This window comes from Brassica napus, chromosome C9 (assembly GCF_020379485.1).
Source record: "Brassica napus cultivar Da-Ae chromosome C9, Da-Ae, whole genome shotgun sequence".
NCBI classification, from domain to species: Eukaryota; Viridiplantae; Streptophyta; class Magnoliopsida; order Brassicales; family Brassicaceae; genus Brassica; species Brassica napus.
In genome coordinates this window covers 10,351,925-10,412,872 of record NC_063452.1, presented here as the reverse complement: position 1 = coordinate 10,412,872, position 60,948 = coordinate 10,351,925, and the positions used below count along the sequence as shown (strand labels likewise).

Sequence of the window (60,948 nt, the reverse complement as noted above, 5' to 3'; positions counted from 1 at the left end):
AAAACCGATTTAAACTTTTAGGGTTTCAGTTTGAGTGATTTAGATTCGAATCTAAACAATCTTATCAATAGCTATAGGTGATCAAACAATCAAAGTTTAAATCAAACAATTTAAAACCGATTTTCCAAAATTAGGGTTTTTAGGAGATTTCGAAAAACTTTGATCTTTGATCAAGGGGATTTGATTTGAGATTCAAAATCATTAAGACTTTGATTTTAATTGATCAATGGATCAATCTCAAATTATGGTTTAGGGGATCGGACTTATTCGAGCTCCGATTTACTCTTTAGAGTTTGATCTATTTTCCCTATGGCTTTCATCTTTAGAGTTCTGATTTTAGGGTTTCAATCTTTACAAAACAACCATGTTCAATTCATGTTCTCAGAATTAGGATTACCTTTATTTTGCAGATTGTAGAAACCAGACTGATATATGGTGTTTTATACATCTTGTATATATGCTTTTAAATTGGTTTTCAAGTCTTTATCGAGTCTTTCTAGTCCTTTTGGAGTCATTACAGGTCTGGAGTTGCATTGGATGGGAGATGGACCAGCTGGAACAAAAGAGGCATAAAACAATGCAATTTGGTGGTTTTCACGCAGAACAGTCAGATAGCGGAGCAATCCGAGTGACTGTTCCGAGTGAGTGTTCCAGCAGCAAAGATTTTTAAGGAAACTACAATCATTACGGGATTTGCCCTAATTATCCATATTTTCTCTCCCAGCCGCCTGTGGCTTTGATATTTCATATTTCTGTTTCTCTTTATCATTCTACGCTATTCTAGACAGAAGAAAACCATTGGAGACTTTTGTGCTTTTGGATTGTAAAGGGAGAAGGCTCCATCTCTCTCACCATAGAGAAGATTATCCTGAACCCTCTTTCTATCTGTTTTATTATGCAGTTTCATTCAGGATATATGTCTTTGATTGCTTGCATCATGATTGAGTAGTGATCTAGCTCGCCTAGGGTTTTTAGGGTGTTGAAATATGAGCTAAACATAGATAAGCTATTCTTGATTATTCTTCATCCATACTATTCTTAAGGCTTCCATTAATCTGATCACTTGATGTTAGATCCTAAGTTTATCGCCTAGCTAACCGCTTAGGAGATAGCTTGACATGTATTGAATGAGCTTAGTATCCCTAATCAGCGAAAGTAGATATTAGGGTAGTAAGTGAACTGATCGGACCTGATCTCTAAGGCTTGCAGTCGTTTCTCATCTCAACGATAGTTAGATTATGGGATCGACCAGCAAAGAGATCACCACCACGACAGTGGGGTGTTCCAGCTGAGTGATCCGAGTTCTAGAAAGCACTGCATCACGCTTGAATAATTGTTTGGCTCTCGCTCAACACCCAATGAAATACCCTAGGCTAGCTTCTTGTTAAATTGAATCAAACTCTAGTTTACTTGTTTTCCGCGTCACCAATTGAATTGAAAACCATTTTCTTCTTAGCTTGTCATTGAAATTTATAAGAGTAAAGTGTAGACTGGTCCTCTGGATTGAATCTAAAGTACTATAATCACAACTGTTAACTTGGCAGTAGCAAAGATTCATATTTAGTGTATCAAGTTTTGGCGCCGTTGCGACGGGGACCAGATTTTTTTTTACCTCTACTTTTCAGTTTCATTTTAAGTCTAAGATATCTAACTCGCCTATGTTTCTTTGTCACAGCTAATGATCCAGGTGCATGACCAGTAGACATACTCGGAGCAACGCACAAGGACCATTGCATCAGCTCACCAACGAAGAACTAGCGAGATTAGAACGTCAGAACCGTCAACAACCAAGGCAAACTGACACCACTATGGGTGATCACGCCAATAAGGATGATCTCGCTGCGGCTATGGCACTCATGCAGCAGCAGATGCAACAAATGCAGCAGACCATCCAAGCTCAGCAGGATGCTGCTGAACAGGCTGCTCTCGCGCAGCAAGAACAACAGGCGCAGACTGTTCCAATCGGGCAGAGAAACCTTCCGCGTAACATCCCTACTACGCGCTCTGCCATTGTTCCTCCACTCTGCACCAGGCAGGACTTCGAGATCAAGCCTGCTTTGATTGGTCTAGTACAGAGGAAGGTGTTCTCTGGTCTCTCTACAGAAATTCCAATGGAGCATATTGAGAGCTTCGAAAAAGTCTGTAGTTTCACTCGCGTGAATGGTGTTCCACCATACTACATCACGTGCATGTTATTCCCATTCTCTCTTGATGGAAAATCTGCACGGTGGTTGAACTCTCTCCCTACCGGCTCTCTCACTTCATGGGAATAGGTCCGATCAGCGTTCCTCAGCCATTTCTACTCTAAGGCGAGAACAACTGCATTGAGGAACAAGATCACCTCCTTCAGACAGCTCACTGATGAGCCTTTCTACGACACATGGGAGCGCTTCAATGACTATCGCATAGAATGTCCTCACCATGGATTTGATGATGATTACCTCCTGGACATTTTCTATGATGGAGTGGACTGGAAATACCAAGGTGCTCTGAACTCTGCGAGCAATGGAGACTTCATGACTCAAACCACTGATGGAGCGTTTAAGCTGATTGAGAACATGGCTGCTAGCTCAGCTAATAAGAAAGAGGAGAGTGATTGCTCCATGAAAGGGAACAGTTCTGACACCCAGAAAATAGATGAGCTGACTGCCAAGGTTGATCAGCTACTGAAAAACAACCAATGGCACGTCTTCAGCATGGAGCAAGCTACGGCCGGACATATTCAGAACCAGAACAAGCGACAACCGCAGAGCAATCAGCAAGCTGTTCCAGCTAACGAGAACAGTCAACCAGATGAGCTGCAAAGTCTGGGTATGATGATGCAACAGCTGTTGCAGGGTCAGCAGGTTCAGGCCAAGGTGTTGAATCAGGTAACCACAAAAATTGACACCAGGATGGGCAACATGTTCACTGAGCTGAATAACAGGTATGACAATCTTGCGATCCATATGAGAAAGATCGATGTTCAGCTTGCTCAAACAGCTGAGAGTGTCAAGAGGCAACAAGAGACGCTCCCTGGAAGAACTGATAAAAATCCAAGGACTGAGCACTGTAATGCAGTAGAGCAGCCGTTTGCTGAGACTATTCTAGTCGCAGAAGAGAACACAGAGCAGTCTGCTAGCTCTGAAGTGATTGCTCCTAGCGAACCTGCTGAAACTCCACCAGTCCGAGTCTATGTTCCTAAGGTTCCCCATCCAATTCCACCTAGACATCTGATGGATCCCATTGGTGAAGAGCAGCTGATAGGTTTTAACAAGATGGTGAGAAGGCTTCCTAAAGAACTTGCATTCGAAGATGCTCTGCAGATTCGTCCATTGCTCCAGTTCTTTAAAAACTGTAGAGAGACTCAAGAAGAGATCAAGGTCCTCTATACCAAAGCACTGTCTACGCCAGCACTGAAGGTATTGCCTAAGGTTGATGATCCTGGAAAGTTTGTTTTCCCATGTTCCATCGCAGGAACAACCTTCAAGAACGCTCTTTGTGACTCTGGTTCTTGTGTGAATCTCATCTCAAAGGCTATTGTAGACGATTTGGGTATTGCTGATGTTGAGCGTTCTCAGCTGACCCTGACCTTTGCAAACTCTTCCAGAGCAGTCCCATATGGAACCATCCGCAGCCTTCATGTTCAAGTAGGGGAATGTATTATTCCTGCTGAGTTTCAAGTTGTTGAGATGAACAAGGATCATGAGATGCCTTTGATATTTGGAAGGACATTCATGGCTACTGTTGGAGCAACCATCGATATGCCTAACAAGAGAGTCTGCTTCTCCAACATCAACAAGAAAATTTCTACAAAGCTGTACCCACCAGATCTTCCTCATCACACGCCTCTTGCATCTCAGTGTTTGATGTAGAAAAGCTGAAGGTTGTTCCAGAGAAGGAGCATGGTGATAAGGGTGAGAGCAGACTGTTCTTTGATGAAGATCCTAGCACTGATCCTACTAAATTCAGAGGGAATTCAAGGGTGAAACAGAAAGTCCAGAAGAAAAGGGTCAAGGGAGATCCTACAATGACTTTGATACCTCTCAAGTGTGATGGGAACTCCATTGAGTATGAGGTAAAGTGCAAGGGTACCTCTAAACCTTTCTCTAAAGTCAGAGCTATTCTCACACATGAGCTGAAGGAGAAAGGAAAAGCAGCTGTGAAAGGGTTGCTGAGCATTCTGAAGTTGAACATGTCTGATTGTGGAGCTTGTTTTGGAACAAGTCCTCATGATCAACCCGACTGATCCATGTCACCAAGTCAAGCTAGTGACTTAAACCAAGCGCTTGGTGGGAGGTAACCCACTGGTAAGTGTAAATATAACTTGCTTTTGTTTTTGGTTGCTTATTTTCGTTTTAGTTTATTGAGTTTCAGGTCAAAAAGCATAAAAATTCGAGATACTTCAAAAATTCTGGGTTGCAGAAACGGAACAACCTACCCCCTGAAAAGAGCGGTTCTTCCAGGCGACCATCTGACGACAGAACAACCAGAATTTTCATGGAGCGCCTGCTCCACTCAGGTAAGTATCTCGACCCAAAAAAAAAAAATGTTTATTCTTGTTTTCACCTTTTCTCTGATTTATTTTCACACCAGGGACGTTGTGAAGTAAGTCTGGGGGAGGGTTTTCGTCGTTTACTAACTCGTTTCTTTCTTTTGTTTTTCTTTTGGGTCAATTTGAGTCAGTTTTTATTGAGTCTGTCAAAATTTGTGGGAATTAGAACCTTATTCCGTGTTGATCACTGACCACCTCGTGATTTAGTTATCTTATTCAGTGACCTTAGCAGTGGCGAAAGACACACATGTGGACCTGGAACACCCTGACATATCTCACTTGATTCTCCAGAAGTTCTCAGCCGATCAGGTTACACTGGGTAGACTTAACTCCACCTTACTTGAACCTTATCTTGACTGAAATTCTTCTTGTTATGGGCATTAGATCAGGGAAACGAGAACACACTCAGGACTTCTTATCCTTTTTATCCATCTTGCTGATCCTGAGTGGCTAGCTCATCTTTATCTAGTTTCCACCCTGCACCTTAGCCTTTATTCCACCTTCATGCATTTGTTTTTCAGTGTCATATGTGCAGATATGTGCAAAAAGGTCGGAGAGGAAAGGATCAACGCAGCCTCCTACTCGTTACTGCTGCAGAAATTATGTCCGAAAGGAGAACAAGTAGATTAAGGGAGCAACCGCTCTATAACCAATGAACTGTGCAAGAGCAGGGGTGGAGAACCAGAATGGTCGCGAAATCAGAACCACCAGTGGCACTCAGAACGATCATGTATTACCTCCTTCTTCGTCACATCACCATATCAACATTCAAAAAAAAAAAAAAAAAACGAGATTAATGTGATGGAGAAGGGGAAGAAAGAAAAGAAACATGGAGCCACTGGAAAGGTCGAGCAAGAAGTTGGTACCAAGTATTGAAGAGTGTGTAGAGGAAAGTGGAAAGCAGAACAATCAGTTGCCTGTTCCGTCATCAGAACAGTCGCACCAGATATAGCAAAAACGAGTAGAGGCTGTGGACATCAATGGATCTATCCTCTCTTGCCATTTTGTGTGATATCCTGCATCCTCTTCAATGAAATGGTAGCCCCTAAACACTCTTAACTCCACCATTAAATAGCCTGTTTCACACCTATACCGTCTACCCTGAATGATGCCTGTGATGAAAAGCTCACGCTACTCTTAAATGAATGTAGGGAGTTCTGTCTCGATAGTGTTGCTTTTTCAGGTTTGAGATGAAGAGTACGGAGCCGATTTTTGAACAGCAGTTAGTGGGGTTCCGGTAAGGGTGTGTTGTCCTAGTTTTACTGCTTGTATGGTTCAGAGATTCGTGGTTAAAGTATGGTTGCTGAGAATAGGAGAGTTCCCACACTTTCAAACCTTTCTCCCTGTTCTTGATACTTGACATTGTTTGAGGACAAACAAGGATCTAAGTCTGGGGGAATTGATATATGGTGTTTTATACATCTTGTATATATGCTTTTAAATTGGTTTTCAAGTCTTTATCGAGTCTTTCTAGTCCTTTTGGAGTCATTACAGGTCTGGAGTTGCATTGGATGGGAGATGGACCAGCTGGAACAAAAGAGGCAGAAAATAATGCAATTTGGTGGTTTTCACGCATAACAGTCAGATAGCGGAGCAACCCGAGTGACTGTTCCCAGTGAATGTTCCAGCAGCAGAGATTTTTAAGGAAACTACAATCATTACGGGATTTGCCCTAATTATCCTTATTTTCTCTCCCAGCCGCCTGTGGCTTTGATATATCATATTTTATGTTTCTCTTTATCATTCTACGCTATTCTAGACAGAAGAAAACCATTGGAGACTTTTGTGCTTTTGGATTGTAAAGGGAGAAGGCTCCATCTCTCTCACCATAGAGAAGATTATCATGAACCCTCTTTCTATCTGTTTTATTATGCAGTTTCATTCAGGATCTATGTCTTTGATTGCTTGCATCATGATTGAGTAGTGATCTAGCTCGCCTAGGGTTTTTAGGGTGTTGAAATATGAGCTAAACATAGATAAGCTATTCTTGATTATTCTTCATCCATACTATTCTTAAGGCTTCCATTAATCTGATCACTTGATGTTAGATCCTAAGTTTATCGCCTAGCTAACCGCTTAGGAGATAGCTTGACATGTATTGAATGAGCTTAGTATCCCTAATCAGCGAAAGTAGATATTAGGGTAATAAGTGAACTGATCGGACCTGATCTCTAAGGCTTGCAGTCGTTTCTCATCTCAACGACAGTTAGATGATGGGATCGACCAGCAAAGAGATCACCACCACGACAGTGGGGTGTTCCAGCTGAGTGATCCGAGTTCTAGAAAGCACTGCATCACGCTTGAATAATTGTTTGGCTCTCGCTCAACACCCAATGAAATACCCTAGGCTAGCTTCTTGTTAAATTGAATCAAACTCTAGTTTACTTGTTTTCCGCGTCACCAATTGAATTGAAAACCATTTTCTTCTTAGCTTGTCATTGAAATTTATAAGAGTAAAGTGTAGACTGGTCCTCTGGATTGAATCTAAAGTACTATAATCACAACTGTTAACTTGGCAGTAGCAAAGATTCATATTTAGTGTATCACATACCACCAAGATGAACCTCGAACGGACGCGAGCTGGCTGCTTCGGGATCGCGAGCTGAGAGGATGCGATCGGGTTAGGTTTGTTAGGTTGCGATCGCCTTGGTTGTCTCTCGCGAACGGGTTGAGGCTGATCGTCGGATCGAGCTGAGGTAGTGACGGGAACGCGAGACGGGATTGAGTTCAAGGGTTCGTCTGAGCTGAGATCGGGATGAAGCTGAGACGGTAATGCTTGCTGGAACGGAATCAAGAACGAATTAGGGTTCTTCGGGATTAGGGTTCCAAAAGATCAAGGCGGTGCCGTCTATTGTTTCTGTGAGTGTGTGCGCGTCGGAGATCGGATTGACGAACGGTTTTCGCTGATAGATTTGTCTTGTCCAGAGCTTCAATTTGATATGTGGCTCGTCGTCTGGTTCCTCGGGGTTTGAGAGATAGATTGATTTTAAGTTACGCCTGGATTAGGGTTTATGTGTGACGGATTTTAGGTTAGGTTTTGTCTCAGGGTTTTGGAGTCTATCGTGCTGATAATGTGTTGTGAATGAAGAGGGGAACTTGTGTTTATTATTAGGTCGACCAACTGGTCTTTATATACATATGGTAATGACGGTCTAAGTACTAGATCGACATGAGATCGTACTTATCCTTAACTAGATAATGACTAGCAATACGTAAGATAAACACCAACTATAATGTAGATAAACACAAGAGTAGATAGGCGCCAGTATGATCATGCGGATGAGCTTGGCCCGTCTTGCTACACGGGCTGATAAATGGGTCGATCACTAAATGGTTTATAACAATTATTACTTTCTTCTTATTTTTTTTAAACTATTTATTTGTTTTGTTCGTGGATCCTATCTTTTTTTTTGTAAGCTTAATATTGCTTAATGGTTGAGCATCATTTGTAAACTTTTGTATGAATTGTTATGTGCCAAATGATATCTTTATCAGAAGTTCTTATCTGTTTTGTATATATTTTATACATATAATAATAATTATTTTATACATATAATAAAAAAGGTATTGATAATCAAATTTATTTTAATTATGAAAACTTTCTAATAATTTTCATTATGCTACCTTATGATCTCAAAAGATTTAGATGTTGCGTACAGATAGGTGAATAATTTGCATTACTCGTTTGTCTCATTCATGTAATTAATCTATTTAAGACCATTTTCAATAGAATATTATTATTTTTATATATTTTTTTAAAAAATAAAGTTACTTTATTTTAGAAGAAAATATAGAGAAAAAAATAGTGTTCTACTAAAGATGCTCTGAGAAAAATAGCGCATCCAAAAGCCACCGAGGCCATTAATTTTGGGATTAGGAATTTCACAGGCCACATGAGTAGATAACTTTAGCAGTTGATTTTTGTTCTCCTTTTCTAAGAAAATTACTTTTCCTTCAATTAATTTCTTACTTCATCTATATTTGAATTTTCTTTTTCACTTTCAAAAATTGGACCAATCATCAACGAATGAAGTTTTATTTTCTGTTAAACATGAGAAAATAATTTTATTATTCTTCTCCTCCTCACATGATGAATCAATCACACAGATGACCAATCAAATGAGACCCTTATCTAGAGGATAAAACCCTCTTATTGTTTGTATATAATAATCATCAGGTGCTAGAAGGAACAACGAGATCGTCCACAGAAGAATAAGGATGAATAAAAGCACTGTTCATTTGCCAGACCTTGAAAGACGCTGTGACGGTCGCATCAATGGCATTATTGAACAAGAATAGCTTTGTAGCTCCATATATGGCTTTTGTTGGATATACTCTCGAGGTAATACATGTTCGTCCTCCTTGTCCAAATCCCTCTACTATCGAATGATCCACCTACACAGAATTTAAAATTAGTCACGTATAATAAGAAATATTTTTTCCAATGAAATTATTGTTAGAATGCTAATGAATTATTAATATGTGTAAATGTATAGGATATTACCAAGATTCTCATGGTCAGTTTCTCTCCTTTTAAGACCGGAACGAAGCTTCCGTATACAGGTTTCACAACATCATTCGCCATGGTCGACCTATTAATTAAAGAGAAAAAAACAAAAATAGCACTAAATCAAGTTTATGTTCCCAAACTAGCACTCAAGGTCAAAAGTCACAAAAATAGCATTTAATGTTTTATCAAAAATCACAAACTTAGAGTTTAGAGTTAAAGGGTAGGGTTTAGGATTTAGGGTTTAGGGTTTATGGTTTAGAGTTTAGGGTTTAGATTTTAGGGTTTAGGGTTTAGGGTTTAGAGTTTAGGGTTTAGGGTTTATGGTTTAGGGTTTAGGGTTTAGAGTTTAGGGTTTAAGGTTTAGAATTGAGAAATGAGGTTTTGGGGATAAAATTTCAAATTTTGAAAAATAAAAAAAATAAAATTTTCAAAGGATAAACTTAGAAAGGTGCTATTTTGGTCATTTTAGTTTTTGAGTGCTATTTTTGTGATATAAACTTAGAAATGTGCTATTTTGGAGATTTGCCCTTAATTAAAATATATCTTGATTAATATATGGTTAAAAGGAAATTTGTTGACTGGTTAATGAATTTGTCAAATGAGAATTACTTACTTTGAGGTGTCAGTACAGAAGAATGTCTTGAGTTTTGAATCTTTTCCCTTAGTCACATAAAAGTAGACCAGAGTTTGTTCCGACAAGCTTTGGTCAGCAAGAATCGAGAATCCGAAAGGTCCTAAAGCCCCACGTAAGGTGGCTCCACCGCTGGTTTCGCAGCTGAAATCATTGTCGTCCTCAACAGAGTCATCTCCAAAGATTACTTCGAGGTCGTCGTTCTTAAGCTTGAACTCAGCCTCTATGTCTATCTGATCCGCTGGGCCTACATCCACAGGAACCACAGTCCCTGGTCCAATCTTCTTGTGGAATTTCTTGCTTCTTAATCTCAGAGATTCGATTTCCTTAACTGGCCATTGAATTAAGTACTTCCTTGTCTTCGTGTCCAAAACCAAAGTTCTCGGGATCGCCTGATCATGAGTAAATCAAATTTAAAGCCTTACTTAGACCGCAAGTAACTAATATCTCAACCCTAACTTTCATACCACGTTAGCTTAGAAATCGTACCTGAACAGAAGACCAGCCCTTCTGTACATCCGCTGCTTCGCTGTCAGATTCACCGATCCAACCCCATAAGATTCTTCGTTCTTTATGTTGATCATAAAACGTCTTGGATGCATAAAATTTACCGTAATCGTATCTCAAACCGGTACTAATCCCGACATCAATTGAAGGATTATCCGGGACCCATGTTCCATTAGAATCATAGTACGTCCCAATGGCAAAATGGTCAATTCTTGTATCGTCCATGCTAGCTTTCACTATATGCCTAACATCCGGTCCATTAACTGAAGTGTCAAGACCGTGGTGCTTAGTCTTTGACACCGGATAAAAGTCAACGCACTCCCACATTCCAGTGTTTGGGACTTGGTGCAACAAGATATCGTGTTTCTCGTAGGTCTTGAAATCGACTGTGTCATAAACAAGGGATATTCCGGTTCTATTGATTTTGGAGCCGATAGTGATCCGCCATTTTCCGTCTGATGTCTTCCACGCAGTTGTTGGGTCACGGAAGTCCTTATCACCGATACCTGGAGGCGGTTCGAGAACCGGGTTGCCAGAGAACTTGGTCCATTTCAACAAAAGTGGATCATTGGGGTCCTCAGGATAGGCAAGGTTTTGAACCTAAAAACATAATAATAGCTAATATTATTATCGTTAATTGGTCCGATAAAATCTTATATGAAACGATTTATAAAGAATTAATTACGTTTTATATAAATCTGTCACCAGTATATCAAAAGATTTATTGATATCATATCAAAAGCATTATGAATCAAATACTTATTTAACAGAGAAATGGTTTTAAAAGTAATACTTGTACGAATTTGTCGGTGGATCCAGTGTAGAGCATGACAATAGAACCATCATCGAGGAAAGTAGCCGAACCGGTCCAAACACCGTTAGCGTCGTACCATTGGTCAGGAACCATTGCAAACGGGAGGTGAAGCCAATGGATAAGATCTTTAGACACTGTGACCCCAAACAATGTCACCCCACACGGCTGCATTTGGGTTGTATTGATAGAAGAAGTGATACCATCCCTTATAGAACAATGGACCTGGACAGTTGTTTTAACATTTCGTTTGTCAATTATGCAATCATCGTGGGTCAAAATTGATTAGTGTATGGGAAAACCAATAATAAACCACGTAATAAAACAAGATCTAAACCTTTCATTCATTAAGATCTATAAATCAACATTATATAATATCAATATATAAAATATATATATAGCGTCTCAACATTAGTAATATGTAAGAAAACTACTTTCAAATAATATAAGAACTATTTTTTTCCAAAATAACACATAAGGATAGAAATCATAAGATAATATTCATGAATTTGTATAAAGACAAATATATCTTTTTTTTTAACAAAGAAGGCAAATATATCTTTAGGGTTTAGAGTTTAGATTTAGTTTGATGATAAATAATTTTTTATTTTTTGATAAATACTAATGTTTCTTTTCCAAATATTTATTTTTATTAATTTTTAAAATTAATTTTTAAAATTAATTTTTTTGTTGTTTAATAGTTTTTATTTTGGGACAGGATTTTTTAAGACTATTAGTAAGATTTGTAAGTAAACCACGTTTTACTCAATAAATCACAAATGTAATGTACGACGCTGCAAATACAGTTGGGTCCATTCTCTCTCAGAAAAAAAATTGCAGTCGGGTTGGTAGAAATAGTTAAATCAGATTGACTCTCAAACCCACAAATGGTAAGTAATGATTTGTAAAATTTGCACATGACTCACGTGTAGGGGCTGGGTTGCGGGTCAAACCCGCCCCACTGACCCACTAACCCGTGGGTTACAAATTTTTTTTGTGTCAAAAAATCCGATCTGCACAACCCACAAACAAATAAATTTGTACCTGCACCCGACCCGCTTAATTTGCGGGTAACCCGCGGGACTCGCGGGTTATATTTTTCTTTTAAAAAATATTTATTTAATTTATTTTTTTTGTAAAATATAACATAAATAATATATTTATAATTAAAAATTTTAATATTTTAAAATATTTTGATTATTATTTTTTAAAATTCTCGTATTTTCTTTAAAAAAATATACATTTTTACAAAAAGATATATATATTTTAAAAAATAAAAATAAAAAACAAAAAAAATTGCGACTTGGCGGGTATCCGCGTTTCAAAATCCACCAACCCGCCCCGCATAAAATGCTCATAACCCGCCCCGAATCTATTTTTTCAAATTGTTCGACCCGCACCCGCCCCGCGGCGGGTTAAACGGACCGGACCCCGCGGATAAATACTCGTATTCCCAGGCCTACTTACGTGGTGTATACAAAACAAATAAAAACAAAGGGACATTATTGGCTTTCAAGAATTTCTTTCAGATTTTGTTTTTGTTATACCTTTTTGGGTGTCAATTAGTAATTGTCTCTCACAATATAAATATATATATATATATATATATATATGTAAATATATCTACGACCTTCAGACGGATCACCTTAATAAGTTATTCAAATTAATTTGAAAAATTATTATATTAATATTGTAAAACAATTTAATTTTCCTAAAATTTAGTATTTAAAATGTAATTGTACCATTCAAAGAAACATGTAATTTAAGAGTCTTTCGCCATTGTTTAACTATTCTTTTCTTCCTCTTTCAATTTTATTTATTTAGACTTCAAAATAAGTTTATTAAAAAAATTATTTTTTAGTGATACTTGTAATAATGATGCTATCAATTGTGCTCTCCAAACGACGTGCGTTGTTATCATATAATACCAATACTAGATTATAAATATTATATATAAAAATTATTTTATGTATTATATGTTGTTACATATTATGAAATAATAAATATATATTGAATAATTAAAAATCAGTAACTATTATATATATAATTAAATTGGTGCGAACGTATCAATCAATTTTATTAATCCAAACAATTTTTTTTTTAAAAAATTGATAGGATATGTAATTAAATTTAAATGATATTAACATACATAGTATATTTTTAATATTAATGTCTATTAAATGATGTTTTCTACTCATATGTTTTGATTATGTGTATCTTTAATAAAAAAAACTTTAAATTATTGATAACAAAATTTTCATTGTAGGATTAATAATTTTAGTAATTTATATTTAAAAAAAATTAATCAATGTTAGTTCAAAACTTTTATCAAAACAATTATTCAAAGTAAAATTTGAAATTAAAATATTTATTTATTCAATATGGTTTATAGTTTAATTTAGAATGATATATATACATATATATTTTAAATCTTAATGATTAATTAAATTATACTTTTATTTATATGATTTTGTAATCATTTGTATTTTGTCATAACAAAAATTTTAAACCATGGATCGTAAAATTTGAATGTGAGACTTTTAGCAGTTTTAGTAATTTATAGTCGTTTTTTTAAATTCAAAATATAACATATACAGAAAAATCTATATTTTTATAATATGGTTATTGTGATTTTTTTAAATTATTTTAATATTTTAAAATTAAACAAATTTGATAGAAGATACATTTTTTTATCAGATCTTTATTATTCAAAATAATTAATTGTCATATATACTTTAGCCACATTAGGTAATTCCGTAATCTTTATTTAAGGAAATAATAAATGATATTAATAATAAATTTATGGTTAGTTTAATAAAAAACTTATTATATAATTAGATGTACCAACATATTTCTCTAATAATTCTAAGAATCATCCTAGTGATGACACGTGTTTACAAAAAGAAGTTGTAATGTTTCACAAATAATATATAGGAGATTTTTTGGAGTTTAGATTTATCCATTTCTATAATTATGTTTTCCATTTTTATGTAAACGAAAACAAGGTCAAAGGAAAAAAGAATGTAAACTTCTTAAAACACATAAATAGAAGACTTCAATGTAGGATCTAGCGCTTACCATCAGGATCTGCAGACCGAGAAGCCAAAAATTTGCCATTCACATGAAAAAAAGAAACGCAAAACAATAAATTTAATAAGAAATGAAATTATAATCTTCTATTTAACTAAAATTAAAATGAAATTGTATGATTCCGGATCAAAAATTCTCGGAATTTGAAATTTGAAATTTCATAAATCTGTCTCTTAACTTGTGATCTAAACATATATATAGTTATGAGATTCAAAATCTATAGAAAAGATGATGAGGAATATGAACATTCTTTGATGTTGGTTGGGAAAAAGTGGACACACTTTTTAAACTATTTTAGATACACATAAAGAAGTTCATTTAAAAATCCATTTATTTTTATAATTAATAAAATAGTATTTTGTTTTGTTGATAAGTTAATACCGTTCATCCAATTCTTCTCAGGCTGAAAATGAAACGCCGTTCGTTGCCACGATAACATAGTATTGTTCCATGCAAACGCTTCTCCTTCCCGATCATCGGAAATTTTCCAAATATGGTCGTTGCTCTTTTCGGATACACCGGCCAAACGAGCACGTGACGCCGCCGTCTTTTCATCATTAGCACCTTTTGTACGGACAGGTCTGGTATGTGTGACGATGAGAGTAATGTATAAAGCGATCAACAGAAAACCTGAATAGACGACAAGATGAACTTTGGTGGGTTTTCCCCGGCGGGTCTCTGGGATTGAGTTTGAACTTGACTCGGATAATGGATCGTGTTGGGAAGTGACCGGCAAGAGAGACTCGGAGCTTGCCATTTCTGTTCTCTTTTTCTTTCTTTAGATTTGGTGATTGTAATAGAATATGGCAAGTCCTATTTATATCAGAAAATCAACCCACAAAAAAGGAAAAACAATCAGAAAAAAATATATAAAATATTGATTCAGGCAGGTAGACTAACAAGAGAGACAACTAGATTGAGTTGCAAATTAGAGCTATAAAATAGAGTTTAGAGTAAAAATGCTCCAATGGTACTCTATTTTTCACTTTATAATGGAGTGTGTAACACACAAAGAAGGCATGTGTGACGCATGTCTCGCATGGAAGCAGATCAGACATTCATTCCCGACAAAAGCCATAGTTCGAACATCAAAGTCATTGGGATTGTTGCTTGGATATTTGTGTAGACGAAACACACCACCAATGCCAGCAGATAACCGTGATGCATTATATTGGGTCAAAAGATTTCACACCAATAGAGAAGGAGAGTTTGTCTCAGATGAGCTCAATATATTTTGTGAAGAAAATTGGGTTGAAGCTATGGCAGCCGAGTTGAACTCTATCACAAGAAACAAGATATGGGAGCTTGTAGATAGATCGACTGGTTCTGAGAAGAAAGAAGAAGAAGATCGAGTTTGTGTGTTACACAAGACATTGTATGTGTTACATCAGACACCCAGAGCATGGAATGTGAAAGTTGATCAGGTTCTCAAGGAGATGCCTAAGAAGTTCGAGATGTCAGATCTAGGTAAGCTAGCGTATTACCTTGGCATAGAGGTGATTCAAGGAGCAGACGAAATCCCGTGTGACATAAAGATGGAAGCATGTAACACAACTTATATTCCAATGGAGGCGAATTTGAAGATCTCAAAACCTGAAGATGAACGAGAGATCGACGCTACTGAGTTTACAAGAAACGTTGGTTGTCTGCGTTACTTACTACACACACGACCAGATTTAGCGTATTGTGTTAGAGTCCTTAGTGGGTACATGCTGTGCTGCGTTGAAAGTATGACTTCGATACCTGAAAGAAACATCTAGTCTCGGTCTAACGTTTCGTCGTGTTACATCAAAGATACCAAGACTGATCGGCTACAGCGACAGTAGCTACAACACTGATCAAGATGATGGGTTTATGGCAAGGACTGAAGCTGCAAGACAAGCATTGTGGCTGAAAGAGTTACTAAGTGAGATCATCAGAGCTCCATGCGAGAAGGTCACCATTAGAATTGGTGAATGTGTTGAGAGGGAGTTGATAGAAGTTGAGCATGTACCTGGAACTGAGCAAAAGGTGGACATTCTAACCAATGTGTTGGGAAGAATCAAGTTTCGAGAAATGAGAGACTTCATTGGCATAGAAGATTTGAAGAAAAGAGATTTCAAGTTTAAGAGAGAGAATGTTGAGATAAGATTGAAATAACTTATTGTGCAAGTTACCTAATTCTATTGAGTTATAGAATAGGAAAATATCTATTTGTGATTCCTAATGAGTTTAAGAAAGTTTGAGTTATATATAAGGAAATGCAAAGTGTGTTTCATAACTTATGAGTTTTGAGCTTTAGTTTTGAGTGATTTTCTAAGGTATTGAGAGATTAAGAAGAGTTGAGTTCTTATTAATTGTGTGACGCAATTCCGTGTGTGTGTGACCTAGGGTTCATTGTGTGTGACCTAGGAATATACGTGTGTGACGTAGGTTTGAGACAATAAAAATAGGTTTACTCCAAATATATAGTAACTTATTTTTTTTTTGTTCATCACTCTATTTTCTACTCTAAAATAGAGTATCATTGGAGCAAACTCAATCTCTATTATAGAGTTACTCTATTTTAAAGTATAAAATAGAGTTCATCACTCTATTTTCTACTCTAAAATAGAGTATCATTGGAGCAAACTCAATCTCTATTATAGAGTTACTCTATTTTAAAGTATAAAATAGAGTAACCCATTGGAGATGATCTAAGTTTTGTATGTAGTAAATGCTGGTATTATACATATTGAATACATATTAAGAGTGATTGGTTATTTGGTTGTTGATGTGGGTGCAGTTCACATCACTATCTAAATCTACATTATGAATTATAATCAACTAGGATTTTGCCCGCACTTGCAGTTTAAATAATTTTTAATTTTTTTTGAAATAGATATAGTGTCAATTCAAAAATATAAAAAAATAATCTATTTTCATGTTTTTGAAATATTTAATAATTAATTAAATATTAAATTTTATATACGATAAAGTTTTCTTCATTTTAATAAAATATCTTTTATCACGTATAATAAACTAGAAAACATTCATATATACATAAAACTATATACATGGATTTATAGTTAGTTTTAAAATATTATGATGTAAAATATTTTTTGATAACATAATATATAATCTTTTTAAATAATGATGATTATCAAATTAATAAACCTCTTTTTTTTTATGAGTGATTATATATTAAAAAAATCTAATCTAATTATTTATTAAGAGTAACTAAAGACTTTAAACGCTCTAACTTTAAACGTGAGATAGAAAAAATTAATTCGTTAATAATAGTATAAATATTTTTGAATTCTCTGCCAAATATTTTCAGAAATTATTACAATAAGTGATTTTAATTGTCCTAAGAAATTTATCTTAAAAATAAATGATTCATTCTATCTTATCTGATATATATTAAATTAGAGTCGGTTTAATATTACTAAACCAAATATAATATAAGCATATATATAATATTTTAATATTACTAAAGTAAATATAATATGAATTTAACTACGATATTATCTTTAGAATTATTTTAATTATTCTCAAAATAATAATAAATTATCAGATAAATCAATAAAATTATTTTTTAATATTAATAATAGCATAAAATATGACTAAACTTAAAATTATGGAAAGCCAGACAAATCAGTAAATTCACTTCTCATATAATAGTATAGATAGATCACTAGAGCTTGATCTGAGCGGATTTTGGTTTTTATACCTGAAAATCAAATCCATCCATATCCGGAAAGACCTGACTCGAAACTCATACAAAATTTTATAATACCCGAATGAAGCATAATTTAAAATCCAAAAAAAATTGATACTTAAAAGAAACAATTAGTAGCCGAATATCCATGCTTAGCTGATTTTGTAAAAAAATAAACCAATTTTATTTTGTAAACGTTTTGAATTCTTGTCAAAAATGGAAAATTTCATTCAAAACTGTCGAATTACTATGGTTAACATGTAAAATAAATGTTGTAGAATTATTATGTAAAATATAATTAATAAAATAGTTAATAAGAGTGAAAAAAATAACGTAAAAGATGTAATAAAACAATTAAAAATAAGTAAGTTTTATTTTATATTTTGTAATAAATGTTATCAAATTATTTAGAAAAGACAATAAATAAAATGGTTACAATTAGTTAAAAATAAAGAATGAGAATGTATAAGAAACCATTTAAAAATAGACAAGTATTGTTTTATACTTTAATTTTAACATGCATGTTTTATTAAGAAAAATTGTTTACAACAATTAGTAAAGAAACGCGGGGACAAGTGCTTTATAGAGGTAAACTAGATGTTTGTCCGCGCAAAATCGCGGATTGGCTAGTTTTTATGCATATTGTAAAGTAAATTCAAGTACATTTTATTAGAAATCATCTATACTATTAAAACTGAAACTGCTACTACATTTAAAATCAATTTCAATTAATTAATTATAATAGTTGTTGTTTCTTTATGGTGAAAATAAAAACACAAACTGAAATATGTAGTATATATTATATAAAACAATTTTTAAACCCTACTTAATTTAGTTAATATAAAAATTTCGAGAGTTCAATTTTCAAGAAAACAAAATATCATAAAATTAATAATAGTTCTTAAAAAACAACATGTTAATATATGAATAGTACAATTACATCAAATTGTATCAAATTATAATTTTTAATATAATATTATGCTCAAATAAAAAAAATTATTATCAAACATCTATATTATAAAGTAATATATTTTACTCTATATGTAAATTACAAATCATAAAAAAAACATACATTAGATATTTTTATAAAACCAGTGGTTTATGAATTTACGTTGAATATAAGTTAAATCAACCACCCGCGCCCCTAGTCTCAATTATATTTACATACATAGTCAAGACTTAAGAGTTATATGTACTAAATCAATTATCGCCAAGCCTTATTTTTGGTACTATATTGACAAAAACAGTGTAACCAAAGCTTAAAATAATTGCTTTTAGTTATGAGAATATATGTCAGGAATTATATTAACATCTAAATATGAGAAACTATTTTTATGTTTTACATTTTAAATCAAAGATCTGCAACTGATCAATGCTACCTACAGGAACATCTATTTTCCAAGAACGAATACTTTGAAAATTTTACATATAAAAATACATTTTATCAATAAATTATATTGCATGATAGTATTTACTGTTCCTTAGTGTCAAAGGATGCATGAGAGTGATAATTTGTATTTTCATAAATCCATATAAGTAACTAAAATACCTCTATTAGTAATGATTGACTTTCATCATGTTCATCACAGAAATGACTTTTTTTTTGCTTTCTAACCACATAATAAACCAAAATTCTTGTTGAAGAAAAATTAAAAATTGAAAATTATCAAATTTAGCTGAAAGAAAAGTGTCAAAACTCACAGTCTTATTTCAAATCGATTTATGGGTCTGATGTTTTGAACGCAGTCACAACTTTTGTCCCTTAGTCTTCATCAGAATAATCCATTTGAAAAAAAAAACAGATTTGTAAATACTAAATAGTCAATCTTTTTTGTTTGTCAAAAAAGAGAATCTACCTCAAAAATCATTTATATATTATTACCTCATTCGCAGCACTTTGATTTAATCTTCGTTTTTGAAGAATTAAGCACTGCAACAGGAGGAAACTCAATTGACATCTTCAGTGTAACTCATGCAAAAAGAGAGTATCAAGTTGAGAAGAAGAGATAGTGAACTTGGATAAAGAATTGTTATAAATTTGAATCAATTTTTGACTACACTCAAAACCTAAAAATAATTGACTGACAACAAAGACGTAACTTTTTTTTGATCAACGAAGACGTAACTATATGTAAAAAAACAGAAAAGGGGGAAAAAATAAAAAATTAGTTGATTGAAATATATAGAAGGTGAACGGTTTAAAATCGTTGCATGATTTGGGAGTTACACAAATAACATGATTCACTTTGAACGTGGTAATAGTAGTTTGAGAAAATTTAGGATTAAGTTAGTTTAAGACAATTAATGATCGTACAAGAAATGTGTCTAACTGATCGATTTTTAGTTTAAGCCACATCTCATAATATGATTGGTCGCGTGACTTGTGATTTAGTATATAAGGGATACCCCCAACCAAGTTTTATGAGCTTTCCAAAAATAAGTTATAAAAAAAAAATAACATGCAGCGGTGGTTGGCCGTGGTGAATTAACCTTATAAGAAATTGGAAAACTTAACTCAACTTTGTTTTTCTTGGTATGAATTTAACATTGGTATGCATTTAATATTTTCACCCAAAAAAAAACTTTGTTTTTCTTTTATGTTAAAAGTCAGTGTGTTTTATTGAATCAATAGAGGTTTGAAAGAACTAAGTAAAAAAAGGTTAAAAACCAGTGAAATCGGTGAAATTTTTTTGGTTACCGTCGGTTTTGAAATCTAGAAAATCACAGGTCAAAACAAAGGAGATGACGATAAAATTACTAGGAAAATTACGTTTCTACGATAAAGTTTTCTTCATTTTAATAAAATATCTTTTATCACGTATAATAAACTAGAAAACATTCATATATACATAAAACTATATACATGGATTTATAGTTAGTTTTAAAATATTATGATGTAAAATATTTTTTGATAACATAATATATAATCTTTTTAAATAATGATGATTATCAAATTAATAAACCTCTTTTTTTTATGAGTGATTATATATTAAAAAAATCTAATCTAATTATTTATTAAGAGTAACTAAAGACTTTAAACGCTCTAACTTTAAACGTGAGATAAAAAAATTAATTCGTTAATAATAGTATAAATATTTTTGAATTCTCTGCCAAATATTTTCAGAAATTATTACAATAAGTGATTTTAATTTTCCTAAGAAATTTATCTTAAAAATAAATGATTCATTCTATCTTATCTGATATATATTAAATTAGAGTCGGTTTAATATTACTAAACCAAATATAATATAAGCATATATATAATATTTTAATATTACTAAAGTAAATATAATATGAATTTAACTACGATATTATCTTTAGAATTATTTTAATTATTCTCAAAATAATAATAAATTATCAGATAAATCAATAAAATTATTTTTTAATATTAATAATAGCATAAAATATGACTAAACTTAAAATTATGGAAAGCCAGACAAATCAGTAAATTCACTTCTCATATAATAGTATAGATAGATCACTAGAGCTTGATCTGAGCGGATTTTGGTTTTTATACCTGAAAATCAAATCCATCCATATCCGGAAAGACCTGACTCGAAACTCATACAAAATTTTATAATACCCGAATGAAGCATAATTTAAAATCCAAAAAAATTTGATACTTAAAAGAAACAATTAGTAGCCGAATATCCATGCTTAGCTGATTTTGTAAAAAAATAAACCAATTTTATTTTGTAAACGTTTTGAATTCTTGTCAAAAATGGAAAATTTCATTCAAAACTGTCGAATTACTATGGTTAACATGTAAAATAAATGTTGTAGAATTATTATGTAAAATATAATTAATAAAATAGTTAATAAGAGTGAAAAAAAATAACGTAAAAGATGTAATAAAACAATTAAAAATAAGTAAGTTTTATTTTATATTTTGTAATAAATGTTATCAAATTATTTAGAAAAGACAATAAATAAAATGGTTACAATTAGTTAAAAATAAAGAATGAGAATGTATAAGAAACCATTTAAAAATAGACAAGTATTGTTTTATACTTTAATTTTAACATGCATGTTTTATTAAGAAAAATTGTTTACAACAATTAGTAAAGAAACGCGGGGACAAGTGCTTTATAGAGGTAAACTAGATGTTTGTCCGCGCAAAATCGCGGATTGGCTAGTTTTTATGCATATTGTAAAGTAAATTCAAGTACATTTTATTAGAAATCATCTATACTATTAAAACTGAAACTGCTACTACATTTAAAATCAATTTCAATTAATTAATTATAATAGTTGTTGTTTCTTTATGGTGAAAATAAAAACACAAACTGAAATATGTAGTATATATTATATAAAACAATTTTTAAACCCTACTTAATTTAGTTAATATAAAAATTTCGAGAGTTCAATTTTCAAGAAAACAAAATATCATAAAATTAATAATAGTTCTTAAAAAACAACATGTTAATATATGAATAGTACAATTACATCAAATTGTATCAAATTATAATTTTTAATATAATATTATGCTCAAATAAAAAAATTATTATCAAACATCTATATTATAAAGTAATATATTTTACCCTATATGTAAATTACAAATCATAAAAAAAACATACATTAGATATTTTTATAAAACCAGTGGTTTATGAATTTACGTTGAATATAAGTTAAATCAACCACCCGCGCCCCTAGTCTCAATTATATTTACATACATAGTCAAGACTTAAGAGTTATATGTACTAAATCAATTATCGCCAAGCCTTATTTTTGGTACTATATTGACAAAAACAGTGTAACCAAAGCTTAAAATAATTGCTTTTAGTTATGAGAATATATGTCAGGAATTATATTAACATCTAAATATGAGAAACTATTTTTATGTTTTACATTTTAAATCAAAGATCTGCAACTGATCAATGCTACCTACAGGAACATCTATTTTCCAAGAACGAATACTTTGAAAATTTTACATATAAAAATACATTTTATCAATAAATTATATTGCATGATAGTATTTACTGTTCCTTAGTGTCAAAGGATGCATGAGAGTGATAATTTGTATTTTCATAAATCCATATAAGTAACTAAAATACCTCTATTAGTAATGATTGACTTTCATCATGTTCATCACAGAAATGACTTTTTTTTTGCTTTCTAACCACATAATAAACCAAAATTCTTGTTGAAGAAAAATTAAAAATTGAAAATTATCAAATTTAGCTGAAAGAAAAGTGTCAAAACTCACAGTCTTATTTCAAATCGATTTATGGGTCTGATGTTTTGAACGCAGTCACAACTTTTGTCCCTTAGTCTTCATCAGAATAATCCATTTGAAAAAAAAAAACAGATTTGTAAATACTAAATAGTCAATCTTTTTTGTTTGTCAAAAAAGAGAATCTACCTCAAAAATCATTTATATATTATTACCTCATTCGCAGCACTTTGATTTAATCTTCGTTTTTGAAGAATTAAGCACTGCAACAGGAGGAAACTCAATTGACATCTTCAGTGTAACTCATGCAAAAAGAGAGTATCAAGTTGAGAAGAAGAGATAGTGAACTTGGATAAAGAATTGTTATAAATTTGAATCAATTTTTGACTACACTCAAAACCTAAAAATAATTGACTGACAACAAAGACGTAACTTTTTTTTGATCAACGAAGACGTAACTATATGTAAAAAAACAGAAAAGGGGGAAAAAATAAAAAATTAGTTGATTGAAATATATAGAAGGTGAACGGTTTAAAATCGTTGCATGATTTGGGAGTTACACAAATAACATGATTCACTTTGAACGTGGTAATAGTAGTTTGAGAAAATTTAGGATTAAGTTAGTTTAAGACAATTAATGATCGTACAAGAAATGTGTCTAACTGATCGATTTTTAGTTTAAGCCACATCTCATAATATGATTGGTCGCGTGACTTGTGATTTAGTATATAAGGGATACCCCCAACCAAGTTTTATGAGCTTTCCAAAAATAAGTTATAAAAAAAAATAACATGCAGCGGTGGTTGGCCGTGGTGAATTAACCTTATAAGAAATTGGAAAACTTAACTCAACTTTGTTTTTCTTGGTATGAATTTAACATTGGTATGCATTTAATATTTTCACCCAAAAAAAAACTTTGTTTTTCTTTTATGTTAAAAGTCAGTGTGTTTTATTGAATCAATAGAGGTTTGAAAGAACTAAGTAAAAAAAGGTTAAAAACCAGTGAAATCGGTGAAATTTTTTTGGTTACCGTCGGTTTTGAAATCTAGAAAATCACAGGTCAAAACAAAGGAGATGACGATAAAATTACTAGGAAAATTACGTTTCTACGATAAAGTTTTCTTCATTTTAATAAAATATCTTTTATCACGTATAATAAACTAGAAAACATTCATATATACATAAAACTATATACATGGATTTATAGTTAGTTTTAAAATATTATGATGTAAAATATTTTTTGATAACATAATATATAATCTTTTTAAATAATGATGATTATCAAATTAATAAACCTCTTTTTTTTTATGAGTGATTATATATTAAAAAAATCTAATCTAATTATTTATTAAGAGTAACTAAAGACTTTAAACGCTCTAACTTTAAACGTGAGATAGAAAAAATTAATTCGTTAATAATAGTATAAATATTTTTGAATTCTCTGCCAAATATTTTCAGAAATTATTACAATAAGTGATTTTAATTTTCCTAAGAAATTTATCTTAAAAATAAATGATTCATTCTATCTTATCTGATATATATTAAATTAGAGTCGGTTTAATATTACTAAACCAAATATAATATAAGCATATATATAATATTTTAATATTACTAAAGTAAATATAATATGAATTTAACTACGATATTATCTTTAGAATTATTTTAATTATTCTCAAAATAATAATAAATTATCAGATAAATCAATAAAATTATTTTTTAATATTAATAATAGCATAAAATATGACTAAACTTAAAATTATGGAAAGCCAGACAAATCAGTAAATTCACTTCTCATATAATAGTATAGATAGATCACTAGAGCTTGATCTGAGCGGATTTTGGTTTTTATACCTGAAAATCAAATCCATCCATATCCGGAAAGACCTGACTCGAAACTCATACAAAATTTTATAATACCCGAATGAAGCATAATTTAAAATCCAAAAAATTTGATACTTAAAAGAAACAATTAGTAGCCGAATATCCATGCTTAGCTGATTTTGTAAAAAAATAAACCAATTTTATTTTGTAAACGTTTTGAATTCTTGTCAAAAATGGAAAATTTCATTCAAAACTGTCGAATTACTATGGTTAACATGTAAAATAAATGTTGTAGAATTATTATGTAAAATATAATTAATAAAATAGTTAATAAGAGTGAAAAAAAATAACGTAAAAGATGTAATAAAACAATTAAAAATAAGTAAGTTTTATTTTATATTTTGTAATAAATGTTATCAAATTATTTAGAAAAGACAATAAATAAAATGGTTACAATTAGTTAAAAATAAAGAATGAGAATGTATAAGAAACCATTTAAAAATAGACAAGTATTGTTTTATACTTTAATTTTAACATGCATGTTTTATTAAGAAAAATTGTTTACAACAATTAGTAAAGAAACGCGGGGACAAGTGCTTTATAGAGGTAAACTAGATGTTTGTCCGCGCAAAATCGCGGATTGGCTAGTTTTTATGCATATTGTAAAGTAAATTCAAGTACATTTTATTAGAAATCATCTATACTATTAAAACTGAAACTGCTACTACATTTAAAATCAATTTCAATTAATTAATTATAATAGTTGTTGTTTCTTTATGGTGAAAATAAAAACACAAACTGAAATATGTAGTATATATTATATAAAACAATTTTTAAACCCTACTTAATTTAGTTAATATAAAAATTTCGAGAGTTCAATTTTCAAGAAAACAAAATATCATAAAATTAATAATAGTTCTTAAAAAACAACATGTTAATATATGAATAGTACAATTACATCAAATTGTATCAAATTATAATTTTTAATATAATATTATGCTCAAATAAAAAAAATTATTATCAAACATCTATATTATAAAGTAATATATTTTACCCTATATGTAAATTACAAATCATAAAAAAACATACATTAGATATTTTTATAAAACCAGTGGTTTATGAATTTACGTTGAATATAAGTTAAATCAACCACCCGCGCCCCTAGTCTCAATTATATTTACATACATAGTCAAGACTTAAGAGTTATATGTACTAAATCAATTATCGCCAAGCCTTATTTTTGGTACTATATTGACAAAAACAGTGTAACCAAAGCTTAAAATAATTGCTTTTAGTTATGAGAATATATGTCAGGAATTATATTAACATCTAAATATGAGAAACTATTTTTATGTTTTACATTTTAAATCAAAGATCTGCAACTGATCAATGCTACCTACAGGAACATCTATTTTCCAAGAACGAATACTTTGAAAATTTTACATATAAAAATACATTTTATCAATAAATTAGATTGCATGATAGTATTTACTGTTCCTTAGTGTCAAAGGATGCATGAGAGTGATAATTTGTATTTTCATAAATCCATATAAGTAACTAAAATACCTCTATTAGTAATGATTGACTTTCATCATGTTCATCACAGAAATGACTTTTTTTTTGCTTTCTAACCACATAATAAACCAAAATTCTTGTTGAAGAAAAATTAAAAATTGAAAATTATCAAATTTAGCTGAAAGAAAAGTGTCAAAACTCACAGTCTTATTTCAAATCGATTTATGGGTCTGATGTTTTGAACGCAGTCACAACTTTTGTCCCTTAGTCTTCATCAGAATAATCCATTTGAAAAAAAAAACAGATTTGTAAATACTAAATAGTCAATCTTTTTTGTTTGTCAAAAAAGAGAATCTACCTCAAAAATCATTTATATATTATTACCTCATTCGCAGCACTTTGATTTAATCTTCGTTTTTGAAGAATTAAGCACTGCAACAGGAGGAAACTCAATTGACATCTTCAGTGTAACTCATGCAAAAAGAGAGTATCAAGTTGAGAAGAAGAGATAGTGAACTTGGATAAAGAATTGTTATAAATTTGAATCAATTTTTGACTACACTCAAAACCTAAAAATAATTGACTGACAACAAAGACGTAACTTTTTTTTGATCAACGAAGACGTAACTATATGTAAAAAAACAGAAAAGGGGGAAAAATAAAAAATTAGTTGATTGAAATATATAGAAGGTGAACGGTTTAAAATCGTTGCATGATTTGGGAGTTACACAAATAACATGATTCACTTTGAACGTGGTAATAGTAGTTTGAGAAAATTTAGGATTAAGTTAGTTTAAGACAATTAATGATCGTACAAGAAATGTGTCTAACTGATCGATTTTTAGTTTAAGCCACATCTCATAATATGATTGGTCGCGTGACTTGTGATTTAGTATATAAGGGATACCCCCAACCAAGTTTTATGAGCTTTCCAAAAATAAGTTATAAAAAAAAAATAACATGCAGCGGTGGTTGGCCGTGGTGAATTAACCTTATAAGAAATTGGAAAACTTAACTCAACTTTGTTTTTCTTGGTATGAATTTAACATTGGTATGCATTTAATATTTTCACCCAAAAAAAAACTTTGTTTTTCTTTTATGTTAAAAGTCAGTGTGTTTTATTGAATCAATAGAGGTTTGAAAGAACTAAGTAAAAAAAGGTTAAAAACCAGTGAAATCGGTGAAATTTTTTTGGTTACCGTCGGTTTTGAAATCTAGAAAATCACAGGTCAAAACAAAGGAGATGACGATAAAATTACTAGGAAAATTACGTTTCTACCTTCCTCAAAGAAATAAATATGAAACACACAAAATTAGGAGGTGTCGACGCATTGTAAGAGCATCCGCAACGGTGAGACTCATTGGAGTCCTTAACGACAAGGGCATTTCAGATTAATCCTGGATATTTTGGATTTAAAAAAAAAAAAAAGAAATGGCCATTCACGAACCGCCACGTAGTCGTGGGGACCCGAAAATAGTGCAAGGATTCACTAAGAAAGAATCCTTATTTATGAATTTTAAGGATTGAATCCTTATCTTTTGGTGGGACCCACTGATTATTTAATTATTTTTTTATTAAAGATTTCCACCTAAGGATTCCTATTGCGGATGCTCTAACACGTATACCAACTAAGGAAGCGAGATTATTTGGTACATCGGTGAAAATGTTGTATTTATCTATATATCCGTAAAAAAATAAAAACTACGCCCTAAATAATCATTAATTAATCTCCGACTAAAGCTTGACCCACACGTCTGTGCAGCTGTTAGTTTTTATAAATTTATAAATTATTTAATTATATTTTTAAATATATAAGTTATTTAAATATTTTTAGATTTCTAAAAATTTATGCAGATATGATTTAGAAGAATCCAATTCGAACCACGCCAAAAAATTATAATATCCGAACATAGTTTAATTTTAAAATTCAAAACCTGATACCCGTAAAAACTGATCTATATCTGAACATATACATGAATGCCATGTCTAACTGATTATGTAATCACATAAAAACAATTTTGTTAACTGGTTTGAATGATTTTCACTTATAGAGAATTTTTATTTAAATGACACATGAAATTATTATAGTCCATGTTTGAAATTGCGCTAGGCGCAACGCGTGCGGTTGGCTTGGACCTAGCGAGTTAATAGAAAAGCGGACGAAACTCAGAAAGTAATCGGAGATTAGTTTTTAGAGTTTTTTAAATAAATTATATATTATAATTGTGTAAATATATTATAGCCTATTTAAATTAGTTGGAATAGTTCTCATTTAAGCATTTACCAAAGAATTCACGTGGTTGACAAAAAAAAACTAAAGAAGTCACGTGTTTAAGACCACTGCATCCTTTTATATATGATTTATTTTATTTATTTATTGTTAATAGGGCAAAAGTGTAATTATCTTGTCATTTTCTTCACCTAATTTACAATCTCTGTAACTTTTATCCATGGCTATATTCGTTTTGCCTTGTTTCAACCGTTTGTAGATCATTTTCAATTAGATTTAACAAAAAGTTGATAAATCAAGCATCAGACATTCGATTTTAGGCAAAAATCAAGATAATTCGAATTTTTTTTAGCGTTGCCGATTTTTTACCCGAGTAGACCATAATTGCCACGGGTTCCGTCCGCCGAACGCAAATCCGGCGAGTAAACGGTCTCGGCGGCCGCGTTTTAGAACCTGGATTATAGTTAACACGTAAAATAAATGACATCTAATTATTATGTTTAATACAATTAATGAAATAGTTTGGAAGAGTAAAAATGAATGTAAAAGATGTAATAAAACATTTAAATGAAAATAATAAATGAACTCGTTAGAATTAGTTAAAAAGAATGAAAATTTGTAAAAATACACTTTGAAATAGATAAATATTATTTTGTATTTCAATTTTAATAGGAATATATTTCTTATTAACTCGTTAGATATGGACGGGTGCATGACTCACGCTTAACGTATTTTCGAACATAGGATAAAATTATCAGAAAACATAAAACAAAAATTAAAAATCATATTTTCGTAGTTTTCTAATGGTATATTTATAATTTAGGGTTTATCAGACTTTAAATAGCAATATCTTTTAAAGAGACATCATCAGAAGTCTATTATATCATCTATTTTTTAGATCTGAAATACTTGTACAATTAGAAAACTTGAAAATAGCTTTAGATATGAAAAATTCAAAATAAAATTTATAAGATAAATTAGTGGCAAAATAAATACATACAGATTGACTTTATAGCTTTATTTGAATATAAGTAGAAAAATACAAATTTAAAAATTATAAATCAGAATTTTATATTTTAGGTAGAAGAAGTGAAAAACATGTAAGAAAATACCTATAAAATAAGATAAAATTATGGAAAAATATAAGATAAAATTTTTAAAATCATATTTCAAGGCTTCAAAATCGGATACATACCAAAAACGCATAATCGGACAACGGAAGACTTAGTCAAGACAACTCATGTTTTCATAGAAACGTAATCTTTGTCAGTTGTTTTATTCTGTCTGGAATTCTAAATCACTTCAACCTTAAATAGTATAATAATTTTTTAATGTTAAAAAATGGCCACAAGAAAAAATTTCGCTTTCATAAATCTTATCACGTATCCAACAATTAATGGCCAAGTCGGTAGACAAATGATCTTGGATTTTTCTTTTAATTACTCATTCCGTTTCATATTAAGTGTCGTTTTATAAAAAAATTTCGGTACAAAATAAGTGTTGTTTTCGATTTTCAATGCAAAATTTATTAATTTTATTGGTTGAAATATAGTTAGGTGTACAGATAATAGTATTTTTTTATAGGAAATGTATAAAATTAATTGTTTTCTTAATCCGTGTGTCGAAACCTAAAAGGAAATTTATAATGTAATAGAGGGAGTATTAAATTAGTTTTGCCACGTGAAGAGTTCTTTAATCAACACAGAACTTTCTGGAATTACTCTATTCAACACCTAATCAAATTAAACTTTTATTTTAGTAATAGTCGTTCACCTAATAGTTTTCAAATGCGGGCGTTTTGACCAAAGCATCAGCCATCCCACAGCAAATTGTTTTTGTTATATGAGTTTCTGCAACCAAAGGCGAGCTTATTATCTCTGTTACATGTAATTTTGCTACAGCATGTCCATCAGTCAGTGCATACATATTCGTTGAAGGATTTTTTTGTAGATTAGTTTTTTATTGAATTAATATGGGGACAATCTCATCTAATAAAAAAGAAGACACGACAAGATCTATAAACGATTGGACATGGGGGAATTAGACCCACCCCCACCCCACATTTAAAAGACCCATTCGGTCTCTGACGGAAAAAGACATGCCCGGGATCCTTTTTTTTTTGTAAAGACATGCCCGGGATCTAAATATAAAAATCTATTAGAGTGGATCTCATGCTTGAGTAACTTTTTTCTTCCAATTATTTCATGTAAATTAAAATGTATATGTAAAACTACGTTTAAATTTTGATGTTTTATATAACATAACTTACTTTTTGTCTTGTTGTCTCAACCCTAAAATCAAAGGAATCTCTTTGGGCTGCAATAGCTCAGCTCAGCCAGCATGGTCTCGCTGTCCATAAGGGTGAAAACCTCTTCGCGGGTGCGCTGGAATATCTGAAATCCAATTCTTGCTTCAAACCACCCGAACAAGTAGTCTTTCGTAAGCTACCATTAGCAGATATTTTGCTGCCATGATATTCTGTCACCCATAGGATGGAGAGTATATCCTTCGATTCTTTAAAGGGTTTCATTGTCTGTAGTATCATCTTCGCAATACCTTAGCAATGAGAGAAGACGAGTGCTCTTCAAAAACCTCAACTCTTTGGATAGCAGAGTAAGATTAAAATCATGGAGATCCTGGAACCTCAAGCCTCACATTTTCTTAGGAATATACATTCTATCACACAGAATCCAATGATATCTCTGCTATTCTGTTTGGAGCCCCACCAAAAATTAGATAAAGCACTTCTTAATTTTTCAGTGATACCTAGAGGGAAACATATGTCTCTTTTCATCTTTGGAAAGAAGACAAGCGGACCACGTGGAAATTCAATGACTTTATCTATCGTGTAAAGGGAAAATTTTCTTTTAACTTAATTTGTTCCGAAAGTAAAAATACATTCACATTCCTTCTTCATTGGATATCCCAATTGAGTTATCTATTGCTCGTTGGGTTCAGTCATCAACTTTACGACCGAAAAAACAATGATTTCAAGGGATTTAAATTAGGCGGACAAGAGGCATATAGTACAGTAATTTTTAGTATTTATGATTTGCTTAGTATTTCCTGTTATCTGTTTTTTTATTTGTTTCGCTTAAGAAAAATACGAATATTCGATTTTTCAAAAAATTACAGATATTTGCTAATACTTACGAATATTTATATTTACGAATATCAACGTTCACTTTATTCAATACAAATAAATATTTTTTTAAAAATATATAAAAATTGGTTTTCAAAAAATATATTCTATTATATTCCATAATTTTTTTAAATTAATAATTTTTTTTATAAAACATAACATATAAGAAAATTGTAGTTTTTATAAAGATTTTATATTTCTTTCTTAATTTAATACTTTTATAAGTAATTTTATAAATGGAACTATTAAAATTATATGTTAAAATAATAATTATATAAAATTATACATTTACAATTCTCTATTTAATTATAGATATACTTCTATTTGTATACAACCGAGCGGAGTGGATATCCGTCCCTGAAATCTTTAGTATTTGTAATTTGGTTTGTTATTAACAGATATTGATTTTAATATTTGCTTTGCTCCGAAAACTTACGGATATTCAGGATTTTTGAGTCGAATTGAAATGAATAACAAATCAAATAAAATTTAACGGATAAAATGCCCAACCATAATATAAATGTTGTCCCGATGCAAGAGAAGAAGAATCTTAAGACGCCAGAAAATAAAATGTGAATCTAAATAGCAAATACCAATGACTTTCTTCATCGTTGTGCACATCAAAACTAAACACACCAACATCCTCAATATCACAAGCATGCATGAAATGAAAGTACATTTTTATATGTCCATTCAGTTGATCCTGCCGATCTTGAAAAAAAACACTAAGTGCTATAAACTAGATTAGATATTACATTTTTTAATTCGAGTTTAAAACGTCTTCCGACTAACGCAAAACGGTACCTAAATCGTCTGTCCTTTGTCTTAGTTAAAAAAACAAATAATTTGATCTTTGAATTCAAGACTTTAACCACACAAGGTGGTCTAGTGGTAGTCTGACTACGAAGAAACCTGGTTTCGAATCAACCCGACAATACTGTGGCAACACAGATATAAAATTGTGTGTTTATGTCTCAATTGAATACTAATAGTGAAAATTCATCCATTGACCGCACCATCCATTTGGAGATTAATCTGAGTTTCTCTATTGGTCTGGGATACTCCCAATTTTTTGTCCTTGTCTAAATATCCCCAAATTAAAAAAAAAAAAAAATTCAAAACTTTTGGTTGCAGTATCACTAAATATTCTTTAAAACAAAATAAATGTGAGGAAGGCTCGCACTAACTATATCATCAATTTTTTTAAAAATATTATTGTTATATTACCATTTTGTAAATATGATTGTCTGGTATTTATATTCTAAAATTCTATTTTTATGTGTTTAAAATATCATTTTAAATATAAATTTCTAATACTCATTTTTGAAATTTCATAAATAATTATATTTATAAAAATTATTAAATTGTATATAATTATACAAGCAAAAATCATCATAACTTGTTGCATGTTTGTAAGGTTTTATAAGAAAGCAATGAATATTAAAAAATTATAATCATTTAAAACCAAATAAAATGGACTATTTTATAAATCAATTTATAAGTGGCATTTTTGAAAAACTATCTTAATATATTGTTGGAAACAATATTTCCAACAATATTGTAACAGTAATACTTCTCAATATTTTTTTCATTTATTATTAAACTTATATATTTTATAAATTAAAATATTAATTTACTAGTTAGTGTATATAAATGATCCCATTTTCCAGCAAATATATTACTACTAGGGATCGTTACCCGCGCCTTGGCGCGGAGTTTTTGCATTTTAATCTATTTTTGTCTCTTGCTTACTAATCTATCATTCAGTTTTTCAATGCATTTTATCTTCATCATCTCCTCTTGTCTTGTTTACATTTGTTTTCACGTTATGTCGTTTGATTTGTCTTACTTTTCGCTTGTGTAATAACTTAACCCTGCTCATTATTCTTTCATTCTTTATTGATTGATATTTTTATCTCGCTTAACTCTGTGTTGCCACTAATTTGCTTGAATCATTTTTCATCATCTGCTTCGTATTCTTTTCATATTCATTAACTATTGTCTCCAATCTCTTTAAATCCTAAAAATCCTACATGTTCTTTTGTTTATTAAATCACATATTAAATATTGTTGAAGCTGTTTATTTATTCTAATAAATTCTTACGATTATAACTAAGATGATATGGATAAAAGACTGATTATAATTTAGTTGAAATTAAAGTCTAAAGTAGAAGTTAATAAACTTGCAATTCTTCTTTTTGTCATCCAAGATAGCTTTAGTCAAATAAATTATATTGATTTAGAAAACCCATAAACTATTTAAATCCAAACAACCAAAAAACAGGCGCATTTGTTATTGACGATGCGACGGGTTTCCTTTACTATAAACATAATTGCTTGTCACAACTGTTAATAAACTCAAATGTGTTTACAAAAGCTACCCATATAAGAGTTTCATACTCATTTCTCTTTCTCTAGTCATCTCCTATGTTATTAGCTATCATAATACAATCATCAAACAAAGGACATATCTCTTGGTTCCATATAGAATATGCAAAATGACTGTTTTCTGCAGACTCCATGATCACTGAGTATTATAAATATCAAACTCTGTCTATGGTCTATTTATATGTTGAGGAAATGCTTCGAAATGTAGCTTACAAATAATGATTTCCAGGTCAACACATTGCATGTTAACCTCCACAATCGGATCAGCGGATCTGCAGATACCGCTGCATGTCGAGTCAAACGCAGCTGCACATATGTTCCTAGCTTGTGCCTTTCATTCACAATCTTCAATTCTCCCAAGAACCAGAATCAATGTTAAATGAGGTAAAAGTTTTAGAGTCACAAAAGACTTTGTATAGCCAAGCCCAATAAACCAAGCACCCAACGTAACATCCTCACTTGCCTATTTGTGCAGAAAATGACTTGATCATTATATAGTAGCACCGAGAAGTTAGATGGAGAATGAGGTATGAATGCAAAGTAAACAAAACAGTTAAAATCTTACTGATTATGGGAAATATAAGAAATCAATTCTCTTGAAATGGCGTATAACTGTCCAATAGCGTGACAGAAGTACTTGTTCATGTTCTCACCAAACTTTCAATTCTAAATGTATATATAAATCTATTAGAGTTATTGCCAGCGCTCTGTTGCGATATTTGTTAGCTAAAATAATTCATCCAACATAATAGAAAAAAAAAACCAACGAAATTGTAAGGCTAACCATCAGCTGAGATGCTTTTGCTGTCCTGACACATTGCAAGTTTAGTGATTTCACTGTCAAAAGCAACAAACTAAGCAGTCATATACATCCGAGACATTTATTTACTAACGGTTCCTAGCACAGAAAAAGTATATTATTATGTTACAGATGATAAGTTTGATGCATAAATACTGTTTCGAATTTTTTTCAACTGAACATTTGTGCCTACTGAATTACCTTACAACACCCACTGCATTGTGATTTTGGCATGTTAAAGCTGAGAATCAACATTGGAGCTTGCGTTAACATTTGGAACATGAAATTTAGCATCATCAATTTCCAGTGTTAATTCCATTGACAATAGCTGTGCAAAAGAACTCTGCTAGTAAGGTAATCGTAATTAGTAATTCTTTACATCTTAGTGTCGTACAACTTCAAAATGATAGACACTTACAATCGACGGCTCTCAAAGATGGACCGCAAACTATCTAATGATATGCTTACCTCGTCATATAAGTAACCCATGTCACTTCCCTCCCACGGGTAACGTTGCTGGTGCAGATCAATTCCCTCCACCTCTTCCTCATCATTAGGATGCTCTGCAATATATCCTCTGTAAGGTTCAAATTTATGTCGCTAGAATTATCAGAGAAAGAAATATAAAGTACCCTCCAAATCTTCAGGAGCATCGACATTTTCTTTATTCAATGATTTTCATTCAACCTAACAACCATCAAAATAAAAAAGAATGTGAGGCACATAATCTTCAAAATCCAAGTTTAATGAATGGAAAAAAAAACTCAGGAAGACAGAAAATGTCAAACACTCACTGGCTTCTTCTTCTTTTACTTCTTGGCTCCCGTGAATGAACTGTCAAAGCCATCATTATTTGCAGGAAAAAAGATTAAACAAAGCAACTGATGAAAATAAACAAATATGTTTCACAGCACATAAACTCTTCTTGAACAATCAGGCAACAGATAGTATGTCTCCCGTGTGACTCAGCTGAGTCCTCGATGGCATCCTGAACGACAAATGTCTTCTTCTTCTTCTTGGTTAGATCAAAGGGTGCAAGCTAAGGATGACCAAAGAAATTAAAACCACACAATCATGATTTATCAGACAAAATAAAAGAACCGATGATGAATTTATTAAAGATGGGGAGATGTAGAGACTAAAGAAGAAAAACTGATTCATGAAACTCAAAGAGTCAATCTGTGTTTCTTAGATGAGTCATGAACCGATGATTAAAAATTGAAAGCCCTAAACTTCCATTGAAGAGAACGCTTACATACCAAAGAGGTTTATTGAGCTTTTTTTTAACGAATTCCATTTCAAAACGTGAGTTATAAAGTATTTATTAAATCATTAGATAAAATAAATAAGTGTGGGTCCCACAGAGAAAACCGAAGAAGCAAAGATTTCCGACATTCATAAATATATATTTGTTTCAGCCATCAATGTACAAAGAATCCTTTAACTCAGTGGTATAAATGTTGTTGTTTAGATTTCAATAACCCGGGATCGAGTCACAGACTTGACATTTTTTCATATTTTTTAAAAGTGGGATCCAAATATCGCTGACGTGTCGCATCAGGAGTGATGCAACCGCCCTATTATAATGTAGATTATAACTAATATTATTTGGACCCCTATTTTTTTGGTAAAATTTGGACCCCTATTTTTTTAACCGCTTCATGTGGAGTGGAGCAACACCGAACAGATCATCAGAACTCAGGAGTGGAGGTACACATCAAGACTAAGTCCATATATTCCGGAGCAACGTCAAAGGCTTTGGTTGCGAATACCGCTATCCACTCTCCATTAAAATCGACTATTTTTGTGAGATCATCATAAGAAATCAGAAGGTAGGCTAAGACTTAACAATAAGCATGAAACATAGACTTAATAATTAAGAACATAACAAAACGAAAAATATGTTTCAAGTAATTTCATTGGATGAAGAGTAATTTGTCTTAAAAAGGAATTGGCATTGAAGTTAACAAATTATTAAGGAAACTAACGACGGCAGGTATTCTTATTGAGTTATTCTTGGGTTATTTCGTAGTCTCTCTCTTTCTAAATAAGTTTCACTATGACATTTTGCATACAGATTAAGAAAGTTGTTGAAATATATGTAAGTTGTTATTGATTACACTTTTCTGACCAATAGTATTTGAGATAAATACAATTATTTATAAAATTAATGCAATTTGCAATTAATTTTCAGATGAAAGTAAGTATTATAATTTGTATTGGAATTGTAAAGTGACACTTTTTGTGTAACAAAAAAAATGGTAGAATGACACTTATTATGAAACAGATGGAGTATTACGTATCTTTAAAAAAAAAATATTGTCAAGTTATATTATATTTTAAAATAAAAAAGTAAAAAAAAAAAATAGTAGTAATTACAAAAAAAAAAGATTCTTTTAAATTTTTTTTCTTAATGTCGTCAGCAAAACACTAAACCCTAAATCATAATCCGTAAACCCTAAACCCTTGGATAAACCTTAAACCCTTGGGTAAAACCTAAATCTTTGGATAAACCCTAAACTCTAAATAAAAAAACTTAATGCTAAAACGCTCAAGGGTTTAGAGTTTAATGATTATGATTTAGGTTTAGTGTTTAATTTTTTTTATTTAGAGTTTATTATTTTTCCAAGAGTTTAGGTTTATCCAAGAGCTTAGAGTTTAAGATTTAGGGTTTAGTGTTTTGCTGAAGATGTTAAAAATATTTTTAATTTTTTTTGTAACTACTATTTTTTTATTCTTTTTTTTAAACATAATATAACTTGACAATATTTTATTTCCTTTTTAAAAAATATTAAATTTGAAATAACGAAATCTTATTGGTTGGTGAATGTAGAGGTTTGGCATGGAAGGTGGTGAACCCAAAAATATCTCATTCTTATTATGCTGCATCAAAGAAAATATACAAACCATATAACTCTAGAGTTTCAAACCAGAACCTTGCAATTTTTCTTGGATGATCATTTCTATCTTATTCTCCATTTCGGGCGTAAGATAATTCTTAGAGCCACCGACTTCCCCTTTACGGAAAAAAAAACTTGTGAACCATGTTGTTTATTTTCCCGGTTTTGTTAACCTCTAAACCACTCAGATTAGGAAGAGAGCAAAGGTCCAAGACCTCGTCCACAAATCCATTCTCTTCTTCTTGCCTAGTAAAAGGACAGCCCAAGAAATCCGCAAGTTTATTGATCTGATCACGAGGCTCCGTTTTCATTTCCCCATACCTCATGAAAAGGGCATGTCTGCGATCTTCCAAGCTTCTTCTCCAGTAGCCCAAGAGATGGTCCCAAAAAGGTCCATAAAATATAGCTCCATTGCAGAACCCTTCGAACATATATAGACACGAGAATGCTTCTGGTTGGTTCTATTTTATGAACGGCGCACGTGAAAAACCACCACGAGATCAACGTATCCTTCACGTTCCTACACACGTACACAATCTTGCAAGGAGAGGGATTGAGGTTTTCCTGCATCGCGTGCAGTGGCATGTGAGTGGAGAACAACCTCGGAGATACTGAGAACTTGGCTAGGTTAGGACTTGAGCTTTCGAGGAACACATCAACCTCCAAGAACGGTACAATGCCGTGAGGATTATCACACAGCAGTGGATGTTCATCGTGTGAAGAAGAAGAAGAAGAATGGTTCTGTGCTCTCTCAAGGAGGGTAACTGTGAGGGCCTTGAGCCAAGTAGTGCCTGATTTGGGGTAAGAAGTAAGGATAATATCCGTGTCGTGCGGTTTAAAACCTCTCTGGAAATTAAGAATGCCTTGGAGTGGGTTGTAATAATACCAACATCCCATATATACTCCGCCTGTATATGGGAAAGATAATGGTTTTGATGTGGTTAGAGATTTTTCTGGTTACACAATAACTAGAGGCCTCTAGGAAGGACAATAAAACCAACACAAAAGGTTCAAGATATGGGGTGGACAAGGGTTACTGAAAGAGATAAAAAAAGTCATCATGGTAGAGGGAACCAAAATCACTATTTAATATCTTTAATTATCTTGCTTTCTAAAATTCAAATGTGAATCTTTATCTAGGGTCTCTCTATACCTTTTGATTTGTGTCAAACTTTATCAAACTTATGAATGAAAACTCATACGCGTAGTTTCTTGCACTTTGATATGAAAGCTTTTTTCACAAAAAAAGCATCTTTGATATTTACAAATCTTCTGCCCTTTGAAATCTGTGTGTGAAGGAAGCGAAGAGATCAACTTCTTGGTTTCTTCACTTATCTTGCTGGTAATAAAAACGAAATCTAATTTAATTTTCTGGTAACAAAGACATATTTATTGAATGGTTAAGCAAACATGTTTAACAAATAGAATATCGATATCTTTTTAAAAAGTAAATATGGATGGATTACTTGGTGTATATTAGTCAAAATGACTCGAACAATTGATTACTTTTACGTGTCCACTACAGCTAATAAATACATTTTATATGATTTAATTATACTACAAGAAAACATATTTTTTACTAGAGTAGTATTCGTTGTAAATTCGTCGTAAACGGTGTGTTACGACGAATTAACGTCGAAAGACGATTCGTTGTTAAACGTCCGTCGTAACGGAGATTTCGTCGTAAACGACTCGTTACGTTTACGACGAAATATATTCCTCGTAAAGCGCAGGGAAATGATTTGTCGTAAACGACACGTAAGCTTTCGTCGTAAAGCCTACGTAATTAAAACGATGTAAAGCACACGTAAATACATTCGTTGTAAATCACTCGTAAACATTTCGATGTAAAACCCTCGTAAATGTTTTGATGTTAATCACTCGTAAACATTCGATGTTAACCCACTCCAAGGCGTTCTTAATTTCCATCGTTTCTTATTATATTATTATTAATTAGTATATAATAAATTTTAATTTATATTTAATATTCAGAATTTAAAATAATTTAAATTTTAAAACGAAATATGAAATTGGAAAACATATTTTAAAAAGTCATACAATAATATTTAAATTCATAATACAAACAGAAAAAATAAAAAAAACTACATATTCTCGAAGTAGTTGGTGGGGTTGCTCGGCTGTTGACGGGTTGGATCGGACTCTTGGGGATCTCGTGGTGGCATTCCAAGAGCGGCTCGTCTCTCACTCAACATTCTCTGCATAACCGGGTTTCCCACGGCCATCACGTCTAGCAAATCCTCAAGAGAGTCTAAACGAACCTGCTGGCTATCCATTCGAGCCTTCATCTGAGCAGTCTCTTCATCCCGTCTCGAAGTGTATGACGAAGTTGCCCTTGCAACTTCGTTAACAGAGCCTATACCGACTATCCGTCCCTTCTTTTTAGGAGCCACCTATAAAATCAAAACATATATTAATATAGTTAATTATGTTAAAATATTTAAAATAATGTAAACAAAAATTTTAAGTTGTACCTCTTCGAAGATTTTGTCGACCTCTTCGGTGGACAATGTGACTGGTAATCCATCGGGAGACTCCTGGGTTAGTTGCGTCTCCCGTTCTTCAATCCGACCAGCCACTGTTTGGAAGAGTTTCTCAGATGCAGGATCCACAAAAACTCCGTCGGATGTGGCGTGAGTCATCTTGAATAGGTCAGACAGAGAAGGTAAGACTCCCGTCTTCTCGAACTACAAAAAAAAAAAAAAATTAAATATTATAAATTATATTAATTGAATATTTTAAAATATATATTTAAAACAAAACTTACAGCTTCTAGACGGACTCCTGCATGAGGTTTTTGTCCGGTTCTGTGAAGCATGGGCAAATGACCATCTTTATCCTTCGTCCTTCGAGAAGCCGAGCACGAATTGGCCTTTTTGATCGAAGAGGGGTGCTCCCAATAGGCGATGAGGCCATCCCACACATCCGTCGTGAGCTCAGTGGGCTTTCCCTCATACCCGTAGATCTCCCACTTGTCCTTCCAATCAGAGACTGTGTTGCAGAGGCGTATCTTTGCCTTTGCAACGAATTCCGCCTTCACCCTCTCGGTGATTCCCAAAGACCAATGCCACTTTTGCTGAAACATAAAAATTTTAAAAAAATTACAATTAATAATAAATATTAAAAAAAAAAAAATATATATATATATATATATATATATATATATATATTTAAATAGTGAAAATTCAATTAAATTTAAAAATCTTACCGCAAAACATTTAAACCACGTGATCTTAACGTGATTTGGTGTCTTGCTCCAGTTCGGATATGCCCCGTCGTAGTAACCCTTAATCGTCGCCGAAACGCTCCGGCTAACACGGTTGTTAGCCCCAAACCTGAAAAAAAACAAATTAACCGTTAGAAAATAAAAATTAATTAAATTTTAATGTAATAAAAATTAATAACTTACCCATAAGTTCCTCGGGGTCTATCGGGGTCTAGAACATCCAAACCCTCCCGTCCAGGCTGGGCAAGCAAATCCTCCACCGTATATCTCGCGAAGGGAGCATATGAAGGCACACACAAATCCGGATTAACTGCACCTTCTGGAACAGGCTCAGGTGCAGCCGCTGGAGGAGGAGGTGGAGGCATCTGCGGTGGAAGAGGAGGACTCGAAAAAACTCTCTGAGAAGTTGAGAGTCTGGAACTGCATCGGAAGACGATGGACCGGAAGAAGATGTACCGGAACCATCGCCAAACAACTGGGCATAAGTAGGTGCTGCTGGTTTCCTTCTAGGAGCCATCTAAAAAAAATTTAAATAAATTTAATCAATTATGACGACATAATTAAAAAATTATTCCGTTACCTAACTAATCACCTAAACTATAGTATTCCGTCATCTAACTAATCACATAAACTAATTATCTAACTAATCATCTAAACTAATTACCTAACTAATTAATAACCTAAAGTAACTTAAAAAAAAAAGGAGGAAAGAGAATGTACCTTAGAGGGAGAGGAGAGGACTTTGGGAGGAATGAACGAGGCTGCCTCGTCTCGGCATCTCAATATATAGAAAATGATTCGTCGTAAACGCGACGTAATATTACGACGAAGTTACCAGGCCAGCGTTTTCATTTACGACGAAGTTACCAGGCCCGCGTTTTTCAATTTACGACGAAATTACGTCGAAACGTCGGTTTACGACGAATTTACCAGGCCCGCGTTTACGACGAAGTTACCAGGCCCGCGTTTTTCCATTTACGACGAAATTACGTGGAATCGATTTAACCATTTACGACGAAGTTACCATGCCCGTGTTATTTTTACAACGATTTTACAACGCTTAACCCTAAACACCGAGAATGAAATCCCTAAACCCCAAAGTCACATATCATCTAACATCATATATCTTCTCTACTACTTTGTGCTCTTTCTCCAACTTAAACTCTAAAATCCTAAAACTCCAAATAATTTTTTAAAAACTAAAGAAATACATATTATATAAAACAACATTTGTTACACATACATTAGGATGGTAAAAAAACAATATTTCTTTAAACATACGTTACAATAGAGAAATACAACATTTGTTACATATATTACATCACTCTAAATCGTTTTCGTTCTCATCAATATTACATCACTCTAAATCGTTTTCGTTCTCATCACTATCATTACAATCATCATCGTCGCTTCTCTCGAACTCGTCTTCACGTGCTTCATCTGTCGCATCTTCGGGAATATCTTCATATTGAAAGTTTTGCGGGTCGATCAAAAGGATTTCATCAGTTGGTTGTTCTGGTACCTCAACTTCATTGATAGCGTCTTCTTCTTGCAAGGGCGGTTCTTCTCCAGCGACAATGCGTCCACGAGGTGTAATTTTGATAGCAGCTAACCAGTTTATCCCGGAAGTTCGAAGCCGAGGATAAGGAAGGAAGCTAACTTGCTCGGCTTGTGAAGCTAAAATGAAAGGCTCAAATTTGTTGTATCTTCTCCCAAAATTGACATCCACAACACCAAATTTGTTATACCGAATCCCTCGGTTCACAACAGGATCGAACCATTCACATTTGAAGAGGACGCATTTTAGCTTCAATAACCCCGGAAATTCCACTTCAATAATCTCCTGCAAGATCCCGTAAAAGTCCGTTTCACCTTTCACACATATTCCGTAGTTACTCGTTGCCCGATGTCTCCCATACTCGTATGTGTGAAAGGTAAATCCTCGTGTGAAATACATAGGTGATGTGGTGACCTTTGCAACTGGACCTTGAACCAATTCGTGAAACCATACGGGATAATAAGGATCGTCATAATCAACCTGCACAAAGCAGTTATTCTTAATTAATATTGAAGTATCAAAACACTTACTTAATTAATCAATGTATGAGATATAATACGTACCTGTGATTTTAACCACTTGACAAAGTGCTTATCTTTACGTGTGTCCACATCAGTTGCAGATATTCCTGGTATTGCTTCTTCAACTTGAGATACAAACATGCTGCAAATTAAACAAATAATCAAGTCATACATAATTAACTTCAATTCATATAATTAACATTCACAAAAATATATACCTTTCAAAGTAACGGGTCACTGCATCCTCGCAGTTGAGCAGAATATAAGTGTGGGCACTATATTTATCCTCTTCACATGACCACCATACTTCTTTCGTTTTACCACCAAACCGTGCAATTTCGCAGAAAATGTCAGGAACACCATCAATTGGATATGATGTCGGTACTCCACACATCATATCTTCTAGGAACTCTTTTCCTCGTACGAACATTTGGAGCAAAGTAGTATGATGTGAAGTTAGATGTTTCAGCTGTCAAAATCCCCGCAACTATTGAACCTTCCACCTTTGCAAGATTTCTTGTTTTCCCCTTCAAATGTTTCATCTGTCGCTCATACGGATACATCCATCCGTTGTGAACAGGTCCACGAAGCAATGCTTCATACGGTAGGTGGACAACTAGATGCTCCATGACGTCAAAAAATGAAGGAGGAAATATCTTCTCCAGGTTGCACAATATGATCGGAATGTTATGATGAAGTTGTTCGATGACTTCTTCCTTGAACGTACGTGTGCTAAGATCTCTGAAAAAAGCGCTGATGGCTGTATATTGCAAAAGTAATCAAATTAATAACATTTCATAACATATGTATATATATTATAAAATTATAATTACCTGCAAGTGCTTCATGGACATTTGCTGGAAGGAGCTCGGCAAAAGCAAATGGAAGTAGTCGTTGCATAAACACATGACAATCATGACTCTTCATTCCGGAGAACTTTTGACCTCGTTCAACACATCTTGACAGATTTGAAACATAACCATCAGGAAACTTAACTTCTGATGCAACCCAGTCAAACAAGGTTGTTTTGGCTTCTGATGACAACCGGAAGATGGGAACAGGAACGTTTCCATTGCTCTTGATATGTAACTCACTTCTTGAGCAAATATCAGGTAAGTCCATCCTTGACTTTTTGTTATCTTTTGTCTTCCCAGGGACGTTAAGTAATGTATTCATGATGTTCTCAAAAAAGTTCTTCTCAATATGCATGACATCCAGATTGTGGCGTAAGAGAAGATCCTTCCAATAGGGTAGCTCCCAAAATATACTCTTCTTATGCCAATTGTGAGACACACCATACCCATCAGGCATATTTCCAGGAACATGCCAATTTCCTCCAACTTTAACTGTTTCCTGAGCTCCGTAATAATCAATGTCTGCTTCGATCTGCTGGCCGGTGAGATATGGAGGAGGACCGTCTCTGACAATTTTTTTGTGCCGAAACAATGTCTTATTTCTTCTGTACGGATGGGCAAGTGGAAGAAAGCGACGATGACAATCAAACCAACAACTCTTCCTACCATTCTTCAGTTGAAAAGCATCCGTCGATCCAAGACAATATGGACAAGATAATCTTCCATGTGTTGTCCAGCCAGACAACATCCCATAAGCAGGGAAATCACTTATCGTCCACAGCAGAACTGCTCGCATCGTAAAATTATTTTTCAAGGAACAATCGTACGTCCTCACCCCTTCTGACCACAATTGCTTTAGCTCTTCTATCAACGGTTGAAGAAAAACATCAAGAGACCGTTTTGGATGCTTCGGCCCAGGGATTAATATGGTCAAAAATAGAAATTCTTGTTCCATGCACATATCCGGCGGTAAATTGTACGGCGTAAGAATGACTGGCCACAAAGAATATTGTCTACCAGACATTCCAAATGGACTAAATCCATCGGTGCATAACCCAAGATAGACATTCCGAATATTTGTAGCAAAATCTGCGTGTACCTTGTTGAAATGTTTCCACGCTCTTGCGTCTGATGGATGTGCAACCTCACCATCTCTCTGGACATGTTCCGCATGCCACCTCATCGACGCAGCAGTCCTCTCAGATTGATATAATCTTTTCAATCTGTCTGTAATTGGTAGGTACCACATCCTTTGGTACGGTACCCTATTCCTCCCACGGCCTTGCGGTTTGAATCGTGGTTTTTTGCAGAATCGACACTCTTCTAACTTGTCATCTTCTTTCCAGTAGATCATGCAGTTGTCGATGCAAACATCAATCATCTCCGAAGGCAACCCAAGACTATAAACCAATTTCTGAATCTCATAATAAGATTCAGCAGACACGTTGTCTTCTGGCAAATACTCTTTAAACAACTCCGCCCATGCATCCATGCAATTCTCAGGTAAATTATGATCCGTTTTAATATTCATCATCCTAGCTGCTAGAGACAATTTAGAGAGACCTTCTCTACAACCAGTGTAGATTGGTTGATTTGCAGCATCTAGCATTTCATAAAACCTTTTTGCATCCAAATTAGGTTCTTCTACATTTCCAGTTCCATCAGCTATTGTTGTAGTTGTTTCTAAAAATGCATCACTAATCATATCTTGAACCCTATCATGATCTACCATCTGCTCCTGATCTTGATGATAATTATATTCATTATGCAAATGATTCGGTTCTTCACTATGATGACCATCCTCAAAATTATTATTACTACTACTAGCTTCATTTCCCCCATAACCCTCTCCATGTTGATACCAAATGTAGTACTGTGGTGTAAATCCTCTGTTTACTAAATGCTTCCATACAGTTTCACTACGTGCAAATTTTGAATTCTTGCATTTTCGACAGGGGCAGAACATCTTACCGCTTTCCTGTGTGATCGGTGTACAGCCCGCCTGGTGCATGAATGTCTCTAGCCCGCTCAGAAATGCGTTCGTCACCCTCCCGTCGGAATCTTTGTGCAAATACATCCAACTCCGTAACTCGTAAATACTACCGCCACCGGCCATTTTTTTCTTAAATTTTTTTTTGAAATTTTTTTTTCTGATTTTTTTTTCCGTTTGTGTGTTGTGAGGAAGAGAGTTGTGAGAAATGACATATATATAGAGAAATTTTCGAGTTGGGTAGTTGAAATATAAAAACGATTTTACAAGAAATATTTTACATGGATTTTACATGGTTTTAACATAATATTTACAACGACTTTACGACAAAATTAGGTAAGTTAAAGCGCATTGAATACACGTTTTCACCTAAATATAACGGTAACATGTTTCGTTGTAATGTCGATGTAATGATTACGACGTATTTCTCATTCCACGTACATTCGTCGTAAACTTACATGGATTTTACGACGAAAACTGTTCGTCGTAAATTTACATGGCGTTTACGACGAAAGTTGGATTCCTCGTAACTTCATTGTAAACACCATGTAAATTTACGACGAAATATTTTCGTCGTAAATTTTCGTTGTTATGGACACGTTTTCTTGTAGTGATATAGATCATTTTAGTTTTGCATTAATTCGATTTTAAATAGAATTATAAATCTGTATAAATATTTTTTACAAATGGTTTATTAATGATTATTATCCTTTAAAGGTGATTTATAAATCTTTTAAAATAATTTATAAAATTAGATATTTTAATTCAAAAACTTCCAATTCATACTAACAAAGTAGGGAAGCTCGTAACAGTTAGATTATGGCATACGTTTATAATATTCTTATAGTTCTAAAAATATTGTTGTTATTTATTTTAAAAAACATTATTCTGTTTGTGGTTTAAAGCATCTTTTGAAAATAAAATTTATAAATACTTACTTTTCACTATTTATAGATATTTATACTTATTAAAATGTTTATAAATTTTTATATAAATTTATTAGAAGAAATTATGATACTTTTATTATGTTTTGTTAAATTTTATAACAGGTGTATAGGCTGTTATAAGATATCAACGGAAATGCATAAAAATATGAACGTTTATAAACCAAATAAAATGCAATTAATATAAATCAATTTTTATATGTGGCTTTTTGAAAAATATATTATTAATGTTTTTGAAAATGATATTTACAAAATTTCTGTTTTACTATTAACAACATATATATATATATATATTAAATATAAAATATTAGTTTACAAGTTAGTGTATGTAACCGATTTTAATTTGCAGCAAATACAATTTGGACCCCTAATTTTGATAGGCTTTAAGAGATTTTTAATCGCTCTTTGAAAAAGAAAAAAAAAGGATATTTAGTTCAACAATTGAATTGAATGTATATTTGTCAGTTATCGTTCCCCCATAGTAATAACTACACTTATAGTTGACTGTGATAAAAACTAAACCGTTAAAAACTTTACATTGATCTTTTAGTGGATGCGGAAGGATATCGATAAACCGACATATCTTATGGGTGGTACAAGAGCATTTCATCTAAGGATACTAGAGGGTTTTTAGCGTGTGGGTCCCGTGTAGGATTCACTTTTTTTTAAGAAACCGGTTACCAAAACTACCAAATAGTAGTCGGTCTTTAAGGGTTTCTTACACTGTTCGCGGGCTCCACTGACACGTGGTGGCCCGCGATTAGTTCGTTTTTAATTTTTTTTTTAACTCGAAAAAGTAAAAAAAAAAAAAAAAAAAAAAATTAAGAAACCCCAAATCTGCATTGTATACGTAGTTGGAAACACTACGCTGGACAATGAAAAACATATTGTATCATTCGACATGTCAACATTTTGGGATGGACTGCAAAAACTTAATAACAATGTTAATTGAACCTCAGGCATAGCCGGATTTCTCGACGGAATCGAAAGAAATACAAAAACTGAATAGAAAATTTTGAGGATAAAATGGAACTACAGATTACCTAGCTAAAACTAGTCGATCGTTTCATATAACTCTTTTTTTTTTGTTGGTTATCTATTTCGGTCTAGTTACTTAGATCACATCAGACTTGAGTAATAAAATGATTTTCTTGTCGTAAAAACTAAATCGTTAAATAATTAAAAAATTAAAGTTAATAATTTAATATTCATTCAAACGTAGTCATAGTTTTCAAGATAAATCTGAAATCCTAAAACAAATATTTAATTTTGAAACTATTTGTAGTTGCCAAATTTAGTTTCGTTGCAGAACAATTCGAACATAGACTTGAGAAGGCTTCTGGTCAGAACCGGTCCTTGGGCCAAGTCAAGGAAGCAGTGGCTTCAGGCTGTTTCATTATAAATACAATTTCGGACATACTTTTTTATAACTTTCCTTTAGTCTAGGGGTGAAATCTGAAAACAATAAACTCTCTTAGCTCAATCGGGGTTCGAATATAATTTGCTTCTGGTCCTAGATTTCCTAGGACCGGTTCTGCTTCTGGTTGGTTCCATTTTAAGAATAGCGCACTACAAAAACCACCACGAGATCAACGTTTCCTTCACGTTCCTGCACACGTACACCATCTTGCAAGGAGGGCCTGAGGGTTTCGTGCAACGCGTACACGGGCATGTGAGTCAACAGCCTCGGAATGTGGTGGAATCAGAGAAAATAAACTACTGAAATCATACCAAATTATAATTTAAATAATTATTTTTTTATAGAAATAAAAATATTATGTATTTTAGATAAATATTAAATTATTGTGCTACTTATTTTTATATCGAAACTATTTTAAAATTTTATATGTATTATTGATGTTATAAATATATTTCATTTAAAAAATATTTTTGATGGAATCAAGAAAATATGAAATTTTATTATGTAATATATTTATTTCAATTATTTTATTAGTTAAAATAATAAATAATAGATTAAATATAAATTCTAAAGTTATAAGGAACAAAATCAAAAGGATATAATTTTAATCTGAATTCTTGAATTAAGCTTGATTTCAGTAAACACAAAATATTGGAGTATCTATACATTTCGTTTCTAAGCAGAAGAGCCATTTTCAAAAAATGTTCGATGAGTTATGTATTAATCAATATTCAGTTTACTAGATAATCAATATAAATTATTGTGTTTATTTAAATTTAATAGGTTTATTTATTTTAGTTATATATAATATTGCACAAAAAATTTATATATAATAAAATTTTGTTAGACTAGTATATACTTTTAATTTTTTTTGTTTGTTTATAGTTAAACTAAATTTAATAGGGGTCAGTAATGTTTATGGGTGGGAGTCGATATAGAATATTTATCAAATTCCTGTTAAGAAAAATATGGTTGATGCATACAATCATTTGTGACATAGATGAAATTGTTGAGGAACATCGATTTGTTGAGACCTCTCACCCTTGCTATCTTGCTCATAAAACTAGAGCTTCAGACCACACATTATTTATAATTTTCGGGTAGGATAAAACTAAACAAGATTCTTCACAACACTACGGAAATATGAAGTAGAGTAGTAAAACAGCAAGAAGAAATTAAATATAATATTTTATTAATAAATAGAGCAGGAGTATAATGTAAATGGTCTGTAAATCATAGTTTTAGCTGCCTGTTTCTATATCGAAAGTGAATAGTTGCCGATCTCCGTTTTATATTCTTAAATATAGAAAAATTTCCTTTCATGTAAAAGATAATTTTCTTCCTAGATTAAATATTTCCAATAGTTTTATTTATCTTATGAATTCATATCTGAAATCGGAAGATAACTTGTGCTTTAGGCTTGTGCTTTTGGACTATATGGATCATACCTTCACAGCAAGTTCGTAGGTGACTTAGGGAGAAGGATATTTCTTCACAGAGGTTACCTAGATTGTCATGGCCTAGACCATTTGGGAATCCGATAAGAGATTCTTCATCACGAAGGCATATGACACTAAAAGAGACCTAGATCTCTTAGGTCGTTCCACGGAGCCTATACACAGGGTCGGCTCAACACTGTTACGGGTCCTAAAGCGAAAAATATTTTTTTTACCCTCTAAAATTTATATGTTGATAATGTTTAAAATGTTTTTAAAATTTAATCAGTAATATTTTGTAATGAAAATAAAACTATATACATTTTAAATAATTTGGACCTTTTTCAATTTTATTTATTATATTTATAATTTTTTATATATAAAAATATAGATTATAAAAAAATTGGACCCCTTAATTAGTATTATACCGGGGGGGGACACGGGCTGGGCCCGGAGCGGTCGCACCGCTTGTCCCCCAAATAAGCCGGCCCTGCCTATACGATCAGGTGATCTAAATAGATTCATGGTCCTGTGTTCATATTGCAATAGTATGCGAATTTGTTTTCTAGCACATAGCCTAATATGTGTGTGGTCTTATTGACACATGGTTTTGTAGGCACATGGCCTTGCAATTTATAAAGGACGCATGGTCTTACTAGATGGTGTACTTGTCGATCGTTATGCTTCATGAACATAGTGTCTGTCCTGCTTATGAACTAGCAAATTTGACCCTAATTTATTGGTTTGGTTGAGATCTGATCGAATATGGTTTGAACTCAAAACTTTATCACAAGCAAACTAAAAAGAAATAAAAAAAACATTAAAATATTAAGAAAATAGAGAAATGTTGTCTTAACATTACAAACAAGAACGATGAAAAGAGCTTTTTCTTTTAAATGATTAACAGAGTAACAAAGAAACTATGAAACCTCAAGTTAAAAGTGAAAAAGGAAATCAGACAAAATGCGGTTTACCTTCTAGTTTACCGGACTAAACCAGACCAGTTAGACCAATTTTCCAGTGCTTCCTCTACTTAGTGAAGAGAGAACATAAAAAAAAACTTTGGCTCTGAAGTAAAACATACATGTGGAACTTAGCCATTCATCTCCACCTGATAATTGCTGAACCCCAAGTTAAACCGGCTCCAAAACCGGAAGCAGCTATGGTATGTCCCGGTTTAACTTTTCCGCTTCTCACCGCCTCATCAAGAGCTAGAGGAATCGAAGCAGCGCTTGTGTTGCCGTAATTAGCCAAGTTTGATATGACTCGTTCCGGTGGAAACTGAAGCCTTGTAGCCACAGAGTCTATTATTCTCTGGTTTGCCTGCAACAATATTTATATAGACTTTCACCAGTTTAACTTTTTAACTCTCAGATTCTTATCAGTGAATGATAAGACGGTTACCTGGTGAAGGAGGAGCCAATCAATGGAAGAAGCAGGAAGACCAGCTTTTTGTAAAGCAGACTCAATAGATTGGGGAACGCTTTTGACAGCAAATCGGAATACTTCTTTTCCATTCATCTGAATGCAAGAATATGAAGCTTGTTTCGGTGGAAAGTCTCCCAACACAGATCCGTTGGAGCTCAAAGCACCATTGGTTTGGGAGTCTTTAATAGAAGCATTCAAATGTCTGCAGAAACAGAGAATCTAAACTGTTGGTTCCTAAGGGTAAAGCAGGAGAAGCTGACTCTTAAAGAAAGGTAATATTAACCAAATTACCTACGACCATCTCCATCGCTGTGTACATCGAAACTAAATAACCCATCATCCTCAATATCACAAGCCTGCATGATTACAAAAGTACACTTATCGACAAATTTTGAAGAAGTGTTGCTTTAGATCAATATTTGGTTTGTAATGTGGGAGCAATCTTCTTTCCTATGATAATATACTTAAGGTTACTTGCATGCATACATACATATGTTACAATGACAGCTCCAAAGCTTCATAAGGCAAAGTACCTGAACAACCACAGCAGCAGCGGCGTCCCCAAAGAGGATGCAAGATCCTCTATCGGTCCAATCAACAAACCGAGATAAAGAATCAGCTCCAATCACTAAAACATTCTTAAAACCACCTCCTGCAAATAAAAAAAGACTAATATAGTTATTAATTATTATAGACTACTCACTCTCATTAGATACTAAATCAACTTTCTGCATTCTTTCTAAGATTTTACACCTCTTATATGACAAGCAGCTGAGACAAGACCCAAAACAAATCCACTACAAGCAGCTGTGATATCATACGCCAAGGGGTTCTTAGTGCAACCAAGTGCCTTCTGAATCTGCCATCAATATAGAATCAATAGCTAATCAATCAACAGGAATCAAAATTCATATCTACAAAGATACAATTATATAGCAATTCAATCAATCCTTCAAAGCGACATTCAGATACCTGTGGAGCAGCACCGAAGAGATCATCAGGAGTGGAAGTACACATCAAGACTAAGTCAACATCTTGAGGAAGAACCTCTGCCATTTCAAGGGCTTTGGTAGCTGCTTCTACTGCTAAACCAACCAAGCTATCTTTGCCTGACACAACTCGACGGTTGCGAATACCAGTACGAGTAGCAATCCATTCATCATTAGTATCGACTATCTTGGCGAGATCATCATTAGAAATGAGAAGACTAGGGACTGCTGAGCCGGATCCGATCAGTTTGCAGCCACTTGGCACTATCCTTTTTTTAAGTAGACAGAACCAAAGGGAACGATGAATTAGAGAGAGACCATTTCAAGAAACGATTTTGAATCAAAAGACAGAGTTTTTATTCACCTACCTGGGTGGACGATACTGAGGAGGAGGAGAAGGAGAAGGATGGTTATGGAGGCTTGAGCAGCAGAGAATCCTTTTAGAGACGCAAAACGCAGATCCAGAAAGTCTAACGGGGAGGTGGGTGGTTCTGCCTCGCTTGGAAGAAGAAACTGAAGGAGGAGTGAAGAACCCTGATGATGCATTCGCCATTGTGTTGAACAAATCTTTGTTGGATTACAGAGAATCGACGATCTTCTGTCTCTTTATCTCAGTTGGGAGTTTAGAATTCGATGTTGTGTTTGTTTGTCTGTATAAAAAAAAAATCAAATCTTTGTAAGTTCCGAAGCGAAGAGGAGGAGGAGACGAGAGAGAGAGAGAGAGTGGCAGAAGCTACAAACTTGAGGAGATTCCTATGCTTATTACCGAAAACAACCAGCCTGATCATCAAGTAAGTAATTTTATAAGTTATTCACAAATTTGGCATTGAAGTTAATAATTTGTCAATTAAGTCCACTAAACATCAACATCAGATTCTCTCTCTTTTTCTGCGCCAGTTTAGCACCAGATTCATGTGGTAGATAGATACATCTTCGAGAAAGAGAATCTTTATTAGAAAAACTAGAAACACAGAATATGTAGTATATTTGTATAATAAAACAGTCTAGACAGTTACATTGTAATAATAAATAATATATAATTTACACTCATAAATATTATAATCTAGATTCTTTTGAATATAAAATTTTATAATTTATAAATAATAATATTTAATATAAAACATTACGTGTATTTATATTGCTATAATTTATAAACGTGTAAGTCGTTTAACTAATAATCTAATCGTCCGTTTAATCGTTTTAGGCGCTATGCGTTGGGACACCTCTTGTTTTCTTGAACATTGGATATAGTGAAAAATATAGTGCGGTTCAATATTACTAAATCAAATTTAAAATAAATTTAAGTAGGCCTGGACGTTCGGATACCCGTTGGCATTCGGGTCGGGTTATTCGGGTTTTCGGATTTTCGGGTTTATGCTTCTAGGTCCCATACTAAAATTTTATTAGTACGGGTCGGGTTCGGATAATAACACTTCGGGTTCGGTTCAAAATTATATTGCATCATAAAACCCATAAAGTAATCATATATCATACGGATTCGGGTTATATCGGTTCAGTTCGGATATAACCAAAGTAAAAAACAAAATTTTAAAAGTAAAACATAAAGAAAAACATCTAAATTAAATAAAAATTAATCTATCACATATAAAATTGATAAAATAACAATAAAATGTTAAATCAAGCATGAAAACAAACATCATTTGTAAAAAATATGTATTGCCTTATAGAGAGTAGAATTTTTATTTCAATGAGCAAATTATAAAATACTTATTTATAACTAATTGTGTACTTAAAACATTTATTAGAATTTTAATATTTATTATTATATATAATATTACCACAAATATTGAATTTAATAATTGGAATACTTATATATATTTTAAAATATTTATATTGACTATTAATTTCGGATTTTTGGGTTACCCGTTCGGGTTCGGTTAATAACACTTCGGGTTCGGATATTTTTTGTACCACCCTACAAGACCCGTTCGGGTATTTTTACGTTTCGGGTCGGATAACGGGTCGGGTTTTTTGGTTCGGGTTCGGTTCGGATTTCGGATTCCGAATTTTATGCCCAGGCCTAAATCTAAGCATGAATTTTTTGTTAGAATTTGTTAATATTCATTTCTTAATTATCTCTAATACAACTAATATTATCTTTAAACACAGAAGAGAATCGCACCGGATTCATGAAGAAACGCAAAAGAGAATCGAATGGGATTCATGAAGAAACTTAATTAATGGGTTTAGAAGGAACCAAACCGAATACAAAGCTTGAAACACATCAGTTACCTTTCTGTCTCCAAAATCTAGGACTCATAAGATATTATAAGTAGCAAGTAACACATTTTTGGGTTATTGGTATGATTCATAGATCTTGTTGAGAAGCTTTCTTTTACCTCTTTAGGCGCTTTTGGAATCGAGAGAGGATAAAAACCGGTTTAAAGTTAATGTCTGGTTTAATTTGTATATTCAAACCTGGTTTTGTTTGACTAAATTTACTCAGTGAACCCCTTAAGCCCGACAAACTTAACTTTTTGACTTGGGTGGACCATTTTAATTACAGAACACCCATGCTGGCCCACGAATCATACCACGCCACGTGGCATTATCGGCACTGGAGCGGCCGGGCATTTGAACTACAGTACCCTCCATGGTTGACTCAAGCATTATCCAAATGGCACCATCAATCAAATGTCGCCACGTGGCCGTAATCGGAGCTGGAGCCGCCGGTCTAGTAGCGGCGAGAGAGCTTCGACGGGAAGGCCACTCTGTGGTCGTATTCGAGAGGCAGAATCAAGTGGGGGGAACTTGGATCTACACCGATCATGTCGAACAAGATCCGTTGAGCGTTGACCCGACCCGACCCATAGTCCACTCAAGCGTCTACCACTCCCTCCGAACCAACCTTCCTCGAGAGTGCATGGGATTCATAGACTTCCCGTTCGTGATCCGACCCGGAAAATCAAGAGATCCGAGGAGGTTTCCAAGTCACGGTGAAGTTGTCGCGTACCTGCAAGATTTCGCTGAGGAGTTTGCGGTCGAGGAGATGATACGGTTCGAGACGACGGTTGAGCGGGTTTCTCCGGCGGAGGAAAGCGACGGCGAAGGAGGGATAACGAAATGGAGGATTGAGTTTACGGAGAAAGAGGAGAAAGTTCGTCGTCAGGAGCTTTACGACGCTGTTGTTGTTTGTAATGGACATTACATTGAGCCTCGTCTCGCTGACATTCCTGGTAGCTAAGACTTGTTGATTGATCCTTGTTTCATCCAAAAAATCAAAGATGGTATTGAAACTAAAGTGTGTTTGGTCTGGAAACTGTTTCAGGGATAAGTTCTTGGCCAGGGAAGGAGATGCATAGCCATAATTATCGTATTCCCGAACCGTTTAAAGAACAGGTAATTTATGTCAGACAATAATGTCAGATTCTGATGTAATACTAAGTTTCATGTGAAGCTTGTGTGTTGTACTTGATCATATAGGTTGTTGTGCTTATTGGAAGCTCTGCAAGTGCTGTTGATATAAGTAGGGACATTGCTGGAGTTGCCAAAGAGGTTCATGTGGCTTCTTGGTCAAATGCAGCCGATACTTTCATCAAACAGAATGGTCATACTAACCTGTGGGTGCATTCCATGGTGAGTTTTAAGAGAGTGTTTTACTTACCGTAGTTGATCAGGAGTACTGTTTTCTTGAAAGCCATGTAGATAGAACGTGTCCATGAGGATGGTTCAGTGGTTTTTCAGAACGGGAAAACGATCTTGGCCCATGTTATTATGCATTGCACTGGCTATAAGTATCATTTCCCGTTTCTTGAAACCAATGGAAGTGTTACAGTAAATGATAACTGTGTGGGACCATTGTACAAGCACATTTTCTCTCCAGCATTCGCACCGTCACTCTCCTTCGTCGGTATAACATGGAAGGTACAAAGCTCACTTCCCTTTTCTTTTTTATATGTTTGTTATATAACAAATTGGATTTTTTTTTTCTCCAGGTTTTACCGTTCCATTTGTTTGAGCTACAAAGCAAGTGGATTGCGGGTGTTTTATCGGGTCGGATCACTCTTCCTTCGAAAGAAGATATGATGGTGGAAATCAAAACCGAATATGCCACACTTGAAGCACAAGGGATTCCTAAGCGATATACTCACTGTTTAGGCATTTCACAAGTAAAAAAACCCTGTAACTTCTGTTTCTCCTGCCTGTGAGAGACCAAAGCCTATACAATAATGTACTATTTTTTTTGTGTGTTTCTTGCACCTTTTTCGCAGTTTGAGTACTTTGATGGGTTGGCTTCGCAATGTGGGTGCTCAGGAACAGAGAAATGGAGGAAAGAGATGTGTTTGACGAGTTTCATGCGGGTGATGAAGCATCCGGAGACGTATAGAGATGAATGGGAAGATCATCATTTGGTTTCTCAAGCCTATCAAGATTTCTCTTTGTATAGTAGTCTTTAACAAAATATGAGACTTTATCTTAGTCAAATAAGGTTTGTTACAATGGTCTTGCCAGCAAAACGTAAGTCAATTTTTTATGTATTTAGTGGGACCGTGGTTCATTGGACTGGGGGCAATATGTATAGCAGAATATGCAGATGAAAAGAAATGTTAAGCTTACCAAGACTTCTCTTCGGTGAACACATTTGAGAAGTTCTTTAAGGTAGAAAATACAGTTAGCGTAATATAGACATTCCAGTCAACCACAAACCATATTATAAATGTTGATGCAAATCAGAAAAATAACTCATGGAAAGCAACACACATAGAGAGAAACTTGAGAGAGAGAGAGAGAGAGTTGAAAGCAACCACAAACCTTTTAGAAGAAACCCAAATAGCATTTCAACTTCGAACTCGATACCTGAGAGAGAACTTGTGGCTGTAATCAATCTAACATATACAAACAAAAAGAGATGCATTAAGGATGGAAGTAGTTCAAAAGTCAAAGCTAAACAAAACAAAAAAAAAAATCAAATAAAGAAAAAGAGGAGTAATATTAGACCTGTAGTGTTGAAAGTAAGAAGCGGGTTTTGGTAGCTTCGTCCTCCCATTCCACACCATCAATCCATTCCTTCTCAGTGTATCTTAATGTGAATGTATTTTCACCGTGCATGCCACTTCTTGAATCGAGTGGAAGCTTTCTCAGATTTGGACATCGGAATACATCGATTCTCTTTAGGCATGGAAAGGGCAGAGGACTCCAGTGGATATTCTTCAGCTTCGGCAGACTATCCAACACAAGACGATTCAGGTTTGGAAAAGGAACTATCCCTGACTTTTCACCTTCACAAGCTTTCTCTTTGTTTATTACATCTTCAAGGTTGTTTGCATATCTAACAACAAGACGTTTAAGAGATGGAGCGAACATCAGCAACGTCAATTCCCTCAAGCAGTTACAAGCCAATATATACACTTTGGATAGACTGGAGAAGCATGGAGTAGTCGGGTTGTGCAGAGGAGAAACCGTCTTGCTTTTCGTGCATATCCTTCCCATTTTTATCTCAGATATAGTGCAGCTTTCAATGCAGAAAACACGAAGCTTCTCCATAGTTACCGGAAGTGCTATTTCGTATGGTTCTTGATTGGTATTCCAGATGTCTAGCGATCTTGTACAACTAGTCAGTTTTTGAGAGCTCAGAAATTGCTCCACGCGCGGACGAACACTGACTGATGCCGTTAGAACCTCTAAATGTTCCAAGGCCTCCAACTCCTCCACTGTATCGAGATCCCATGAAAACCCGGAACGATATAAGTTCAACACTTTCAAATTATATAGACTTGATATCCCAGAGATACTCAAAAGTTGTCGTGTTTCCGATATATCCAAGTGAATAAGCTTTTCAAACTCTTGTAGATCCTTAGGCAAATCACTTATAGGAGTATAGGACAAGTTGAGATATTTCAATGAACCTACCTTCGATATTCCATCCGGTGCTTCAGAGAGCTTTCCATTATCTGAAAGATCCAATACAAGTAGGCTTGGCATCAACTTGAAGAACCCACTCGGGAACTTTGCTAACTTCCCTTGTTGCAGGAGCAAAGTTGTGAGTTGTGGACATTCAGGACTGCCAAAGAAACTCTGAGCTTTATTACCCATCAATAACATCCTTCTCACAGCGCTCCAGTTCTTAATCTTTGGCATTCCATAGAACAATGGATGCACAACGAAAGCATCTTTTTGTTGGTAAGATGCGACCCACAAGGCCATTTCATGAACGACATCATGCATATATACAACATCCATTGCGTGCCAATCAACATCCTCCATCAACAATGATGCACGAACAAGACTACCGATGATCTCATAACCCATGTTCTCCGCTCTTTCTATACCTTTACTTCCATCGATTATCCCTTCGGATATCCAGTAGCCTATCAATTTTTCTTTAGGTATCTTATAATCTTCTGGAAATAAAGCGCAGTATAGAAAACACGACTTGACATGGTTAGCCTTGAGATTATCGTAGCTATACTTTAAAAGCGGAAGGATCTTATCTTCCATGCCAGAAAACTCTGTAGCGTATGAAGTCAAAACATCTATCGCATGAAGCCATTCCTGCTTCGTCCTTTTGCATGACATTGTCTCGCCTACGACATCAAGCGCCAATGGTAAGCCACGACATTTTCTAGCAACTACTCGTGCAAGTTTTGGGATCTCCGGATCGCTTCCTAGTGTTGTTTGTCCAACCTTCTTTTGGAAGAAACCAAATGCGTCATTTTCCTCCAAGCATTTGATTTCCATTGGGTTTTCAACCCCCATGCGCGCACAAACTTCCTGGGAACGAGTGGTGAATGCTACTTTGCATCGATTTTGAGTAGTTGGAATCGGGATTCCAATCTCAGCTAAATCCACCTTCTCCCATAGATCATCCAGAAACAAGACAAATCTTCTTTTCCTTAAGAAATTGTATAAAACATCAGCCTTCTGTCTCTTCTCTTTTTGTTTCCACTCCTCTCCACCAAGACGAACTTTCTGAGCGATTTCATCTATAATCTTGTCTATCTCTAACTCTTTAGACACAACAACCCAAATCACAAACTCAAAGCCATACCTTTCATCACTAAACTTGTTGTTGAGCTGTTTGAGAAGAGTTGTTTTTCCTACTCCACCCATACCATGGAGACCCATAATACCAACTTCATCTTTCATAAGATGATTCCATGCATTTTCAAATGTTCTTTCTCGACCAATAATCATTGGTTGCATAGGTTTTTCCTCCACCATAGGTACTTGAGGTTGCTCGGCAATCACTTCGAAATGGCCACTACGTTTGAGAGTCTCAACCTCCCTCAAAATCAAGACAACACTTTTTCCATAACGATAGCTTTGTCTTAATGTCTTAGAGCAAATCCCACAAACACACAAGCTTTGAAGCTCAGCATTCCTAGCACTGAGAACATCGTTGACTCTGTTTTCGATAGCCTCAACTCTATCAAGCCATACCTGAATTTCGGCTAGCCTCTGCAGACCTCTGTTCTCCTCTCTTGTGATCCTTCTTAAGAAGTCATCTCGTCTTGCCTTGAGCTCTTCTATTGTTGTCTGCAGAGACGCAAGATTCTCGGGGAGATTACGAATATAACCCTCGTTGACGTCTACCGTATTAAAGATGTTGCTCATGCATTGATCACATGGAATGGAGACAGAGAAACAGTTTCCCATCTTACGCAGATGGAGAGAGAGAGAGAGAAAAAGGAAGAGCGTATTTGAATTTTTCTGATGCAGAGAATAAGAGCAATAACTTGTTTTGAAAGGAAAAAAGTGTCATAGTTCACTTTTTGAACTTTTTAAAATAAAAAGAAATAAAAACATTCTGTAAAGAAAAAGCAGAGATAGTTTATTAATCCCATTGCCTAATCTTGTTACTTTTCCGAAATTACTTCGCATAATTGAAATTAAAAACACTATCTTGTGGAAATTTTTGCTTCACTGTACGCTGATGCCTTTCACTCCTTGGTTTTGGTATTACTACTATTTTGTTATTTCAAATTTGAATTTGTAGTCTACAAGTGATTTGAACTTACAAAAAATAAATAATTATATCAGATTTTCATATACTATCTATAATAAAATAAATGAAAATAAACCCATTAGTGTTTGCTTAAGTTCTAAATAGACATATTAACATAAATTAGAGCAATATTTAATCAAAAGTAAAACAACAAATTTTATTTGGTAAAAAAAAGGAATTGGTAAAATGAGATACATTCAACTTTCAATTGTCCCAATATGATTTATTGGCCATATTGAACATTTCTTGCCATTTCTAAATGTTAAAATAGTTTTATAAAAAAAATTCTTAAATAGAAAAACTATTAGAAAGAAAATAAGAATATGCGTATATTTTCTTGAAGAATATTGAAACCATATTTCATTTTATTTCCTACGTTGACTTATGATAATCATTTGGGGTATCTAACTAGTTTAGAAAACAGATTCAATGTGTTTTACTATGATCTACATAGGCCTGGGCAGAAAACTCGGATCCGAACAACCGAACCGAACCCGATCCAAAAAAGTAGTACCGAACCCGAAGTAAAATTGATTAAATATCCGAACGGTTTCAAAATTTTGGTATCTAAAGAACCGAACCCGACCCGAACCGAAGTATCTCGGGTACCCGAATGTAACCGAAATAGATTTATATACCTAAATATATTACTTATTTTTAGATTTAATATATAAGATACTTTTAAGTTGTCTAAAATACTTGAAAATATACATAAATAGTCAAAACTAAATGTCTAAAATAGCTAAAATAAATTCAAAACACCAAAATACTTGAAATATCTATTGATTTTCTATCCAAATATTCAAACCAAACCAATTTATATGTTAATTTTAGGCATTTTGATATATATTATACTAAATTTATATG

General features: G+C 33.3%; 4 protein-coding genes, 1 non-coding gene and 2 pseudogenes across 7 annotated transcripts; 2 read left to right on the top strand and 5 right to left on the bottom strand.

Annotated features, from left to right (window-relative positions):
- Positions 1-2,321: 2,321 nt before the first annotated feature.
- On the bottom strand, positions 2,322-2,428 carry LOC125593676. The gene has a single exon (XR_007329576.1). It is a non-coding gene; the product is annotated as a small nucleolar RNA R71 (small nucleolar RNA).
- Positions 2,429-8,560: 6,132 nt separating this feature from the next.
- Positions 8,561-14,897, bottom strand: LOC111209872 (annotated as a pseudogene).
- A 445-nt stretch (positions 14,898-15,342) lies between these two features.
- Positions 15,343-16,222, top strand: LOC106447958. The gene is made up of 2 exons (XM_013889902.2): positions 15,343-15,771; positions 15,878-16,222. The coding sequence occupies exons 1-2, from the start codon at positions 15,343-15,345 to the stop codon at positions 16,220-16,222; spliced, it is 774 nt and encodes a 257-aa protein (XP_013745356.2).
- Positions 16,223-37,747: 21,525 nt separating this feature from the next.
- Positions 37,748-38,628, bottom strand: LOC106447957 (annotated as a pseudogene).
- An 11,880-nt stretch (positions 38,629-50,508) lies between these two features.
- On the bottom strand, positions 50,509-52,878 carry LOC106445421 (3-oxoacyl-[acyl-carrier-protein] synthase III, chloroplastic). Of its 2 annotated transcripts, XM_013886976.3 has the most exons (8): positions 52,857-52,878; positions 52,484-52,765; positions 52,099-52,384; positions 51,880-51,985; positions 51,660-51,778; positions 51,418-51,482; positions 51,103-51,328; positions 50,509-51,021 (listed from the first exon to the last, which is right to left on the bottom strand). In XM_013886976.3, exons 2-8 carry the CDS (start codon positions 52,666-52,668, stop codon positions 50,800-50,802), a joined length of 1,209 nt encoding a protein of 402 aa, XP_013742430.2. In that variant the 5' UTR covers positions 52,669-52,765; positions 52,857-52,878; the 3' UTR covers positions 50,509-50,799. The 2 variants fall into 2 exon arrangements, with proteins under 2 accessions (XP_013742430.2, XP_013742429.2); XM_013886975.3 differs by having other exon boundaries at positions 52,484-52,874.
- Positions 52,879-54,238: 1,360 nt separating this feature from the next.
- On the top strand, positions 54,239-56,696 carry LOC106445420 (flavin-containing monooxygenase FMO GS-OX-like 4). Of its 2 annotated transcripts, XM_013886974.3 has the most exons (6): positions 54,615-55,312; positions 55,405-55,475; positions 55,560-55,712; positions 55,782-56,000; positions 56,072-56,245; positions 56,348-56,696. In XM_013886974.3, exons 1-6 carry the CDS (start codon positions 54,730-54,732, stop codon positions 56,531-56,533), a joined length of 1,386 nt encoding a protein of 461 aa, XP_013742428.1. In that variant the 5' UTR covers positions 54,615-54,729; the 3' UTR covers positions 56,534-56,696. The 2 variants fall into 2 exon arrangements, 1 of the variants encoding a protein (XP_013742428.1); XR_007329301.1 differs by lacking the exon at positions 56,348-56,696 and having other exon boundaries at positions 54,239-55,312; positions 55,912-56,000; positions 56,072-56,225.
- LOC106445418 (putative disease resistance protein At1g63350) lies at positions 56,665-60,373 on the bottom strand. The gene is made up of 2 exons (XM_013886973.3): positions 57,075-60,373; positions 56,665-56,962 (listed from the first exon to the last, which is right to left on the bottom strand). The coding sequence occupies exons 1-2, from the start codon at positions 59,730-59,732 to the stop codon at positions 56,915-56,917; spliced, it is 2,706 nt and encodes a 901-aa protein (XP_013742427.3). The 5' UTR covers positions 59,733-60,373; the 3' UTR covers positions 56,665-56,914.
- Positions 60,374-60,948: the final 575 nt, after the last annotated feature.

What these genes read in the sequence shown, in the direction of transcription:
- LOC106445418 (XM_013886973.3), bottom strand. Translation starts at nt 59,732, where the DNA reads ATGGGAAACTGTTTCTCTGTCTCCATTCCATGTGATCAATGCATGAGC. An exon ending in TCTTACTTTCAACACTACAG is followed by an intron (nt 56,963 to 57,074) that starts GTCTAATATTAC and finishes TGTATATGTTAG; the next exon opens with ATTGATTACAGCCACAAGTT.
- LOC106445420 (XM_013886974.3), top strand. Translation starts at nt 54,730, where the DNA reads ATGGTTGACTCAAGCATTATCCAAATGGCACCATCAATCAAATGTCGC. An exon ending in TCGTCTCGCTGACATTCCTG is followed by an intron (nt 55,313 to 55,404) that starts GTAGCTAAGACT and finishes AAACTGTTTCAG; the next exon opens with GGATAAGTTCTTGGCCAGGG. An exon ending in CCGAACCGTTTAAAGAACAG is followed by an intron (nt 55,476 to 55,559) that starts GTAATTTATGTC and finishes TTGATCATATAG; the next exon opens with GTTGTTGTGCTTATTGGAAG.
- LOC106445421 (XM_013886976.3), bottom strand. Translation starts at nt 52,668, where the DNA reads ATGGCGAATGCATCATCAGGGTTCTTCACTCCTCCTTCAGTTTCTTCT. An exon ending in AGCGATGGAGATGGTCGTAG is followed by an intron (nt 51,329 to 51,417) that starts GTAATTTGGTTA and finishes CTGTTTCTGCAG; the next exon opens with ACATTTGAATGCTTCTATTA. An exon ending in ATTGGCTCCTCCTTCACCAG is followed by an intron (nt 51,022 to 51,102) that starts GTAACCGTCTTA and finishes ATATTGTTGCAG; the next exon opens with GCAAACCAGAGAATAATAGA.
- LOC106447958 (XM_013889902.2), top strand. Translation starts at nt 15,343, where the DNA reads ATGGCAGCCGAGTTGAACTCTATCACAAGAAACAAGATATGGGAGCTT. An exon ending in GACCAGATTTAGCGTATTGT is followed by an intron (nt 15,772 to 15,877) that starts GTTAGAGTCCTT and finishes GTTACATCAAAG; the next exon opens with ATACCAAGACTGATCGGCTA.